General features: G+C 34.4%; 4 protein-coding genes and 3 long non-coding RNA genes across 60 annotated transcripts; 4 read left to right on the top strand and 3 right to left on the bottom strand.

The window, feature by feature from the left end:
* Positions 1–21,892: 21,892 nt before the first annotated feature.
* LOC112776403 (mitochondrial arginine transporter BAC2) lies at positions 21,893–28,325 on the top strand. Of its 50 annotated transcripts, none has more exons than XM_072227007.1 (14): positions 21,896–22,183; positions 22,362–22,466; positions 22,558–22,674; positions 22,862–22,914; positions 23,139–23,297; positions 23,398–23,621; positions 23,949–24,046; positions 24,600–24,646; positions 24,732–24,907; positions 24,998–25,038; positions 25,148–25,213; positions 25,592–25,634; positions 25,716–25,895; positions 26,133–26,361. In XM_072227007.1, the coding sequence occupies exons 1-4, from the start codon at positions 21,943–21,945 to the stop codon at positions 22,900–22,902; spliced, it is 504 nt and encodes a 167-aa protein (XP_072083108.1). In that variant the 5' UTR covers positions 21,896–21,942; the 3' UTR covers positions 22,903–22,914; positions 23,139–23,297; positions 23,398–23,621; positions 23,949–24,046; positions 24,600–24,646; positions 24,732–24,907; positions 24,998–25,038; positions 25,148–25,213; positions 25,592–25,634; positions 25,716–25,895; positions 26,133–26,361. The 50 variants fall into 50 exon arrangements, with proteins under 50 accessions (XP_072083109.1, XP_072083108.1, XP_072083111.1 ...); XM_072227010.1 differs by having other exon boundaries at positions 25,730–25,895; XM_072227011.1 differs by having other exon boundaries at positions 24,797–24,907.
* Positions 28,326–29,960: 1,635 nt separating this feature from the next.
* Positions 29,961–33,713, bottom strand: LOC140181930 (uncharacterized). Its single transcript, XR_011877595.1, has 2 exons — positions 32,733–33,713; positions 29,961–31,704 (listed from the first exon to the last, which is right to left on the bottom strand). It is a non-coding gene; the product is annotated as an uncharacterized lncRNA (long non-coding RNA).
* LOC112779372 (uncharacterized) lies at positions 32,749–36,904 on the top strand. 2 transcript variants are annotated; one of them, XR_003190671.3, is made up of 3 exons: positions 32,749–33,202; positions 34,717–34,908; positions 36,338–36,904. It is a non-coding gene; the product is annotated as an uncharacterized lncRNA (long non-coding RNA). The 2 variants fall into 2 exon arrangements; XR_003190672.3 differs by having other exon boundaries at positions 33,063–33,202; positions 34,769–34,908.
* Positions 36,905–45,814: 8,910 nt separating this feature from the next.
* LOC112775444 (CLP protease regulatory subunit CLPX1, mitochondrial) lies at positions 45,815–52,260 on the top strand. 2 transcript variants are annotated; one of them, XR_011877377.1, is made up of 16 exons: positions 45,815–46,900; positions 47,258–47,319; positions 47,539–47,633; positions 47,770–47,849; positions 48,162–48,212; positions 48,539–48,613; positions 48,689–48,766; positions 48,882–48,938; positions 49,395–49,465; positions 49,575–49,674; positions 49,911–50,015; positions 50,619–50,681; positions 50,951–50,997; positions 51,291–51,413; positions 51,526–51,678; positions 51,948–52,260. XR_011877377.1 is itself a non-coding variant. In XM_025819057.3 (15 exons), the coding sequence occupies exons 1-15, from the start codon at positions 46,052–46,054 to the stop codon at positions 52,020–52,022; spliced, it is 2,037 nt and encodes a 678-aa protein (XP_025674842.1). In that variant the 5' UTR covers positions 45,815–46,051; the 3' UTR covers positions 52,023–52,260. The 2 variants fall into 2 exon arrangements, 1 of the variants encoding a protein (XP_025674842.1); XM_025819057.3 differs by lacking the exon at positions 50,951–50,997.
* A 744-nt stretch (positions 52,261–53,004) lies between these two features.
* On the bottom strand, positions 53,005–56,115 carry LOC112775445 (probable fructokinase-5). Its single transcript, XM_025819059.3, has 5 exons — positions 55,857–56,115; positions 54,930–55,340; positions 53,760–53,894; positions 53,502–53,618; positions 53,005–53,386 (listed from the first exon to the last, which is right to left on the bottom strand). Exons 1-5 carry the CDS (start codon positions 56,037–56,039, stop codon positions 53,249–53,251), a joined length of 984 nt encoding a protein of 327 aa, XP_025674844.1. The 5' UTR covers positions 56,040–56,115; the 3' UTR covers positions 53,005–53,248.
* Positions 53,272–54,086, top strand: LOC140181842 (uncharacterized). Its single transcript, XR_011877378.1, has 2 exons — positions 53,272–53,411; positions 53,742–54,086. It is a non-coding gene; the product is annotated as an uncharacterized lncRNA (long non-coding RNA).
* A 2,874-nt stretch (positions 56,116–58,989) lies between the features above and the next one.
* LOC112776635 (uncharacterized) lies at positions 58,990–61,390 on the bottom strand. Of its 3 annotated transcripts, none has more exons than XM_025820852.3 (3): positions 61,216–61,390; positions 60,001–60,132; positions 58,990–59,370 (listed from the first exon to the last, which is right to left on the bottom strand). In XM_025820852.3, exons 2-3 carry the CDS (start codon positions 60,090–60,092, stop codon positions 59,166–59,168), a joined length of 297 nt encoding a protein of 98 aa, XP_025676637.1. In that variant the 5' UTR covers positions 60,093–60,132; positions 61,216–61,390; the 3' UTR covers positions 58,990–59,165. The 3 variants fall into 3 exon arrangements, with proteins under 3 accessions (XP_025676637.1, XP_025676636.1, XP_025676635.1); XM_025820851.3 differs by having other exon boundaries at positions 60,001–60,171; XM_025820850.3 differs by lacking the exon at positions 61,216–61,390 and having other exon boundaries at positions 60,001–60,953.
* Positions 61,391–71,520: the final 10,130 nt, after the last annotated feature.

Here is a 71,520-nt window from a genome sequence, read left to right on the forward strand (position 1 = left end):
TAAACAAAACAAAATAAAATTGAGAGTGAAAAAGAGCGATCATACCATGGTGGGCTGTCTCCCACCTAGCACTTTTGGTTAAAGTCCTTAAGTTGGACATTTGGTGAGCTCCTTGTCATGGTGGCTTATGCTTGAACTCATCCAGAAATCTCCACCAATGTTTGCAATTCCAATGGCCTCCTGGGTCCCAAACTAGGCACGTAAGGCCTTCGATCAAGTTAAAGCAAGTGATTGGGCTCCAGGAGTGCTTATTATCAGGATAAATTCTAGGATCCCAAACCTTGCTTTTGTACCCGTCTTCTCTTTGATCTTCATTGTTCTAGCCGGGTGGTATGCAATCTGAATTTTTACTGAGATACCCAAACATCTTCCGAAACCCATTCAATCGAGCTCTATACCAATCCTTTCACTTCAATTTGGAGTATAGAACCATTTTGAATCTTGCATACCAACTCCTATTACTAACCATCTCCCTCTTACTCTTAAAGCCACAAAGAGCTCTAAACTGGCCATCGGTTTCAAGCAAACCATATTCAAGTGGGAAGGTAAAGATGAAGGCTAAGGATTTTACCCACTTGAAGTTTGTATTAGGTGGTAATGGCCTTGGGAGAGGTGTTTCTAGTGGTTCTGCAAGCTCCACTTCCTTGTACTCTTCTGTGAATTCTGCCACTTCCTTACAAACTTCTTTAACTGCAACCACGTCTTGATCAAAGTCTTCTATTTCTTCCCATCACTCAAGTCATAAGTTGGAGGTTGAAAAAGGTCTACCTCTACATCTTCTTCATATTCACTTGGGGAGGGTTCTTCAAGCTCAAAGAGTTCAATTGCGGATGCAAGTCCATCATTAGGAGAGCTTGGTTCATGATCATCATTACCAAGGAAACTTGCTTCTTGATCTGTTCCGTCCAGTTCTTCATAAGGTACATGCCTTGGGGGTTGTGCACTATCCTCCTTAGCATCAATTGCAAATTTCTTGGCGGAATTCTCTACGACTCTTGATTCCCATGGAGGTTTAGCGTCTCCTAAGTATTCAACCAATTCTTCTTCTTTGATAATCTCGGCTTCCTCCACTTGTTCCAATACAAAGTCATACTCCTTACTATCCAGCGGAGTTTCTAGTGCCTCCTTCATGCTACGTTCTTCATTAGATTCTCCACATGAAGCCATGGGAGTTCCTTGAGTATCCAAACATTGGAAGGATAATTGATTTATCGCTTGCTCCAATTGATGAAGGGTTGCATGAAATTGATCCACTGTTTCCTTGAGACGATCCTTTGATTCTTGGGTCGATGGATATGGACATGGTGCATATGAAAGTGGTGGATAAGGGTTAGGGTCATATAGAAGTGTTTGGTAGTAAGGGGCTTGTGAGTTTGGTGGTTCAAAGGTATATTGTGGAGGTAGTTCATAAGCATAGGGTGGGGCTTGTTGGTAACAACAAGGGGGTCCACCATATCTATCATCTTGGTACGCACCTCGGAATGGTTCTTGACCATAGTAATTTGGTGGAGGTTGGTTGTCACGAAAAGGTCCACCATAACTATTGTCCTGGTATGCATCATAGAATGGTTGTTGGTTATAGCGCATTGGAGGGGGTTGTTGCTAAGAGGGTTGATCAATTCCTTGTGGCTTCGCCCATCCTTGATTATTCTGACCTTGATGCATGTTCCTGTTATAGCTTCCATTCCTTACAACAACATTGGAACTAAACTCAAAGCGACAGTGGAGAGAATTCATAGTGGCTAATAGAAATTAAAAACAAAAACAAAAACAAAAACAAATAAACAAGCAAAAGCAAATATTTATAATAACCAATAATAAGGCACACAATTACAACTCCCCGGCAACGGCGCCATTTTGAACGAAACGGAACTCTCGTGCGGTCTAGAATTTTCACAATTAAGTTCTCGTTGCAAGTATAGCTTCTAAACCGACAAGAAATCCTTTCGTACAAAAGTTTTGGTTGTCACAAGTAACAAACCCCTAATAAAATTGATAACCGAAGTATTTAAACCTCGCGTCGTCTCTCAAGGAATTGCAGGGAAGTATGATTTATTATTGGTTATGGAAAATTATCCTTTTGGGGTTTTTTGAATAGTGAACAGGAAAGATAAACTGGCAAGAAAGTAAATTAATTATCATGAAAACCCTTGCAAGGTATAAGAACTGGAAATCCCATCCTAGTTATCCTTATCAATTGTGATGAGAATTGCTTATTGCTCCTACTTAGTTAACCCTTACTAAATAAAGAAAAGTCAAGTGGACCAATCAATGGGATTCCTCAAGTCCTAGTCAACTTCTATGGAAAGACTAGCTTTAGAGGGATCCAAATCAATCAGCAAATTCTAATTTTCAATCAACAACTGAGTTTGATAACTCAAGTGTCACCAATTACTCAACCAAAGCAAAAAGGAGAGAAGAAATCTAAATTAAATTGAAAGCATCAATAATCATGAATTGAAGAAAGCAATCTTAAATCTGAAATATCTCAAATTATATTAAATAGAAAATCAAATCTAACATGGAGTTCATAAATCAATATTGAGAAAATAAACAAATAGAGGGTGGGCTTTTGCCCGGCTTACTGAGACTCCGTTCTCATTATACTAAAGTAATAGAATAAATAAAAGTAGAAGAGAAATTAAATTAAAGTAACATTGAACCTGGAATTGAGAGAACGAAGAAATCCTAATCTTAAAACCTAAGAGAGAGGAGAGAGCCTCTCTCTCTAGAAAACTACATCTAAAACCTAAAATTGTTAGTAATGAGTGAATGATTGATGAATGATTGATTCCTCCATTCTCCAGCCTCTATTCTGTGTTTCTGGGCTTGGATTTGGGCCGAAAAGGAGCCCAGATATCGTTGGGGGCAAATTCTGCAACTTTCTGCACGTGGCGTCTGTCACACGTATGCGTATGTCACACATGCACGTCATTTGAAGATTTCCCTTGTCACGCGTACACATCAGTCACGCGTACGCGTCGCTCGTGCTCTGTGCTAGGCGCGCGTCCGCGTCATCCATGCATGCGCGTCGCTGCCATTTTCATCAAAACTTCTTTTTCACGCGTTTCTTCCACTTTTGCATGTTTCCTTTCTGTCCTCTAAGTCATTCCTGCCCTATAAAGCCTGAAAATACTTAACACACTGATCACGGCATCGAATGGTAATAAAGGATAATTAAAATTAACAGTTTTAAGGCCTAGGAAATATGTTTTCACATATATCACAGAATAAGGAAGGAATTATAAAACCATGCTAATTATATGAATAAGTGAGTAAAGACTTTATAAAAACTACTCAATTGAGCACAAGATAAATCATAAAATAGTGGTTTGTCAGGCGAAAAAGGGAAATTAACAAGAGAAGAAGATGAACTAAAGTGCTTAAACAAATAAAAGTAAGACAAAAACTAAATTAAAGGAAGATTGAACCTGAACCTAAAGAGAAATTGGAAGAAGAAATCCTAAACCTAGAGAGAGGAGAGAGCCTCTCTCTCTCTCTAGAAAACTACATCTAAAATCTAAAATTGTGAAATTGCGAATTGAATTATTGATTCCCCTTTCAGCTCTACTCTGCAACCTCTAATCTTCATTTTCGGGCCTAAAACTGGGTAAAAAGCAGCCCAGAAATTGCCCCCAGCGAATTTTGTTTAATGCAGCATGTCACGCTCGTCACGCGTACGCGTTATCTACATGTGTGCATCACTGAACGAATTCCTGGTCACGCGTACGCGTCATCCATGCGTACGCGTCGCTTGCCTACTGCACCGGTCACGCGTACGCGTCGTCCATGCGTGTGCATCGCTACCAGATTCTGAAATACTTCATTTCTTGTGTTCCTTCCACTTTTGCATGCTTCCTTTCCATCCTATAAGCTATTCCTGCCCTATAAATCCTGAAAACACTTAACACACATATCACGGCATCGAATGATAATAAGAGAGGATTAAAATTAGCAAATTTAAGTCCAAAGAAGCATGTTTTCAATCATAGCACAAAATTAGGAAGGAAAGTTTAAAACATGCGAATTATATGAATAAGTGTGAGAATAATGGATAAAATCCACTCAATTCAATACAAAATAAATGATAAATAGTGGTTTATCACAGGCTGTATGTGATTGACACTGGTTTGAGCAGCTGCCAATACTCCTCCAGATCCGAACCCCAGATTTAGTGCGGATCCATTCTGATTGAGAGTGAAGCTCATACAGTTCATTCTCCTTGATGATCCTACTCAAAATGACACAGACAAGGTCGAATCTTCCGGATCGGAGGAATGCTGCGCCTTTGGTTCTAGCCTCTACCACAGAGACCCTAATCTCCCCGTAAATCGGCTGAACTGATGTCTCGAGAAGTTCCCAACGAAATCATGGATTAGCCGTCTGAGAGACGTATATTCAAGCTGGTGGTTCATCATTATCCGATGAAAGACGCACTCTGAACCCATGTAGAATGTGATAACCTTATGCCAGTTCAACGCATTCATAGTGATGAAGAACGAATATACATCTTTAAATTAATCAAACAGGGATCGAAGAGAAACAGTAATACTTTTATTAATTCATAGGACTCAGCAGGGCTCCTCCCCTCAACCATGGAGGTTTAGAAACTCATACTGAAAGTTAAAACAAAGTGTAAAACGTGTATGGTGCATGATATGAAAAGTGTACGAATAACATGAATCTAATCCCTTAAATACTAAACAAATGACTAGTAAGGGTAAAACAGTTTATTTAGTGCTAAAATCCACTTTTGAGCCCCACTTAGTGAGTGTTTGGGCTGAGATTTAATGAGATCCACGTGCTATGAGGCTCCTTGGGCGTGGAATTCCAGCTAGGGGTTCCTCTCCGGGCCTTTGAACGCTGGACTCTGCTCTTTGGGCGCTGGACGCCTGGAAGGGGGCAGGAAGCTGGCGTTGGACGCCAGTTTTGGGCCTTCTAATCTGAAGCAAGGTATGAACTATTATATATTTCTAGAAAGCTTTGGAAGTCAGCTTTCCATATCCGTTAAGAGCGCTCCATTTGGACTTCTGTAGCTCCAGAAAAGCTCTTCCAAATGAAAGCAGGTCAGATCTGGACAGCATCTGCAGTGTTTTCTCTGTCTCTGAATCAGACTTCTGCTCCAGCTCCTCAATTTTAGCCAGAAAATACCTGAAATTGCCCAAAAACACAAAAACTCATAGTAGAATCCAAAAATATGAATTTAACACTAAAACCTATAAAAACTTAATAAAAACTATATGAAAATGATGCCAAAAAGCGTATAAAATATCCGCTCATCAGAGTGTATACGCACAATCCTATGCGTAAGCACACTGCCCTATTTTTCAATAAAAAAACCTTTTTTAACCATTTTACCTTCTCGACAAGCTTGTAAACTTCTGTAATGCTTATCTAGGTTTCCTTAGCTTGTTTTTAGGCTTTAAAACATAGAAAATGCTCTAAGTGAGTTTAATTAGATATTTTCTGATAAAAAATTTAGAAGACAGATACTTAGGTTTCTGGAGTTCTGAGGATGGATTAGTTGAGTGAGATGGTAGAGTATTGTAATGATGATGAATGTTATGAGTTATGGAATTGTGGACCGATGATGGTTATGATGAGTCTGGGACTCGAAGAGAAACGATGAATTATTGAATGTGGAAAGTGATCACTGAATGAGATATGATATGTATGGTATTATACTGATATTGTTGAGACGTTATGCGCCTGGCTGGGAAGGTAGGTTAATCCCGCCTGTCGAGGTCGCGACAGCGGGCATAAGGCGGTGGTTAGTCTCGCTTACGTTGAGATGAGAGGTCTATGGCAGAGTATTCCGCTCGTATCTTTTCCGATCACAAGAGTGTGCTCGACACTATATCTGTAGGTAGTGTGCCCGACACTATATCCGTGGGAGGATCCCACTTATATTCGAGACCAAAAGGCGACATCTCCATGGGGATATGTCGGGTTGCCAATTGAACCGACGATGAGATATCACAGCCAAATAGGACAAACATTCATCATATGCATATTTTATCTGTTTATTTTCTTTGCCGACTTGCATTGTTTGCCTAATTGTATATCATGATTATTTGCTTCTTGAATTTCTTGATATACATGATTATACTTGTGTTTTACTTGCATTGCTATTACTTGTGTTTTCTGCTGGGATTGAGGAGGTTCGGAAGTAGTGGCGATGTGATTGCATAAAGGTTAGGTTGGTGAAGACTGTGGGACAGCGGTGTGAATGTTAGATTAGAAATTCCTTAAGTTAGATTACCCTTACTTTCATTATGGCTTTAAAGTGATGGTTTTAAACTTTAGTATGCTTTAAGCTTGAATATTTATGATTGATATGAAGTTCTATGATTTCCTCTGGTGTCCCAGAGTCTTATATCTTAGATTACTGGGCATTGTTACCATACTGAAAACCTTCGGTTCTCATTCCATACTTTGTTGTTATTTTTCATATGCAGGGCGTAACCCACCTCGGTGAATTGCGAGATGGTGACAGAGCGGAGGATCTTGATTATCTTTTGGAGTCTTTTGATTTCTTTTGTTTAGTACTCTCACTTTTGTATTTATATTTGCCTTAGAGGCTTACTTTGAGAGAGATATATTTTATATGCTGGTTTTACTTTCAAAGCTCTGTATGTCTGTATGTAACTAGTTGGCCTAAACTCCACGGGCTGAGACTAGTTCCTTATGACTATTATACTCATATATCTATTTATGATTTCTTATTTTGTATCTATATCCTGTGCCTGAAATTTGTGGCTTCGTGTGAACCTTTTTCGCTTTTAAAACTCTGTTTTTGAGCTTATTTCTTTATTGGGCTTCTAGAATTATTATTTCCTTCTATATATAATAATGTATAATCCTTATAATTATCGTGACCTTTAATTAACCTTTACTTTACGGTATAAGGTAAGACTTAGTGTAATTAGGGTGTTACAGAGATGATTTTGAATAGCCGCATCATCCATACTAATACGGTTGTGAAGGAGAATGTTTCTTTCACTCTAAGCAATTCCATCAAAGCCTTTATCGTAGATGCTACCCTCATCAACGGTTTTTTGCCTTTTTGGAGGGTGCTCTGAAGAGGAAGGAAAAGGGGGATGGTCACACTCTCTGGAGGAGAATCTGGTAGGATGATCCAAACGAAGGGAGTGGGAGTAATTTTCTTTTGAGTTGAAGGACCCGATTCTGACTTTTTTGGAGAAGATTGGGTGGAAGCAGCCCCAGCTTCTTTTTCCTGAATACCTCGAGCCACAACTGTCTTCCTGGTTTGGCATAGCTTTTTCATTGCCCCCGACTTCGGAGCCATGGTCTTTGATAAATAGAAATAAAAGGCCAATTAGTTAAACAAATTACAACTGAGAGGTTATAAAAGCTAAAGGTCAGAAATCTACCTAGCTTGGACCAAAGCTGACTGGGGTCCCCTAAAAATCTTGAGAAGCTCGGCCAAAGCACTCTTCCAACACGTCCACAACACACTTTTCAACATCACCTAAAGCATCTACGTTGTACTTAGCTATTATTGGTTTTTCCTGTCAATATAGTGGAAAAGAAGGCTCATCGTTTTCATCTAGATAGAAAGGTCGGGCCCCCTCTACAGCTCGGACTTTAAAGAAATAGTTTTTAAAATTGTGGAAGGATTCATCATAAATGGAAAAAAAACCTTTTTACCCTGAACATCGTGAAATAAAAACCAAGAATACTCCCCTTTAAAAGATCCGAGTTTTGTTAAAACAAAAAGGTGAAAGAAGACCTTGTGAGAAGGTCAGACCTCAAGCTTTTGATACAAAAGCTAGTGAATTTTCAGAAAAGCCCAAGAATTTGGGTGAAGCTGGGAAGGAACAACATTATAAGAACAAAAGATGTTTGTTTCAAAATCAGAAAAAGGAAGCCTAATACCTAACTTTGTAAAGAAGCAATCATATGCATAGAAAAAAGGGCGATCTGAGTTATCCAAAGAAGGGAAACACACTCTCTCCTCAGGGTCGGATTCCACTAACTCGTAATTTTGCTCATCTTTTCGATTTTCACATATCCTATGATGCCTATGGAATACATCAACATACTCTTTATCGACTACAGGAACAGAGGAAAGGACGGGAGTATCTACCTAAGCCAAAAGATTAACGGGAATTTTTGTCGACATATTGAGAACGACAAATTGAGACATAAAAGCTACACCTACAAATATAAAATAAACAAATTGTCACTAAAGAGCTCGGACACCAGCAAAAGAAATCGGACAAAAGAAACCAAATTTGAAAAACATATTTTTCAAAACCAGAAAGTGCAGAAATGGCATCTCTCCTGCACTAATAGCAGCGACACCATTGGGGACAACATGAACATAATCAACAAGTCACAAAAGACTACAATCCCTCAAAACTCTAGAAACATAATTCAAACACACCACAAACAACAAAAAGCAATTTCAACAAGGTAGTTCTGAAGGAATTTTCCATTAGTAGACAAGGCGGCAGCAGCCAACAATTTTTTCAAGGAAAAGTTTTAAAGATAAAAATAAAACCAACATTATGAAGAACCTCTACTATTACCTAAAAGGTTGCCTCAATGCAAATAGATTCGAAAAGACCAACAAGCAGTTACGCGAAAAGAAGCCAAAAGTCAATGGTACCAACCTTGATAAAGAATTTGAATAAGGAAAGGGGCGCGTCAAGCAGTAAAGACACGAACGATCCTCTTTACCAAACGCTCTTTCAAACAAATCAAGATAAAGAAAATCTTAAAAAACGAAAAATGATTGCAAAACAAACAAAGAAAGGGAATTTTTGCGAAGAAGAGAGCAACGGAAGCTTTTTTCAAAAATGGAGACAGAAGAAGAAGAAGAGCGTGGAGTGTTTTATAAGAGAGAAGGAGCAAAATAGTCCTTTCGTCCCCCTATTAAAGATGTGCGTGAATCTCAAAGGAACTGCCGCGAAACGTTCGCCCCTCATTTAAAGAGGCAACGTTCAAAATTTCAAAATTTTTAAAAACACGTCGAGTAGCCGAACTCTTGAAGGCACCATACCCGACGTCGAGACTAGAGCCATGAAATGCTTGAACCCGACCTTATATAAAGCTCGGACTCAAGCAGGGGTACTGTTCATACTCTGACCCAAATTCATGAAAGCCATGCCCAATAAAGGCAGAAGGCCCAATCCAAAGAGGAGGCCTATGCCGTATACCCGACCTCTTTGAAGAGGTCGGATGCAACGAAGGGGGCTCAGCTCTACTTGTCTAAGAAAGTAACTGTTCCGAGGGTTACCTGAAACTGGAGGTCGATCTCGGATGAGATCTTCGATACTAGTCGGAGATGACGTGCCCGGCTGGCTGGTGGCGGCCGGAGCTGTTGTGTCCGACTTGTTGGACTTGCTGCGCTGCTGATCCTTGACCACCGGAGGGTGGGGGTACCTGCAAGAGACTCCGATGCTTAAGTTAGCATGGGTATTAAACAAGTGTTATGTAGAATCAGAGTATGAGTTATACCTGGGTGCTCCAGTGTATTTATAGTAGTGGGGGCTGACCTTTCTGATAAGATAAGTTAGTTATCTTATCTTATCTTATCCTGTTTTGGATGAAGTCAGCTTATTTTTAAGGGAACCGCCTTTATCTCTATAGGCTGGGATTGCCTTTTGGATTTGGGTCGTGTTCCTCTATTTGGGCCCTTTATTAGGCTTTCCTGTCGATTTGGCCGAGCTCTTTAGAAGAGGTCGGGTAGTCTGACCTGAAGAGGTCGGTCGCTTTGTCGCCAATCATCCCGAGTCGGGTAACTCGACCCAGGGTATGAACAGTGCCCCTGCTTGAGCTCGGTCTTTTTGTTGAGGTCGGGTCTTTGACTTCGGTCCTTCTCTGACGAAGCTGAACTCAAGCATTTTGTCGATTTCTTCCCTTTGTAGAATCTTTTGAATGTAGAATGTTTTTCTCTAAAAGCGCGCGCTTTTGTATTAGCGCTTTGTCCTGGGGAACGTGCGAGGGTTTAATACCCTAATTAATTAGTATTAATTGCCCCGTTTTTCCTTTGGCTCTTTATTTTGATTTTTGAAAACTCAGAAACGGTTTCTCTTCTTTACTCTTTCGTAACTTCTTCACCATTTTCCTCCGTTTTTCTCGTTCTCTGTTTTTCGCCTACGTTTCTTCTTTTCCTGCGTTGCGGCGTCGCTTGGCGATTCTCGGGACAACTTTCATTTTTACATCTCCTTCTTTCCTTTGAAGCTTTTCTCTTCTCCAGGTGAGTTCCATTCGTACTTTCTTTCTCTTTCGCTGCTTTGGCTTTTTGTGATTAAGTTGTGATTTTGCTCTGAGGGAAGTTTGGATCTTTCTGCTTTTACTGTGCCTGGTTTACTGTCGTAATGCGTGCTCTGAAGTTTCTTCATCCTTTTGTATGAATGTTTTCGCTTTCTTTTGTTTTCTTTCTGGATTTTATTTTGATGAGTGCTGGGATGTAGGCCGTAGAAATAACTTGAAAACCTTGCTTGTTTACTGCCTCCAAGGGATGCCCCAGGACTTTTGTCTTGAGTCTTGGGGTTTTCCCTTTTTGTTTATCCGCCCGTCGAGATGTTTTGCCCTCTATCCGAGATGTTTTTGAGTAATCCATTCTTCTTTTCATTTTGTAGGATTTAGTTGACCTCATGTCTTCCCGAAATAACGTTGTCAAAATGCCTTCCCAGGTTCCCGCGGGTATGGCTGATTGGGTGGACTCTATGGTTCTTATGTGTGTCTCGCTGGTTGATTCTGAATTTTGTACTCAGCTTAGGCAGTTTCACAGTGTCTGTAGTAATTCTGGTGATGAGAAGAACTATGAACTTGTCCCTCCCTCTTCTGACGAGAGAGTCTGCTTTTCGACTCGAGTTGTTGATGGTCGCCCTTTCTTTTATGCTTATGATTTTTTCTTTGGTCAGCTGGGTATCACCCTTCCTTTTACCAAATTCGAAACCGACCTGTTATGGTCTTGTAATGTTGCCCCTTCTCAACTTCACCCCAATTCCTGGGGTTTTATTAAAATTTTCCAATTACTGTGCGATGGTTTTGGTATTCCTGCTTCCCAATCTCTCTTTTTCTATCTGTTTGTCTTGACTAAGCCCGGTGTAGTAAAAAAGAAGTCGGCCTAGGTCTCCTTTCATTCTACCCAGGGGAAGAAGGTTTTTTCCATGTTTGACGAGTTGTTCCGTGATTTTAAAAATTACTTTTTCAAGGTCCGAGCTGTTGAAGGAGCTCGGCCCTTTTTCTGGATGAGAATGACAAACCTGCTTTTCCCTTGGAATGGCAAAAAGATGTAAGGGTCTCCAAGTATTCATGAGAAATGTTGGATGAGGCTGAGCGAGCCTTTGTGACTATCTTGGAAGAACGCTGGAGTCAACCTCCCCATCTTGACACAAAGAAATTTCTAACCAATCCTACTCTTCTTCAAACTGAACTGGGTATCTTGTGTTTCTTTTATTATTTTGTTTATGTTGCTTGTAGCTGTCTTTTCCGACTTATCCGACTTGTAGCTGAGTTTTTTGTTTTGTTTGCAGAGGCAATGAAGAATAATGAATCCATGAAAGCTTATAAGAGGGCGCAGAGGGCGACTGCTACCAGAAATGCTGCTGCCCAGGCGGCTGGGGAGGGATCCTCCCAAGTGCGCGAGAAGCCATCGGTGCAGAGTTCCGCCGGGGTAAAGAAAGTGATCCCTACACCCCAAGTTCGTTTGGCAGATCCTCACGTCACCTCTGCTGCTCCTTTTGTTGCTCCTCCCAATAAAAAACAAAAGACTGCTGAGCCCTTTGACCTCGATGCTCCAGATTTTAATGCTATTGAGTTCGTGGATCAACAAATTGGTCCTTATGGCACTCTCTCCATGGACGATGTGTCCATCCTCCATCACTTGGAATTCATGGCCCGAAATCATGTGAAGATGGCGTACATGTCGGCTGCAATATATCGGACTGCTCAGAATCTCCCTCTCCACGCTACTAAAGCATTTATGGAGGAGGCAAAACAGGAGTTTGATCGGATGAAGGAGCTAAAGAAGGAGCTTGAGACGAAGGTAGCCAAGCTGGAGAAGGACTTGAAGAATGAGGAGGCGAGCTCTCAGTCATTGGCGGCTTCTTTGAGGTTGGCTGAGGACGCAGTCCTGATGCACAAGGATAGTTATGTTACCTCTTATCGAGAGGTGCTGCGCCTGAGGGAGGAGCTCGACCATGCCTGGGAAGATTATTCTGAGCTTCAGGGTCATCTCGTTGGCAGCGTGACTGCTGCTTACGAGAACTTGAAGGAGCAAGTTTGGGTCATTGCTCCCGAGGCCGACCTCACCCTCTTTAGCCTGGATAATATTGTCAGGGATGGCAAGATTGTCCCTGATGATGAGGGTGATGATGATGATGTCGTTCCTCCTGTGTCTTCTACCAAAGTGCCAACCTCTTCGGTTCCCCCCGCTGTGTCCGACCCGGATTGCCAGATCCTGAATCGGGAGGATGGAACTGTGGATGCTGTGCCGATCCAGACTCGCCCTCCTTCTCCTTGTCCTGATGCTGCCAAGAAAGCTCCTGATGCTTGTTGATCTTTTAAAATTTGTGTAGTCTGCCCGGCTTGTGGGCTTTTTTAGAACTCTTTTATTTATTTGTTGATACTTCTTAGTTGCTTATCTAGCAACTTTTTATTTTGAAAAACAAACAATAGCTCGCTATCTTTTTTATAGTAGTCTTTGGTGGCCTTTCGAGGCCTTATAACTCTGTAAAAAGTAGTCTTTTGACTAGGCATCTTTTCTGTTTTCTGTTGATGTCGAAATCTTGCGGCTCAACCTCCTTGGGTTGTTTTTGTTATGTTATTTGTAGCTTGAATCCTTTGAGGTCGTGGTTGTGGGGGTCCAACTTGTTTCTTGGGTTTTCTTTGCTTTGTATGCTTTCTTGACGTTGGTCCCCTTCTAAGCTATTCTCGTAATCCTGTGTCTTGGACCTTTGCTAGGTCTCCTTCAGGGATTACTTTTATAAGTTTCCAGTTGTAGGAGTCTGACTTCGTTAGGTCGGTCTCCTTTAAGTTATTTGTAGTCCTCTTTCTTGGATCTTTGTCAGATCTCTTTCAGGGACTATTTTGATAACTTTTAAGTAGTAGGAGTCCGGCTTGGTTATATCGGTCTCCTTTAAGTTATTTTTCTAATCCTCTTTCTTGGACCTTTGTCAGGTCTCTTTCAGGGATTACTTTTATAACTTGTTAAGTAGTAGGAGTCCGACTTCATTATATCGGTCTCCTTTAAGTTATTTTTGTAATCCTCTTTCTTGGACCTTTGTCAGGTCTCTTTTAGGGATTACTTTTATAACTTTTCATTTTGGGCTGACTTTGTCATGTCGAGCCCTTCTAAGTTAAAGTAATCCTCTTTAATAGGGTTGGCCAGACCTCTTTCCAGGGTTTACTTATAACTTGGGTTGACTTGGTCCGACTTCTCAACGTCGGCCAGTCTTTAAGTTATTATTTTAGCAATCCGTAAGACCTCGTCAGGTTTTTTTTAGATCACTTTTGATAACTTCTTACATTATTCTGTGTTCATCTTTGCCGATTTGTAGAAAGTGGTTGTCATCTCTAGATCGTCCTTTGGGTGAATCGTGTTTTCACCTTTATCGAACGGTTGTCTTTATCGTGATCGTGCAGTGAAATAGTTTTTCACTTTCTGCCAATCTGTTGCTTTATAATCGGACGATGAATGCTTCAGATTAATGCGTCTTGAAATCCTTTGTAGAATATCTAAAATATATTTTATTTAAAGGAAAAATGCAAATATATACATATGGGATTGTCTGAGTCTCAACTTGGTGCCTCATTAAAAAACCTTTTCAGGAAAAAGAGTGCATCCAATGATGAGATCCTTTATCTTTTCTAACTGTAGTACCTTCTGAGGTTGCAGGCGTGCCATGACCTGGGAAGCTCTCGTCCATCGAGTTCAGACAGTCTGTAGTAGCCCTTTCCAAGTACTTCTATAACTCAGTAGGGTCCTTTCCAGTTTGCTGCCAGCTTTCCCTCTCCTGGTCGAGTTGTTCCAATATCATTTCGGATTAGGATGAGATCATTCTCTGCAAAACTTCTCGGCACTACCTTTTGATTATATCTGGAAGCCATTCGGCGTTTTGGAGCTTCTTCCCTGATCCGGGCTCTTTCTTGGATTTCGGGTAACAAGTCGAGCTCTTCTCTCTGAAGTTGGGAGTTTGCTCCCTCATTGTAGTGAACTACTCTAGGCGACCCTTCTTCAATCTCTACTGGAATCATCGCCTCTATTCCGTATGCTAATCGGAAGGGGGATTCCTTCGTGGTGGAATGTGGCGTTGTTCGATATGCCCACAGGACCTGTGGAAGCTCTTCTGCCCAGGCTCCCTTTGCATCTTGTAATCTCCATTTTAATCCGACCAATATGACTTTGTTAGCAGCTTCGGCCTGCCCATTGGCTTGTGGATGTTCAACGGAGGTGTACTGGTGCTTTATATTCAAGTCGGCTACTAGTTTTCTGAAACCTGCATCTATGAATTGAGTGCCATTGTCTGTGGTTATTGAATATGGAACCCCGAACCTTGTGACAATATTTCTATATAAGAATTTCCGGCTTCTTTGAGCGGTGGCATTGGCTAGGGGCTCTGCCTCGATCCACTTTGTAAAGTAATCTACCCCTACTATGAGGAACTTAACTTGTCCTGATCCCTGTGGGAATGGACCGAGAAGATCGAGTCCCCATTTTGCAAATGGCCAAGGCGAGGTCATGCTGATGAGCTCTTCTGGCGGGGCGATGTGAAAGTTGCCATGTTTCTGACGTTGTGGGCATGTCTTTACAAATTCTGTGGCTTCTTTCTGTAGAGTTGGCCAATAAAATCCCGCCTGGAGCACTTTTTTGGCGAGAGCTCGTGCTCCGAGATGATTACCACAAATACCGCCGTGTATTTTTTCTAGCACTTCCTTTGTGTTGGAGGTTGGCACACATTTTAGTAAAGGTGTTGAGATTCCTCTTTTGTACAGGATGTTGTTTATGATGGTGTAGTACTGTGCCTCCCTTTTTAACCTCTTTGCCTCCTTTTCTTCTGTGGGGAGCGTTCCTGTTCTGAGGTAGTTGGCTATAGGGGTCATCCATCCTTGGTCCTGACTTGTTATGGTCAAGACTTTTTCCTCTTCCGAGATTGATGGGTTCTGTAACATTTCCTGGATGAGGCTTCTATTGTTGCCCCCTGGTTTGGTGCTGGCTAGTTTTGAGAGTGCGTCAGCTCGGGCATTTTGTTCGCGGGGTATGTGGCAGATCTTATACTCCCCTATTTGTCCGAGCTGTTCCTTGGTTTTATCCAAATACTTTTTCATGGTGGGATCTTTGGCTTGGTAGCTCCCTGTTATTTGTGATGTAACCACTTGTGAATCGCTGTAAAATGTTGAGTTTTTGAGCTCCGACTTCTTTAGCCAGTTTCAAACCAGCTAATAATGCTTCATATTCCGCCTGGTTGTTTGAGGTCGGGAACCCGAACTTGAGGGAGAGCTCAACCTGGGTTCCTTGCTTGCTTTCTATTATCACGCTCGCACCGCTTCCAGTTTTATTTGAAGACCGTCCACGTAAAGGTTCCATTCTGTGGGGGTTTCTAGGGCATCTGTGAATTCTGCAATAAAATCGGCCAGATACTGTGATTTGATGGCCGTCCGAGCTTCATATTGGAGGTCAAACTCTGACAACTCGACTGCCCATTGTAGAATTCTGCCTGCTAGATCTGTTTTCTGCAATATTCCTTTTATGGGCTGGTTAGTTCGAACCTTAATGGTGTGAGCCTGGAAGTACGGGCGGAGTCGTCGAGACGTTAGGATAAGAGTATAGGCAAATTTTTCTATTTTCTGGTAGTTTATCTCGGATCCCTGTAGTGCCTTGCTAATGAAGTAGACGGGTTGTTGTCCATTTTTGTCTTCTTTGACTAGTGTTGATGCTACTGCCTTGCTTCCCACTGCGAGGTATAATATGAGTGGTTCTCCAACTCGCGGTCGGGATAGGATAGGTGGCTGTCCTAAGAACTTCTTGAGGTCTTGGAAGGCTTGCTCGGACTCTATTGTCCATTCGAATTGTTTTCCCTTTCTTAAAGTAGCATAGAAGGGAAGAGATCTTATTGCGGCTCCTACTAAGAATCGGGATAGGGCGGCCAGTCTCCCGTTGAGTTGCTGTACTTCTTTAACACAGGTTGGGCTCTTCATGTTGAGTATGGCCTGACATTTGTCTGGATTTGCTTCAATTCCTCTTTGAGTGAGCATGAAGCCTAAGAATTTTCCTGCTTCTACTGCAAAGGTGCATTTCGCGGGATTGAGTCGCATGTCATGCTTCCTTATGGTGTCGAATACTTGAGCCAGGTCGGACAATAGTGTCCCTTCGCTTTGTGTTTTTATTAGCATGTCGTCCACATAGACCTCCATGATGTTTCCGATGTGATCCGAAAAAACTTTATTCATTAGTCTTTGATAAGTAGCTCCTGCGTTCTTGAGACCGAAGGGCATCACGATGTAACAGTAGTTGGCCTTTGGTGTTAAAAACGAGGTCTTTTCTTGATCTGATGGATACATGGGAATTTGGTTGTATCCTGAATATGCGTCCATAAACGAGAGATATTTATATCCAGAGGAAGCATCTACCAGGGCGTCAATGCTTGGGAGTGGGTATGGATCTTTTGGACAAGCTTTGTTGAGATCGGTGTAATCGGTGCACATTCGCCACTTCCCGCTTGATTTCTTCACCAAGACGACGTTGGCTAGCCATAGCGGGTATTTAACTTCTCTTATAAATCTGGCTTCCAGTAGTGCCTGTACTTGCTCTTCCACAGCCTGGGATCGTTCTGGCCCAAGCTTTCTTCCTCTCTGCTGTACCGGTCGAGATCCTGGGTAGACCGATAACTTGTGGCACATTAGCTTAGGGTCTATGCCTGGCATGTCCGTGGCTTTCCACGCAAAGAGGTCGACATTATCTCATAAGAATTGTATTAGCAATTCTTTTAAATCTCCTTTGAGGATTGTGCCGATATTAGTTGTTTTTTCCGAGGTGTCCCCGATCTGAATTTTTTCTATCTCGCCCTCTGGTTGGGGGCGAAGATCTTCTCGTCGTTGAACTCCGCCCAACTCGATTGCGTGGAACTCTTCTCCTTTGCCTCTGAGGTTTAGGCTTTCGTTATAACAGCGACGTGCCATCTTTTGGTCTGCTTTTATCGTGGCTATCCCTTTTGGAGTTGGGAACTTCATACATAGGTGTGGGGTCGAGACTATTGCGCCAAGTTGGTTGAGTGTTGTCCGACCTATGAGAGCATTGTAAGCTGAACTTACATCGACTACGATGTAGTCTATTTTGAGGGTCCTGGATTGGTCTCCTTTTCCGAAGGTTGTATGTAGTGATATATATCCTAGTGGTCGAACCGGGCTATCGCCTAACCCGAACAGACTGTTTGGATATGCCTTAAGTTCTTTTTCTTCTAAGCCGAGTTTGTCAAAGGCTGTCTTGAATAAGATGTCGGCAGAACTCCCTTGATCTATTAAGGTGCGGTGTAGGTTGGCGTTTGCCAATATGATGGTGATGACCATGGGATCGTCGTGTCCTGTGATGATGCCAGACGCGTCCTCCTTAGTGAATGTTATCGCTAGGATGTTGAGTGCTTCCTCCTCTCCTTCGACATGACATACTTGTTTGAGATACCTTTTGCGGGAAGATTTGGAGATCCCTCCTGCTGTGAATCCGCCATGTATCATGTGGACGTGTCTTTCTGGTGTCCGAGGTGATCGTTCTGCTCGTTCGGTATCTTCATCCCTTCGTCTTTTTCTTTGATCATCATCTCAAGTGGCCAGGAATCGATCTAATTTTCCTTCCATCACCAATTTTTCTATGATATTTTTCAAGTCGAAGCATTCGTTGGTGGCGTGTCCTCTGACCCGATGATATTCACAATATTCCTTCCGATTTCCTCCTCCTCTTTTTCCTTTGAGGGGCCGTGCTGGGGGAATCTTTTCTGTATGGCAGACCTCTTTGTATATTTCGACTAGGGATGCTCTGAGGGGAGTATAATTATGGTATTTTTTAATTTTCTCCCCTTGTCGGTCTTCTTTCTTTTTGTCTTTATCTCGGTAGGGGTTCCCAGATTTTGAGGTTTCTCCTAATCGAGCGTTTTCTTCCATGTTGATGTATTTTTCTGCTCGCTCCTGTACTTCGTCTAATGAGGTAGGGTACTTCTTTGATATAGATTGGCTAAATGGCCCCTCTCGTAGGCCATTGATGAGTCCCATGATGGCGGCCTCTGTTGGTAAGCTTTGTATGTTCATGCATGTTTTGTTGAATCTTTCCATGTAGTTGCGGAGGCTCTCCCGATCTCCTTGTTTGATCCCTAGTAGACTGGGGGCGTGTTTAGCTTTATCTTTCTGGATGGAGAATCTGGCCAGGAACTTTTTGGCCAGGTCATCGAAGTTTGGGATGGACTTTGGAGGTAAGTTGTCGAACCATCGGATTGCTGTCTTTGTGAGAGTTGTTGGGAAAGCTTTGCAGCAAACGGCGTCTGAGGCGTCAGTAAGGTACATTTTGCTTCTGAAATTGCTGAGATGGTGGTTGGGATCTGTGGTGCCATCATATAAAATCATATCTGGGAGTTTGAAGTCCTTTGGGATTTTGGTTTTCATGATCTCTCTGGTGAATGGATCCTGTTCTTTACGTGAGCTTTCCTCAGGAGTGATCCGAGGGGCCTTTGATTTGAGATCGGCTTCCAATTGCTGTAATTTTTCTTCCAATTCTCGACGTCGCCGTATCTCTCTTTGTAGATCCTTCCCGATTTCTCGTTGTTGTTGGGTTTCTTTCTCAAGTTGCTTCAAGCGATCTTGAAGTACTTCTATCGCCCCCGGGTTTGTTGGATTTTTTTCTCCGTTGGATTCCGGGGTGTCGTTTAGTGGGGTGTCCGCATTTTTGTGCGGCGTTCTGTTTTCCAGATCTGAATCGTGATCATTGTCATGGTTGTCCGCCATGGTGTTGGGATGACTTCCAGGTTCCCCGGCAACGGCGCCAATGTTCTGAGGGTTACCTGAAACTGGAGGTCGATCTCGGATGAGATCTTCGATACTGGTCAGAGATGACGTGCCCGGCTGGCTGGTGGCGGCCGGAACTGTTGTGTCCGACTTGTTGGACTTGCTGCGCTGCTGATCCTTGACCACCGGAGGGTAGGGGGTACCTGCAAGAGACTCCGATGCTTAAGTTAGCGTGGGTATTAAACAAGTGTTATGTAGAATCAGAGTATGAGTTATACCTGGGTACTCCAGTGTATTTATAGTAGTGGGGGCTGACCTTTCTGATAAGATAAGTTAGTTATCTTATCTTATCTTATCCTGTTTTGGATGAAGTCAGCTTATTTTTAAGGGAACCACCTTTATCTCTATAGGCTGGGATTGTCTTTGGATTTGGGTCGTGTTCCTCTATTTGGGCCCTTTATTGGGCTTTCCTGTCGATTTGGCCGAGCTCTTTAGAAGAGGTCGGGTAGTCTGACCTGAAGAGGTCGGTCGCTTTGTCGCCAATCATCCCGGGTCGGGTAACTCGACCCAGGGTATGAACAGTAACTGTCTTCGCAAATCTATTTAATTATCTCTATCTTCCCTAAAAGATAGATCCAAAAAAACTCCCTAGATATAGGGAACAGTTATTCATCAATAAAGGTGGAACTACTTCAATAAAGGTGGTTATGAACCCTACTATAAATACGCTAACACCCCTTAGGTATATTTTACGTTCTAATCTACTAAAAACCTACCTAAATCCCTTGCTAACATAAGTATCGGAGTCTCTTGCAGGTACCACCCCCCCCCCACCTCCTCACGAAAAACTTGGACGGTAGCACCTCGGGTAAGAACGAGTCAAATGCTCTGCTTTGCTTCAGAAGGAGTCTAAACCTCACATTTAGGCCCAAAATTAACGTTTTAGGTAACCCTCGGAACAGTAACTATAAAAAGGGAGGCGTAGTGGTTTAGGTGAAAGATGGCTGGTAGATGAGAGTAGAGGATGGTAGATGCAGTATGTGGAGTTGTGGAGAGTTTTGTTCTGCTTTTTATTTTTGTTTTTTATTATTAGTAGGGGTAAATTAGTCTAAAAAATAAAAAAAAGATAAAAAAAAAAGATGATTTTAAAATGATTTCTAATGTTAAAAATAAAACTGATAAAAAAATTTAGAAACGATTTTAATTTTAATCTAAGATATTAAGAATAAAAGAAAATACTTAATTCTAAAATAAAAAGTTATAAAATTTATAGTTCTATGTTTTTCATACTAGAAATTAAGACACAACTAGTGGCAAGAAAAAAAAAAAAAGAACAGGGACAAATTTAGTAGTAAAATACGACCAAATAATTTGGCCTCAACCTCCTTTTAAATCTTTGATAGATCAATTAAACCACTAAGCTTCTTCATTTAATCAAATGCCTGGTCCAAATTTAAAATCTTCTCATATATATTTTTTATGAACATAAATAATTTTTCAATATCATTTCATATTCTATCCTATCGTAAGTTATTAAACATACATGATATGATTTTATAAAAGACAGCAAGACTTATCAAGGACTTTTGTTTTTCTTCTCCTGTTTCATCCATTTAATTAGCTTTTATCTCCTTCTATTTTATTCTTTTTTATTTTTTATTGACGTATTATATTTTTGTTCCTTCAGCATTTTCATCACATTTGATTTTGCTTTTGGGTTATGGCTCTCTCGTAATGCTAATTACTAATGACATGTGTAGTCCAATTTATAATTTTGTTCGTCATGAAATAAAATGAATTCTATATTTGTCAACAACAAAAAAATAAATCGACAATGACAAAAAAAAAATAGTTAAAATTTAACTTATTTAGTATTAATAAATATTAAATAAGACAAATTATAATTATTTTTGGCTAATTTTTTTTAATTATCAAATATTTCTAAAAATAAATAAAGAAGTGAATTAAGTCATTCCACAAGTCAACCACATATTGATACAAATGGGATGAATTCTACGTTTGTCAAAAAAATCTATTTATCTATCTACTTAATATATTAAAATTGGGTTTTCCCTGAAAGTGAGGTGTCGATTCTTCGTGAATCTATTTTTCCGCCAAAATGAATACACTATTTTCTCTTCTAAATTTATTTTATAAAAATATCTTTATTATAATTATACTATAATTAGCATTTAAGTAATAATACAGAATTATACTAATTTAGAAAAATATCTTTATTATAGTTATATAAAATTAATATTTAATACATTATTAAACTATTTATCAATTATCAATCGAAAATATTTTTAATAATAATAATAATAATAATAATAATAATAATAATAATAATATGATATGATAATTATATGATAATGACACCAGTTATTAATAACTAATTTATATTTTTCTAGATAAATTTATTTTAGAAAAATATTTTTATTATAATTATATTATAATATTACAATTAGTATTTAATAAATAATGTATAATTATACTAATTTAACAAAATATCTTTATTATAATTATATAAAATCAATATTTAATGCATTATCAAACTAATTATCACTGGAAAATATTTTTAATCATTTTAATTATATTGATTTTAATTATATTGATACAATTCTAATTCTTATTCATTATCCAATGATTTTATTAATGGTAAGTTCACTACTAGAAATACAGACAGAATTTCAAAAAATTTTTTTGTCAAAATATAAAAAAATAAATTAGCATAAATTACAAACAAAAAAGAGAATTCGTCAATAATTTTATCAAAAAAATTAATTTTTTTTCGTAAAAAATAATTACAGATAAAAAATTCATCTTTAATTAAATGGACAAAAATATTACATTTTATTAAATTATTATAGACAAATTTTTCGTCTGTAATTTAAATTTTCCGTAAAAAATATTAAAATAAAGAGAGGGTCACTTTACTCCCAATCCTTTTGGTTCACTTTTTTTTCCGGTTCTCCCATGCATTCTCTCTCCATTGAAGATGTGACTTCCTCCGCTGTCGCCGCCGCCGCCGCCGCCGCCGCTCGGTCGCACGAGCTCCTTCCACCGCCGCTCTCAATGCGGTTGCTCTTTTCGTCGTCACACGAGCTCTCTCGGCCGTGCTCTTGTCTTACGAGCTCCCTCCGCCGCCGCTCTCGCGCTGCTTCTTCTCTCCTCGCTGGAGGTTTGTCATCGTCTCTTCTGGTCGCTGTTAGTTCAGGTAGGCCTCCGCCTCCTTCTCGTCCCTAGCCCTAACCCTTCCATTGTGATTCTGTTCCGATTTCATGATCCCTAGCCCTAACCCTGTTCCTTTCCTGTTTTAGGATAAAAATTCCTGACTTGATCATTTGATGAACTTGATGTTATGTAGCAGTGATTATTTATCTTCGTATTTGCAGCTGCTATAGATTTTGGAGACTTCTTTAAAGGTCCATTGCCAGGAAAGTTTCTCAAGCTTTTAGGGTTTCTTGCCTTGTCACGTCTTGGTGTGTATATTCCTCTAGGTGGGGTTAATAGGGAGGCTTTTGTTGGAAATTTAGATCAGAATAGTTTATTAAGCACTCTGGACTCATCAATGCACAAATTGTTTTCCAGCTTCTTGCACAGGTATATCCGAAGTTGCAAGATCTTCAGAAAAGAGAAGGCGAGGCTGGAAGAAAGAAAGTTCTTCAATACACTCGATATGCGTCAGTTGGATTTGCAATTGTACAGGTCAGTAAATTTGTGATCTATGTGAACACTGCATTTTCTCTTTACTCATGTTTAGATTTAAAATTCTCATCTTTTTAAAACTCATATCTTCTTTATTCTAACTTAAAATACTCTCTTTTTAATTTTTTAAAATGTCTACTTTTCTGATGAAGTTGTTATAATCATCACTCCTGTTTTTTCATTTCAGGCAATTGGCCAAGTCCTCTTTTTACGTCCTTATGTGAATGACTTTAGTACCGAGTGGGTTCTTTCATCTATTATCTTGTTAACTCTTGTTATAATCAGAAGAAGATTCTTGATTAGACAAATCTGTTAGTGCTTTAAGAGTATAATTATTAGCTTTGAGTGTGTATATTGGCTGTTTAACTTTTAATGCCATTAATGCCTGTGCTTCCCATTGAGAACTCTATGCTGCTCATTATCTTATTTCTACGGTCTCTGACGGAGTGTTTTCTTCGTTTTAGCTGAAGCAGACATGCAGAAATTGAGTCATGCGTTAAAAGTAATTTCAAAGAATCAAAGAACATGGTTCACAGCAGCGCTTCTACAATTAAGTGCCGAAGAATATCCACCTGCTGATGCAACTGATGACAAGTTGTATTTGAAAGGTGCTACCAATAGAGGTGAGCTTGACTTTTCCCTTCCTTATATGGTGTTGGCAAAATTGGAGTGGTTTCATATTGTTGAACTTTCTTCTCTAAGCTTGTCTTCAAATGGATTCAGATGGTGATTTCTGTAGTACTTCATCAACAGGGGAGAGCTTGAAGAACATTGCTACAGGTCAATGTGATGAAAAGTCATATAGATTAGGATTGCAAATTTGCAAGAGGATCTGAAAAGAACTTTGGATTCCATATGGTATAAAGCTACAGAGATATGCCAATCGAGCCGGCTCAAGGCTTTTCTCAGGAAGCAGGGAAAGTTATCTTCGCTTTGTGTCAATCAAGGTACATTTGCACTCATGTAGCTACGATTTCTTTTTCCAACCATCTTCAAAATTTATGGCATCATATTGTAATCTCTTCCTACTATGTGGTTAGTTTCTTTTATGTTTGTTTATGTAGAAATTTAAGTTTTATGGAGTTTATTTAGGTTTTATGTTTGCAGAATTTTATTTTTTTAAATTTATTATTCTAATATTTATTCCATTAACTTCAAATGTTGAGCCATAATTTAATTATCAGAAACTAAATAAATAAATAATGGAGTCTTTTTTTTTTGGACATAAATATTGATGATTTATTCTGCCATATTGCTAAATATGCTACTTTCAGGCTGCTCTATTACTTTTCAAAATTTCACCGAAATTGCTGGTGAGCCAATTGAAGCAGAGAGGTTATATGATGTTGTTAATGTCGTGCTCTCATTGCAGGTAATAGACTCGTCTTGGCTGAAGCTAGATTATCTGAATAGTTTGAGCAAATAAATCATTGATAGATTGGTGGAAGAAGATCTTCATTTTATCTTTTTCTTTCTTGTAAAGATACCGTATCCTCTCTCTATTTAACATTTTCTTTCTCATTAATTTGTTCATTTTTTCTATTAATATTTATTTATTTATTTATTTTAAATATCTTGTTTGTCTGACTGTGATCCACGGTACATGAGCAAATAGCTTCCTTAAAATTTGTAGAAATTAGCCTACTTGAATTACACCATGTGAATAATAAAGTATGAAAATCTGCTAGTGTAGTCAAGTCTCCCTCTGCCATCTTTCCCTAAAATTCATTTCTCAATTCGTCAAGCACATGTATTTGAAGTTATGCCACAAAAGCTACAACTTTGAAATTGTTGTTTGTGAACAAAAAGTTTTGGACTTTCCTCTAGATTTTGGAATTACAACTGACGAGTTGATCCTGAAAATTGAGGAAGTTGATTTTGGATTTAGATTAGATACACACTTAGATGAATGCTTTCTCTTGCAGATAATAAATCCAGCGGAAACTTTTGGTGATATAGTTATTGATTATTGGTAAGCTATCAAATGCTTGTTCAGTATAAATTTTTACATTCCTCTTCCTAGCCCTTAACCCATCATTTGAATCTTTTATTCTAAGGTTGCAATGAAAGGCTATATCTATCAAAAAGTATGATCGTTCAATAAAATTATTACCATTCTAAGGTTGCAACTTGGAGCAAGCATGGTGAAAAAGTCAAGTTGCTACTGTTGTTTGGAGACCATGTTATCAGTGTTGATATTCGTGGCAACATGTTCTTGTGGGCATTTAAGGGAGTTATGGATCAGAACCCTTTCCCATTTGGGCACATTTTGCTTGATCAGAGTTCCTATTAATATTTATTTATTTATTTTATGCTTGCTCAGATGTGGATTTTGCATTTTCTCCCTGCAAGCGTTGTTAGCATGTATATTTTCTTTTCCTCTCTATATTGGCATTTTCTGTGTATTAATTTCATCAATTGGTTTCCCCATATATAACATGTTTATGGTGTTTGCAATGCGTTTCTTTGATAGGATCAACAAAGTAGAGAGCTTTCTCAGAACAATGTTTCTAGACGAGCCAAGAAACTTAAAGTAAAGGTATGGTTGGTGTTTCATGCTTTCTTTATTGTTGCTTAGCAGAGCTTGTGAAAGCGTTGCTTTTGCTTTAATATTCCTCTGTAAATTCTTAATGTTTTGTTTAGAGACTTAGTATGATAATTACAAAGATATATAAATGTGTGTTTTACTAGTGAAAACATCTTATGACCTCGGATACCTAAATTTGGATTTTGGTATTCTTAATCTGACTTATTTTTTATTTTTATGTTGTGATTATGCTTTCTAGTTCTTAAAGCATTCAGTTCAATAGTCATGATTAGGTCGGAAACTATATGAATTAATTGTGAGTCATAGGTCTTTGTGCTTCCTGTTTTGAATAGATTTTTCATCCCTCATTTCGTATATGTGTTTATACAGGAAGAAGAAATAAAGTTGAAGCCCGTGATTGCATTTGATTGTGGTGGGTTATTTCTCTGCGACTATTCATTCAGTTCTAATTTTGCTGAAGAAATGAAATTGAAACTGATGTATATTAATGTAGAATCTGAATTACAGTGGGGAATCCAGCCTTAAAGGCATGTGTATAAATATATAAATTGAAATGTGAGGAAAGTTGGGATGATGAAGAAGAAGCAGCAGCAGAAAGAGCAAGTGAAGTGAAATTTTGCAGATGAGATAAGTGGAATTAACACAGGATTATGTATAATTATACATTATAAAGGTAATAACAAAATCTCTTAATTAAATTTATTAATTTATTAAAATTTATTACTATCAATTTAAAAAAATTGACAAATTCTAGGTGCTAATGGATAATGCATTCTTATTATATATTTATAATTTGAGAATATTAGAATTATCATAAAAATTTGTATTATTTTATTCTCCTGATAAACAATTTTATAATCACGTTAATCATATAATTTTGTATACTAATATTGATATAGTATTGTTTCAGGTATATATTTTGCAGGCATCAAAGGATAGTGTTGAGTTGCTATTTAGTGGGTTTAAATTATTTATTGTTTATTGGAGAACTTTCTGCATTAGAATTCTTTAATAATTTGTTGTTCATTTTCTGCTGATTTTGATATGTTCTTACACAAATAACAATTTGTTGCTGGATTTAGATATATTACTAGATTATTTATAATCACATTCAGTATATATATCTGATTTATTGAAAATAGTAGATTACTAAAATCGGTTAATAACTATTTTAGAGTTAATACAATTAACACTAAATTAAGAAAAAATAAACAATGCATAACTCATTACTTTTTTATTAGTCAAATTATTATAATTTAAATTAATTTTAACAAAATAACTTAAAATTATAATTTCAATTTTATCATGTACATGCCACGGGTAATTACAATTGTAAATAAATAAAAAGAAAAGTAGTTAATTATGTCATTCTACATGTCAACCACGTATTGGTACGAGAGGTCTTAGTCCCTTTCATGAAAGAAAAAATATTAGCCTTTTCTTTACACTTTAAATTTGGCAAGAGAATAGTAACTAATGGCTTTCATTTTCTTGTTCTTTGGATAATAAGTAACTAATAATTTTTGTTATTTTAAGTGGACTAAAATTAGGCGTAACATACTTTTAGGTATCACTCAATTTATCTCTTTCATTCTTTTGTCTTTCTTTTTCATTTTTCTTTTGATTATTTTCTTTCAAGTTTTTCTTCGAGTAAAAGAGTTGTTGGACACACTTTTACGTGTGTTCATGCAACAAGCTTCGAAGAACTGAGGTTTGGTTTTGGGGATTCTCCCTTCAAAATTTTTCAACCTTACCCTTTTACATCCAAGAAAATGGAAGTAAAATAATTTAACAAAGAAAAATGATATGAATTGTAGAAACTTTTAATTTTCAATCAAATTTGTTTCTCTTGGGTTTGTTAATCAGGAAAAAAATCAAGCTTTGGAAAAAACAAAGCATTGTAGCAAACCCGAATAGTTGGGACCTTTGTCAATATTTTGTAGAGCATAATTTAAACAGAGGAAAGAAGAAAATGGATCTCTGGGCAGAATTTCATGCAGCAAGTTGGGGAAGGGAGTTTGTAGCAGGAGGATTTGGAGGAATTGCTGGGATAGTATCTGGTCATCCATTAGACACAGTGCGAATAAGGCAACAGGTCTTAAACACCGGTGGCCATGGCTCATCATCAGCATTCACCATTCTTAGAAATGCTTTGGCTAAGGAAGGACCTGCTTCTCTCTATCGTGGCATGGGTGCACCTTTGGCCTCTGTTACATTTCAAAATGCTATGGTTTTTCAAACTAATGCAATTCTCTCAAGAGTATTTGGCAAATCTGTTTCTCCTAATGACCCTCCTTCCTTCAAGGGTGTAGCATTAGGAGGAGTTGGCACAGGTGTCCTCCAGAGCCTAATTATTTCCCCGATAGAGTTGGTCAAAATTCGCCTTCAGCTTCATCGCAATGAAAAACACTTGATAGAACAACCACATAAAGGTCCTATAATTGTTGCCAAGAATGTATGGAGAAAAGAGGGACTAAAAGGAATATACAGAGGACTGGGCATCACTGTTATAAGGGATGGACCTTCGCATGGTGTTTATTTTTGGACATATGAATACATGAGGGAACAGCTTCACCCAGGTTGTAGAAAAAGTGGTCAAGAAAGCCTATGTACTATGTTGATGGCAGGTGGATTAGCTGGTGTAGCAAGTTGGATTGTTTGCTACCCTTTTGATGTTGCAAAGACAAAGTTACAAGCTCAAACACCTGATTCTTTGAAATACAATGGCACTGTTGATTGCCTTAGAAAGAGTATTAAGGAAGAAGGGTATGGAATTTTATGGCGCGGATTAGGAACTACAGTTGCTAGAGCTTTTGTAGTACATGGTGTTGTTTTCACAGCTTATGAGATCACATTGAGGTTATTATTTAATCATGAAATTATTCAAATGCAGAAAACTATTTAGGAGAATGAATTCAATCTTCTCCTTTTATTTTTTCTGGGAGATATAAGAATGGTACAATCATCATTATTAGAGTAACACGTGTACTATAATAAAAAAAATGCATATCTGCTTGCCCTAACAAATTTGTAGGTTAGATATTGAAACCATTACCACTTGTAATCTCTAAAATGTTTATTTTATTTGATAATCATTACTTTACCTAAGGTGAAGGGGAAAAAGACACTTCACATTCTAAGCCAAATAAGTTTATATTTCTCTCAATTAGTTCAAGTGAGAATAATTAATAATTAATAAAGTAAGAATAGATTAATTTTTACCTTGTACATGAAATTTATTAGAGTAAAATTCACTTCTACTTTTACTCCAACCAAAATTACCTTTGTGTTCGAAGGGAGAAAGTATTTTCTTTTTCTATTTTTAAATTAATAGAAGAAAGAAATAGGCCATGAAGATTTATGTTTTGGTCTTTTAGATATGCAGACATTTCTTTTAGCTTTTGATGAGTTCAAAGATATTTTTGGATCATAGCACAAACTTTTCTTTTCAGTCTAAACTATACGTTGATGACAACTAATAAATCAATAATAATTTTATCTACGAACATACGTTAAAATAATTTAACTTGAATAGCTTAATATTTTAATTTCATTCAAGAGGCAAAATTTTATATAAGCATCTATCTCTATATTATTATCTGTAAGAGTATGATGGAAATACAATCAAGTGAGAAATAAATGATTCAATTAAACTTACGCACTCATTCCTAGGGGTGGCAAAGCGGATCGGCCCGCCCCAACCCGCCACGCTCCGCCTAGACCCGCCACATAAACGGGGCAGATCGACCCGTCCCGCCAACTAAAATGGGTTCAAAATGCTAACCCGTCCCACTTTATGGCGAGTTGGTGGGTTAGCCCGCTTGATTTTTTTTTTAAAAAATCATTAAAATTAATAAAAAATAATAATAAAAAAATCAAATACAAATAAAAAATAGTCAAATTATAATATATTTTTTTATTATTTTTTTTAATTTTTAACTTCAATAAAATTGTTCAAAATAATATTTGTCAATAGAATCATCTTTATTTTAAAAAATAAGTCACATAATTTGAGCATATATACGAAATTGTAAAATAAAATAAATAAAGTTAATAACTCAAAAAAGAATAGAAACAAAAAATAAAAAAAAAGTGTTTAAAAATTCTATAATTATAAATTTTATAATAGTAATCACTCTTTTATTTAATTAAAAAAAAAAAGAAAAAAAAAATTATCGACCCGGCGGACCGGTCCGCCCCGCCCCGCTAATTTGGCGGTGCGAATTTGCCGGATTTTTTTTAATTTGGCGGACTTCAATTCCTAACCCGACCCGCCTTTTTTAGCGGGTTTAGCGGATTGGCCCGACGGGCTCGACCCGTTTTGCGACCCCTACTCATTCCACTATAGCCTCTATAACGATATATACATGGATGGATAATTTATACTGAGAGGAACACACACGACAAGAACTAAGTAGTTCCCTCCACACCGTTTTGTTAGGCTCCATTGGCATATGCTTAATCAAACTGTAAGCCTCGTTTACCTGACCGGTATGTCTTAAAAGATCTGCGTAACAAGTAAAATGTTTAATCCATGCTGTTAAGTTATATTTATTTGTCATCTATATAATGTAAATCTTCCCTTCATGTAGTAATGATTACAAGCTAAGAAAATTGCAAAGACAATAGAATTCGTGCTTAGACCTAAATTGCATTTTTGTGAAGAGTTCCACCCATTACAACCTTGTCTAGTCATATCATATGCAGATATCAATGAATTCCGATCAATGAATCAACATAACGAACATTCTCTTACTTTCTTGCATCATCTAGATATCTACAACTAGCATACATGTCTACTAATGTATTTTCCAATAGAAAATTTGGATACAGTTTCTTCCTCTCAACATATTGATCAATTCTCCTTCCTAACAATATAGTCAAGATCCTCACAAGCTCAAGAAACACTAGCACAAGTAATTACGCTAGGTTTCACCCCACTTTTCTCCATTTCTAAATACAATTCTACAGCTTTGCTAGGCATATAAAACTAATCTCTTGTCTAAATTCATAATATCTTCTTAACATACAGAATGTTATCAACTGGTCTGTTATTTACCACCGGCATGAGACTAGACATAAAATGACAGCTGACTCTTGTGTTAAAGCCTTTTCCCGAGAACCTTCAATGCATTATCAAATAACATCGCCGCTAGATACTTCATGTAAAAATAAAATACGCCTTGCCTTCAACAAGCAAAGACATTTCCCATACACTGGAATTAGACCGCTTCTAACAAATAGATATAAATCAAGTCGATCCTTCGGCATGTCTTTATGCGCTTGCAATTTGAAGCTTAAATTATCAGAGCACAAGCAAGATTTCAGAACACAAGGGTAAGTATCATGATCGGGACTACACCCGCCACCATTAACCATGACCTTGAAAAGAAGTAATGAATCATCAAAGTAACCAATGCTCTGTGGAATTTTTATCAAACACCTTTGCGTGCGAACCTGGATTCACCATAAGCTACATATGCCAGCTTGATCTTGCCACATTAGAAATGAATTTGCATGTTGCGCACTTATCACTCTCTCTATCCCTTTCTTCATTTTCAATCCTCTCTCCCAAAAGTTTGGATTTTTTTGCTCACATTCTTGTCACCATTGAATAACATGATGAGAGTCCACCCCATGAAATTCATCATCCTAAGTAAACGACCAAAGCCACAGATTCTAACCTCAGAAACCTGGCTCTTTATCTATACTTCCTTCACAACCTCGAAATTTTCTCCAAAGAAAGAAGTCTATTGTTGAGTGATGTGTCCATAAACAACGGTGCTAATTTCCTCGAGGTAAGATCGTTGTAGTTCATCAACACTTTATTATTCGTGGACTATCAAATTTAGAATTGGGATTTTAAAGTGAAGTTTAAAGACAAACAACAGGATTATTAAAATTGAGAGTAAAATACCCATAGTCCATAGTCGTCCCTGAGATTCGCGTAAATACTCAATGTAATCTTCAAGATCCCGATTTTTCCATTGTAGTTCACCAGATAAAACTCCGAGCACTCAAAGTGATCCTGAACATATTTTTGGTGATGAGTCATCACCGGAGCGTTGACGTGGCACCCTCCTTCCTTTTTCCCGCAAAATATCCCAATCCGTTCTCTTCTCTTCTCTTCTATTTTCTTCCTCCATCGAACCTCTCATTTCTTTTCTTTTCGTCACTGTAAAATCCTCCAAGTATAACCACTCTCTCTCCCAAAGACCGCAGCTCAATGGCGGAGGAAGAAGTTGTTGCACCTTCTGCCAGGCCTCTTCCCTCCGATTGTAAACGCAAGTTCGAAGATCTCGATTCTGAGCCTACCGAATCTAATGCCAAATCCAACCGTGACGATAACAACGTCGATGCCGCGGTTCTCGATGACGGCGACAACAAGCGCCCTCGCCTTGACGACGACCTAGGTACTTTATTCCTCTCTTTATCTCGCGCCTCACACATTTTTCATAGTGATGCCAACTTCGACTTTGCATCTGTACAATTGATGATGTAATTATCATTTTCAGCTAAATTATCCTTTATAAAATTGTTGATTTTGTTAATGATGTGGTGAAGAACAATGTTTCTGTGTTTTTTAACACCACATCCAACTCAAAACCTTAAGGTGTCGAGTTAATGGGTCTCTCATCTTATAAACTCTTCACTCTTCCTTGCTTTCTTTGATGTGGGACTAATTTCAACACTCCTCACACTTGCAACACTAACAAGAAATACAATAAAATACCTGCAATATAATTCTGGTGCCAAGATTCAGATAACTAGGGATGCTTATACAGACCCTCAAGACATGAGTAACAGCCCCAGATGGAAGAATAAGGATAGAGCGATGAACAAGAAGAAGAGATGAAGTTTATGAAAATTTGGGGATTTAGGGTTAGTTATAATGGGAAGGACCAACGGGGTATAAATTAGAAATTAGCTAGCTCAACTAGCCGTTGGACCCTTCCAGCCTGGCAAACCGAAGCCACGTCAACGCTCTAGTGATGACTCATCACCAGAAATATGCCCAGGGACCACTTTGAGTGCTCGGAACTCTATTTGGAAGACTACTATAAAAAAATCGGGATCTTGAAGATTACATTGAGTATTTGCGCGAATCTCAGAGACGACTATGGGTATTTACTCTAAAATTGACTATAGAATTTGGAATTTTGTGGAACATTTTGAATATATAAAAGATGACTTCTATGGTGACTAATTCATTCGTGTGAATAAAGTGGCTAAGGAATTTTCAGCCAATTAGAGCTTTACACGTGGAATGAATGAATTTAACTCCTATATGAGTTTGACTGATGAAAATTATTAGTTTTATTAATGACCCACAGTAAAACCAGGTAAACATGCCTAATGAACAAATCTAATGGATTAGCAAATGTGATTTGTGAAGTTTTTAATTTCTTTGAATTTCAAACACTCTCATATTTGAAATAGAAGAGAATTGAAACAGAAATCAAAAGAAAAAATAATTTTTTTTTTCTAAATTTGAGTTGAATGAATAGACCTTCAAAGCATTTGGGAAAATTAGAAGTCATTCTGAAGTTGTGCTTTGAGTTGCGGGAGGTGGGCGTAGGCCATCTCCGACGGCCGTTTCTGGAAGTGGATTCATTGAGAAAGGTTTGGGCGAAGGAGAGGCATGTTGATCGAGACGACCTCACCTGACAGCAGCAGCAGAATCTACTAAATACCGGAGCCAAGCAACGATTCCGAAGAGCAGAATCAGAATAATCGCCGGCGACTCAGAGAGAAAGAGTAGAACCGTAGGCTTTGCTCCATTGTCGCCTCTCCTCTCGCTCCTTCCCTCCCCCTTTATCTCTCTCTCTCTCTCTCGAGGTTGGAAACCCTAAAACCCTGGCTGCCGGTGCTGGCTCTCTGTCTCCCCTAGCGTCCCCCGTCTCTCCTTTTATGTGTCGTTGTTGTTCTGAATCGGTAGACTTTGGCTCCTGTTCGTCCTTTTTGTATGCTATAATTTTGGTGAGTATTTTTTGTTCTAAATTCGATGAATATGCAGTTGTTCTGAATTTGCTGAGATAGTTTTATGTCAATCTACTCTATTAGACATATGATATACTAGTTTTGTTCCAAATAAACTACACAGACATGCTTAATTTGAATATTTCAAACTAAATAAATACAATTGAAAATTAAAAACAATTATAATACTCAAGATCAAGATAATCCTATAATCAATAACCAAAAAATTGTTTCTTAGCAGCTCCTTTTGACTCTGCATCCTCCAAATAAGTGATTGGAACAAAACTAGATCCTTCTGAGTTTACTAATAATAGTACACATAATAAAAGATTTAACCATTGTCAAATTCTTGATATCTCCATTCAGAAAAATCAAATGACAAAATCTATACATTTAAAAACCAAAATAGTGTACGCTTAGCACAAACGATTGGCCAAAGTAATTTTTATATCATTTTTCAGCAATTCTCCTCCGCTCACCTGTTACCAAAAAATCAAAATTTTTTCATTGTGATGTCAGAAACCAACAAGTCAACCAATTTATATAGAACAAAAGTCATAAAGGACATCCTTGAATCATATATGAATAGTTAATCATTATAGTTGGCACTTAGTAGAAAAATTTTTTTGTTCTAAAATTTTAGAAATTTCTGCCCTTTCAACTCTCTTGAAGATTACAGAACATAAAAACAGAAAGAAAGAAAATATTACCTACACTTTCAATTTTTTTTATTGACGATATATAAATAAAAGTTAAATATAAAGGAAAGAAAGGAATAAGAGAAGATACACGGAAAGAAGATTGTGAACAACATTGATATTGGAAGAATCAATTACAAGATAAATACATTATATTTTTTTCTTTTTCTTTTATTGTTTGTTTGTAAATGAAGATTATACATTTTAAATTCCTATTAATATGTCACGGGAAAAAGAAAATCATATCAATCAATATCATAATTTAAGAACCAACCAAAATTTGGCTCAACTGAGTACAGAAAAGAGAAAAAACTATCCCAAAAAACATAGATATCATTGATAATGATATTAATTCAAGTTAAATGAGGCACTCTAACTGCTGTTTTTTTGCCACCAATGAAAAATCACAATATAGAGCTAATTCTATGATATGAGTTACTATCACACCCTTTCTCTGCATGCAACCTCCTATTATAATTATGTGTGATTAGTTTAGCCGACATTTACGATAATTTTAGTAAAAATTTAAGTGAAGATATAGATAATAGGGCACCATAGATTTGTTTAAAAATGTTAGTTTTATCTGAAATATTACCATCGTGATTTTTAAGAATGAACACTGTATAAAATATTACGTACATATAGGACTCTAACTTAAATTCAAAGAAAGTATAACAACATGCAATGGAAAAGGAATGTACCTTTTGATTAAAAAATAAAGTTTGTTGTGTATATTAGCATTTGCAATTGGAAATTGATCTTATGGAATTTATTTTTCTTAAGCATTGTGACAAGTTTCTTTGTAAAATGGAGTAGCGACATTGCTTTTTTGGTGTCTGCTTCTAAAAGTGGAGAATCTATGACGAAGGTTGTTATCCCGAATCAAGTGTGGCCTACGGAAGAAGCCTGACATAGCAAGTATGGAAGGAATTTGCACAGGTGACAGCATTACATTTTGGGACTGGCATCAAAGTCGGTCATCGGTGGATTGGAAGTTTCGCATATCAGGTTAGAATTCTAGTCATGGAATTCAACTTTATTTTTGGTCAATCTGAGACAAATGAAATCGAACATTTAAAAGAGAGAAATTTAAAAGATACATACGAATTACAAAAGAAAGCTCTATCACAGAAATGTGGATGAAAAATAGGAGTCTTACATAAGCGTTTTAGTAGCAAGTGTTTTGCTTTTGTTCCGTTTATTTATAAGATGATAAAAATTTGTCTTGAACCGTTTCTAAAAATATGTTTTTTAGATTGCTTTAAAATGAAAATAAAATAGTTTTTTTTTTTGAAATACTTCTAATTTATATCTTTTTTAATAATTTTCATCATTAATTCTTCTTTTTCGAAACTCTCAAACCACAAGGAAGAACATCAGCTAGCGTATCTAAGAGAAATCTAGCAAAGCACACAGAACCAATAACATCAAACATTCAGTTGAAATTTAACAAAAAGTTCAGTAATTCAGCAAAATCAAAGAATATCTCATACTAATATCAGTACTGGTACTTGAACTCCATAACATAATAGAAACATCCCATCTCCAAAAAAAACCTATAAAAACATAATAGAAACGTCCAAAATTTTGTTCAACATGAAGAAAAAACAGCCTGAAGAGATTCTTAAGTTAAACAGTTTAAATCAGATATGGGTTCAGGATTGTGAAAGGTTGGAAAGCAACCAGGTAAATTTGGCATATAGAAACAATGTTTTAACAAGTAATAAGATAAAAGAAGAGAAGGAGAATCGATTTTAGAGCTCCAAATAAATTGACTCTCGAACCATGATTAGGACCAAAATTAGGCTAAATTTAATATAATTTCATCATCAAAATTCCATACCACTATTAAGAGGACAGCAACATTCAATCTCTAATCACATGCAATTCAGCAAAATCCAACTCCTAATAACAACATCATTCGCTCTCTAATTTCAACAACATCCAACCTCTAATTACAGCAATTCAACAGCATCCAACAATTTAGCAAGGGTAAATTACATCGACTACAACCATAGTTCCTAAACCTTAGCATAGGTAAGCAAACAAAATTAAACTAATTCTAATCTTTTTGAGGCCTAACTCCCAAACCGCATAAAAAAAATAATGTGCAAACAAAATTCAGCTATTCAAACAATAGAACAGAAGTATAAACTTTTTGAATGCGAGAGACATGTTGCATAAATGAAAAAATCATCCAATCTATGATTAAAAAAAAAAACCCTCTGATAAACCCCAAATTTGTTGTTTATCTTGTGCTTATTTTAGGGGATTTTATCGTCTTTTTCCACATTTATTCAATGAAATAGCATGGTTTTATAATTCTCCCTTAATTTGTGCTTAAGTGTAAAAACATGCTTTTTAGGCCCTTAAATTGGTGATTTTAATTCACTTTAATTCCATTCGATGTGTTGATGTGTTTGTTAAGTGATTTCAGGTTCATAAGGCAAGTATTGGATGAAAGAAATGAAGAGGAAAGCATGCAAGTGGAGAATTCATGGAGAAATGAGCAAAATGGAGAATTGAGGGACACGCGCACGCGTCATGCACGCGTACGCGTGAGTAGAGGTTTTGCCAGCGACGTCCACGCGTCAAGCACGCGCACGCGTGATGTTCGGCACGTGACCCACTTGAAGTGAAATCGCTGGGGGCAATTTCTGAGCTGCCCAGGCCCAATTCTAACTCATTTCTGAGGGTATTTGATGCAGAATTGAAGATTGAGCAAAGGGGGAGCGCTTAGTTAGTCATGATGAGCCTTTAGTTAGTTTTCTAGAGAGAGAAGCTCCATCTTCTCTCTAGAATTAGGTTAGGATTTGGTTAATTTCTCTTAAATCTAGGTCCAAATTTTTTATTTCATCTTGTTTCCTTTATAATTTCTTGTTCTAATACTTCAACTCTTCTTGGTTCTTTTGTTAATTTCACTTTGATGCCTCTTTTATGTTCATGAATACTCAAGTTGGATATGGATCTTCTTTTAATGCAATTTGATGTTTGATGTTCTTTTATTGTTGATTTGAGTTGTGAATTTACTTTCCTTGCAATTGGTAGTTGGTAGATTTTACTATTTCTTGTCCATTTATTATGTCTTCCTTTTATGCCTTCCAAGTGTTTGACAAAATACTTGGTTGGATGTTAGAGTAGTCTTTTGAGCATTCTTGGCTTGGAAAGAGTAATTAGGCAATCTTGACTCATGAAAACCCAACTTATGTTGGTGATCTAGAGTTGTTAGCTAATATTGTTTCCATTGACTCTAATCTCTTGCTAATTCAGTTAGTGAGTTGATTAGGACTTTTGGGATTGAGATTAGCTAGTATTATTAGACTTTCTCCGAGTATGAGGATAACATGATACCTTCTTCCATCGTCAGGGATGACGTAATAAGATAAATTCTTGTTTATCATTGCATGACTAGGATAGAAAGCCTATATTCTCAATTCTTGCCATGAATGTCTCTCTTTGTTAATTTTCTTCTTTAATTGATTGCTTGATCTACTTTTCTTGTCATTTAAATTCTCGCCCATTTAATTTCTTGCCTCTTCATCAATCAAACCCCTTGTTCCTTCATAGCCAATAATCATTCACTTCATTGCAATTTCTTGTGAGACGACCCGAGGTTTAAATACTTTGGTTAATTTTTATTGGGATTTGTACTTGTGACAAAACCAAATTTTTTATTGGGAGGATTGTTTGTTTCTTATCAAAATGGCGCCATTGCCGGGGAGGTTGCAATGGTGCAATGTTATTGGCTATTGTATATATTGTGAATAGCTTGATTTTTGGTTTGTTTGTTGGTTTTTGCTAGTTGTAAGATTTTTCTCTCTTTGTCCTTGTTAGTTTTTGTTTTTTTTTTCCCTTGTCACCATGAATTCTCACCCCTTTGGCTATGAGTTTGGTTCAAACTATGTTGTACGAAATGGAAGCTTTAATGAGGAATTGCATCAAGGATTTGGAAATCAAAGGAGGGAGGAGCCCTAAGCTTATGGACAACTTTCTTGGCAATGACCTCCTTCCGAATCGAGTTTGACAAGAGTGCTTGGGAACATGACTACTCTCCTCATGGAGATGCGCAAGGACCAAAAGACATTTTATTCCATCAAGCCGTTCAAGCGCCACCCCAACATGACTACTCTCCGAATTCTTATGGGTATAATTCAAATCCTAATGCATACCAATCTAATGTGTGTGATGACCCTTATTGTGATTGTCAACCGCAACCACCACATACATGTAACCCCTTCCCTCAAGATAGCCCTCAACAACCATACTCGCAAGCCTCATACCACAATTTACCTCCATATGATCATAACCCATATCCACTATACCAACCCCCATATGAACCATATCTAGAGCCACTGCCATTCCAACACCAATACTCCCGAGAACCACAAATTCCGTATACAGTACCTCAAGACTTTCACCAATATGAACCACCTTCCAACTACAATACCTTTTCCTTAAAGAATGAATCATCTATTTCACCACCGCCCTCCAATGGAGCCCTCATGCTAAAATAAAGAGATCTTAGATCTTATATCCTAAAGCAACAAGAGGGGACGGAAAGGGAGTTTAAGGAGCTAGAAGCCAAGATGGCTATCATAGCAGAAACCGTTAGTAACATGGTCTCATCCCACCTAAGCCTATGCGATCAAGGCACTCCCATTGTTGAATATGGAGAAGCAACCAAGGAGCTTAGTGAGGGAATGGACTTGAAGCTCTAAGGTGAGGAAGAGGAGTTAAAGCAAGAAGTGCAACAAGAGAAGGAGGTAGAGATTATTGAACAAGAGGAAGTAGTTGTTGGGTATTTAGGATATGTTGAGTACATAAAGAAATCTCAAGTTGAAGAGCCTTCTTCCATGGAGTTTGGAAGGGGTGTTAAAGAGGAGAGTGATGTTAAGGAAGTGGATAGAGAGTTGAGGAAAATTGATCAAGAAATGGATTCCATCATTAGTGATTTTTTGTCCACATTGATCAACCCCCTTGATGATTTTGTTGAGCCCTCTTCCATTGGATTAGAAAGCAATGTTGGGGAGGATGTGCAACCTCCGAGGCATATTGTGAGTGAAGACTTGGAAGAGGTGTTCCAAGCAACAAGCCCTCCTATCTATGATGATTCCGCATCAACATATGATTCTTCTGAGCATGATGAGTCCTTCCCCAAAATGATTGGAATTGATGATGAGGTAGACTTCACTAAACCTCCTATTTATGATTTGAGTGATGGAGAAGAGATAGAAGAATTTAGTGAAGAAAAATGCGAACTTGAGGAAGCTTGGCAAGAGGTAGAGTTTGAAGAACCCTGCCAAGTGGTGGACGCCTCTAGAAGAGGATGGACGGGAGTGGATCGTGCTTTGTCAAGACTGTTGGAAACTCCCCCACCTAGGTTGTCATCTAATCCTTCATTTGAGTGGGTAAAACTTCTAACTCTTAGCTTTATTATCCCACTTGAATTCGGCTCGCTTAAAACGGATAGCCAACTTAGGGCGCTTTGTGGAATTAAGCGTAAGAGGAGGATGTTTAGTGGTTGGCGTTGTAAGTCTAGGCTCATTATGGTTAGAAGCTCGAAATTGAGGAGCATGGATTGGTGTAGTGCTCAATTGAATGGGTCTAGGAGGATCGTTTGGTGCCTTCATGAAAATTCGGCTTCTCTACCACCCGAATGGAATCAAAGTGATCAAATTGAAGATGGGCGCGGAAACAAAGTATGGGATCCCATATTACAAGGACTCCGTCAAAGATCCCTACAAGAAAAATACCCATTCAGCCACACTTTTTTTAAGCTACATTTGAAAAGCGTAGCCTATTCATAGAATAGGCTACGCTTTTCTCAGTGTTGCCTTTTTTTTAGAGAAAAGGAAACAAAATTCTGGCATCATTTAAAAAGTGTAGCCTTAGGTAAATTTGGCATATAGAAACAATGTTTTAACAAGTAGTAAGATAAAAGAAGAGAAGAGAGCTCCAAATAAATTGACTCCCGAACTATGATTAGGACCAAAATTAGACTAAATTTAATATAATTTCATCATCGAAATTCCATACCACTATTAAGAGGACAGCAACATTCAATCTCTAATCACATGCAATTCAGCAAAATCCAACTCCTAATAACAGCATCATTCGATCTCTAATTTTAACAACATCCAACCTCTAATTACAGCAATTCAACAGCATCCAACAATTTAGCAAGGGTAAATCACATCGGCTACAACCACAGTTCCTGAACCTTAGCATAGATAAGCAAACAAAATTAAACCAATTCTAATCTTTTTGAGGTCTAACTCCCAAACCGCATAAAAAAATAATGTGCAAATAGAATTCATCTATTCAAACAAAAGAACAGAAGTATAAACTTTTTGAATGCAAGAGACACGTTGCATAAATGAAAAAATCATCCAATCTATGATAAAAAAACCCTCCAATCTATAATAAAAGAACCATACAGCTATTCAACTAGATAATCATATCATAGCTACTAATAGATGTAGTTAAAACTCCAACAAATCTGTCAAAAAAAATCACGTTTTGATGCTGCAATTTTAAATAATCACATTCAGACCCAAGTTCAATTTGAAAAAAAAAATATAAACTTACTTATAACTAACTCTTCTTTTTCGAAACTCCCAACCCACAAGGAAGAACATCAGCTAGCGCATCCAAGAGAAATTTAGCAAAGCACACAGAACCCATAAATGAAACATTCAGTTGAAATTTAACAAAAAGTCCAGAAATTCAGCAAAATCAACGAATATCTCATACTACTTCCAATACTAGTACCTGAACTATACAACATAACAGAAAATCTAATCTCCAAAAAATCACCAGACACACTGTAACAGACCATGTCCAAATCCCTTTTTAAAAACCTGCAGATGAAATCAGAAGCAACATCTAAATACATACCAATTAGTGATGTGAAGGGTGGTTTCGAGGCTGGATCAGTAGACATCCAACAGCGGTCGGCGGAGCAGAGCTAGGAGGCTTCAACGGCGCGACTAACACAGGCATGCAGCAGCAGCGGCGCGCCCTCTGTGAGCAGCAGAACCTACTTGTTTCTCACACCTGGCACGTCCAAGATTGGGGAAACTACGAGGGGATGGTAGCGTCACATCGTTCTGGAATGGTCTACAGCGCTCCACTGTTGCCCGCACGTGGTGGGCGGAGGCGCGGCGTCCGATGAAGGCAGAGAAGAAGTTTACGCGATGCTCCTAGTATTCTGGTGCGGCCGTGGATGGTATTCAAAATCTACTGCGATAAAAGGGTGAAAGGAAAGGGTAGGGTTTTGGGTAGGGTGAATTTTGTTTACCTGGGTGAATTTTTGGATGTTGCTGAAGTGAAGTGGGTTTCAGAATCCCGATCCAGAAGCAGTTGGCAGGTTTTTGGCTGGAACCCTCTTGGTTTCTTAGCATTATTATTTCAGTATTCACTAATGTAATGACACCACATAAAAGGATCATAGAAGAACACAAAACACATATACATATCATCGTTTACTTGAATTTTTATTTTTATAATATCTTTGCCGAACAGGATATTTTTTAATGAATATTAATCATGCTTAACAAAATTTTTCTTCACACGATACTAGTTATTTTTTTTATAAAAATCCTAAACGGGAATATGTTATTGTAATTCAAGAATAAATGACACTAACTTCAAATTTGTGATGTACATACAAAAAATCCTTTTTGCACTGTAGTCTTTAGGTCCCCACTTTGATTACAAATGAATATAGTTGGTGGGGGCGCATTGCCTGTGGTGGAGGGGATGAATCTCCAGCCTACTTCAACCCATCTGTTTTCCTAACATCAAGTTGTATCGTATACACTAAAGGCCCTTCAAACTCACATTGTATTCCCAAGCCGCCGGCGATGTCGCACCCAATCAACCCTGCCGCCACCGACGAAGAAATAGCTTCCCTAGACACATCCGGGCACTCATTTGTATAGCCCATTCGGCGCGGCGACGTGATGGCTTAAGCGTCCAAGCTAATCCATGGTCCTTTAACCAGGATGACGTCTTTCCCCAGTTGACCCTAGCAGACCGCCACGAACACGGTACGTCTTTGTCATCTTCCACCTACTAGAACATCCCCATTTTGCACCTGCATTACGTGTCTGAGCCCCATCTTTTTTTGCAGGAATCGAATTCATTCCAGATCGTGATTGGAGCCATATGGCTCTTTATAAGAGCCGGCAGACCTCACTCCGGCAAGTGTGTAGTAGTCTGCACGATCCTCCGCCTGTGTACCAGATGCAGACGTACGAATCCACCACCAGGGAAACTGTTCCCAGATTTTTGGTTGCCGTTCCCACTGCGTCAGAGTCTTCTTCTTGTAGTGCTGCCGGGAGATACTCCGACGACAAGTATCTTGCTCGCGAAGAAGCTTCAGCGGCGTTGCTGAGGAAGCTGTTGGAGTTGCATGCAATGGTTGTCGATGACTTCAACCACGACTTGTTAGAGGAGGAGAAACTCATCCACTACGAGACCCGCAACGCCCTTAAACGCCTCGGTACTGGTTATCGCAACATGGCCTCATCATTTAGGAATTATCGACGCTTGAACCACCCTGAGTACCTGTCCTCGAGCTCAGAATCTGCCTCGGATTAGATCGACGCTTGAACCACCCTGAGTACCTGTCCTCAAGTTGGTGTGCTTGATAGTAGATTGTTGCTTGTGAAAGATAGCGAGAAAGATGGACAAAGAAAGTGGAAATAATATAGAGTATGTGTGGGTAAACTGTGAGTTTGTGTTTTAGCTTTTATTCTGTTTGTTTACTGTTTGTTTTGTTTTTGTCTTGCTTTGTATTTGGTATTTTGTTTAGAGAAAGTATGAGAAGCCAATGTAATTAGTGTACAATGTGTACAATGGAGATATTTTTTAAATTAACATTAAATGATAATTAATTAATTAATTACAAAATTATTTCCAATTTTAAATACAAAGCAAATAAGGATTCCAAACAGTCACGAACACCTCCAACCGGTCTCCCTCTCTCTTTCTCTCTCCCTGTCCATCCTCTCTCATCTGTCGCGCCACCGCAGACACCAGTTGCCGTAGCCCTCAGCATCCACTGCTGCGATACCGCGTGACCTGAAGCCTTCATCAGCATTGATCAGAACTGCAGCGCCCAACCTTCTTCGCGCGCGTCTTCCCCCTGCTGGCAGCTGCTGCTTCGGTCGGCCCCGGTCCTGCACCGCTCACCCATTGCACGCGCTCGTCTTTCGGCGCCGGCTTGTCTCTGCGCCAGTAACCTGCACGGTGTGCACACCCTGCGTCCGCCTGGCTCCTGCCTCCTTCGTCAGCCAGTTGAAGGCGTGACCGTTGGACGGGTCATGGTCGCATTGTTGTTACGGCCCCCTCACACCTACCGTCGTCGTCTTCTCCTCATCTGTTCAAGCTTTTTTTATTTTATTTTATGGTTACATCAAATCATAAGACTCATATGTCAAATTATACATTTTTTTAATAAAAATTAAATTGTTGGATAATCATAGTTACTTCTTCTTTTTATTTATCTCCTTCTTCTTCTATTTTAATGGTCAATTTAGGATAGTTATTTTAGTAGGTATGCGGATGGTTATTTTAAATTTTATGTAGATGATTATTTTGATTGGATTGAGTTTAGTTATATATAATTTAAATATGTTGGATGTTCAATTCATTAGGTAAGCAGATGATTATTTTTATTCTTAAGTGGATGGTTATTTTTACTAAGGGTGAGTGGCGTGTGGCAAGACAAGCAGCGAAGGTGAAGTGGGATGATTATTGATGAAGGTGGGGGTGGCCGCTCGTTGAAAAAGAAGACGGTATTGGAGTGAAATATTTTAGTAAATTAGAATTTTGGATGATTATTTTTTTTAAATAATTAATTGGATTTTTTTAAAAATTTGAAATTTAAAATTGAAAATTTTGAAATTTGAAATTTGATGTGAAATAATTGAATGAGAATTTTTGAATTTAGGATAATATGTGGAAGAGTTTTTATTATTTATTCTTATTAGGCTAAATAACTAGGCCATTATACACATTATCAAGATTTTTCATTGTCTCCCTAACAAAATTCGTTTGTTTATTGTGTTTTATGTAACAACTAACAAGCTCCAAGTCATTGTGTTAAACTCTTTCTTTAAAAAATAAACATATAAATTTTTTAACCCAAATTTTGTAACAATAAACATAGAAATGTATTGAAGGTAAATACAAATTTTTGAAGAAAAATATAAAAAGTAAATAAATAAATATTTTGACGATAAACAAAAAAATTTTGTGAGGATAAACATAAATTTTATAACGATAAAAATATTTGAAAGTAAACACATAAATTGTTGAAGAGAAGCATTAGAAGAAAACATAAAATCGCTTTAAGATTAAAACAAAATTTTATGATTTTAAATTAAAAAATTTTATATCGAAATTTTGAAGGTAAATAGAAACTTTTGAAAAAAGAAAAAGATAGGAAGTAAACATTCAAATATTCTGGTGACAAATATATAAATTTTATGATAATAAACATAAAAACGTTTTGAAGATAAATACACAAGTTTTTGAAGATAAATATAGGAAGTAAATATTAATTACAGAAACTTTTTTTTACAAGAAATACATAGATTTTATGATGATAAATAAAAAAAAAACTTTTGAAAGTAAGCACACATTGTTTTTAAGAAAGAAATATAAGAAGCAAATATAAAAATTTATTGACAATAAATATAAAAATTTTGTAATGATAAACACAATTTTTTTAAAGATAGAAATAAAAGTTTTTTAAAAAGAACATAGGAAGTAAACACATAATTGTTTTTTGATAAACATATCAATTCATATTTAAGTTACATCTTATTTTATTCATTAAAATTTCTGTGTTATTCTTTGTATTATTCAACTAAAAGTTTGCACTTTTTAAAATAATTTATGTGTTTTTTAACTTAAAATTATGTTTTTGTATAATTAAACTTAAAAAGTTAATTTATTTGAATGAAATTCTCTATTTTAAAACAAATATATATAAGAAGATATAGAAATTATTTTGTACTAATAACCAAACATGAAAATGAGAAAAGGATAAAAATAAAATAGGAGTCACTTAAATAAAGACATCTAAAACATTTTTTTTAAGATGTCTTTTTAGTAATTAAAATTTAATACATATAATTGATTAAACTGTATTATTTTTGTCAAAATTAGGTTAGACAAATTATTTTGACTGAAAAAATAGTAAATCAAATCTTAAACTGGTCTAAATTAATATTATTTTTTATAAAAAATAACTACAAATTACTTTTGACTACAAATTAATATTGTAGTTATTTTTTATAAAAAATAATATTAATTTAGATCAGTTCAAAATTTGATTCACTATTTTTTTGTCAAATTAATTTATTTGACCTAATTTTGACAAAAATAATATAACTTAATCGATTATATATGTTAAATTTTAATTATAAAAAATATTTTTAAAAAAAGACGTTTTAGACGTCTTTATTTAAATGTCTCTGAAATAAAATATATCGAAAAATAAAAGATGAACAAAATGAAGAGAATAATAATAATAAAGAATAATAAATATAGAAGAAGAAGAAAAAGAAAAAGCATAAGATTTAAATTGCAGAATTTACAAATATGTATGAATAATTTGTTTATTAAAAATATTTATTCATGTAGTATGACTATATTTTGTTAGAAAAATGATTAAATCATATTTGTAAATCTGAAAAGAGTAAATCACAAAAATTATCTTCGAATTTAAAAAAAAAAAAATATCACTCTCCTAATTATTAATCTTTTTATTGCCGAAATTGAATTTCCAGTACGTTTAGAAAGTAGTGATTAATTTTTTTATCGGTGAATGATGAAAAAAAAAATAAAAAACTTGCTCAAATAAAATTCTATATTATTCTCACAGAAAAAATACAAAACTATTTAAGTATTTACTTTATCCTCTATTCGTCTCCCTTGTACAGAAACACTTTTTCTTGCAGGCAATACTTTCTTTGTGTGCTGAGGTGAGTAAACTAATCAGCCAACCCAACACGGAAGAACACGAACAAAAATGGCATAAACAAATCAACACACAGATCCCAAAGCTCCAACCTCATCTCATCAAAATCCCAATTCTTTTCTCTCCTTCCTCAACCCCCGAAATTGCTCCCAATCAATGTCTCGAATACTCTTCACTACATGGAACAAGCACAGAAACAAGCTTCATCCCAACCCAAAAATCCTTTCTTCTTCTTCTTCGTCTTCTTCTTCTTCACATGCCTACTTCACCCTTTCACCCCATCATCATCATCATCAGCAGCAGCAGCGTCACCGCGTCCTCGCCAACACCAGCACTTTCTTGTTCTACCATAGGCTACTCCAGCACCGCCACAAATGGGGCCGTGGAGGCTCGGACGACCCGATTACTCGGTCCCGGAGGATCCGAGCCGATCCGAATTGCCCACGCTGCTCCAGGGACATGATTGTAATTGACAACCTCAAGCTCCCAACTCGCCAGGGAGGTCACCAATTCAATGGTACTGTGAACCTTTGCCCCAATTGCAACGCTGCCTATTACTTCAGCCCTCATGGCGTTGCGCCTCTTCAAGGTAGCTTTTTGGAGATTGGGGCTCAGAGGGTTTCTGAAAAAAACGATCTTGATGATGATGATGATGATGTTGATTTTGATTCTACTAAGGTGCCTAGGAGAATCAGTGGGTTTGGTGGTAGAGTGTTGAATAGTAATGGTGGTGGTGGTGGTGATGGGGATAGTAATGCACCTGGTTCAGGTGATGGGAATGGTGGTGGTGGTGGTGTTGCTGTGCATAGTCCTCCAGGGCCACCTTTTGCTCCTGGTGTTAATGTTATAAGGGCTTCTGGGCCCCGAGAAGGTGGTTCCGGTGGCGGCAGTGGCAGTGAGAAGAGTTCATGGGGTGGTTCCAATTTGGGGAGGGACTTGCCAACTCCAAAGGAGATCTGTAAGGGTCTTGACAAGTTTGTAATTGGCCAGGACAGGGCCAAAAAGGTATTTCCATACGTGCCTGATATTTTTTATGGTTGAATCATGCCCATTTGTTAACTCTGTTTGTATTCATGCTTTGTGTAGTGTGTTAATGATTATTTTGCTCCAAATTATCAGTACTCAGAGTTCATTGGATCCTATGCTAATCATGTTTGTCTATAAATTTACACATGATATGATGAGAAGATGGATTCTATGCAAAATGATATTTGTGTATAAACTTAGTTTCACTATTTTTGTATGGTTCCTGAGGGAAGAGGGGGAAATGCTCAGAGTTATAAGTTACTGTTAATGCATTTTACTAAGTTGTGGACATTGGCTATATAATCATTAATTGTATATATATTTTTGCTGTTGAAGGTTCTATCAGTAGCTGTTTATAACCACTACAAAAGAATATACCATGCTTCTCAACAGAAAGGGTAAGTTTTTTCAGTTTTCCTTCCATTTTCTTGGTTCTATTCCTTTGTGGAACAGTAGTTGACGCTGCTGAGATCAATTACTTGCCCCCTCTATTAATGTTTCCTTGCCTTACACCCTTCCATGAGATTCTGTTCATCATATCATTTATATGATGTCATCTGCAAATTCTTTTATCATAATTGTTTTCTCTGACTGAATTGACTGATTTTTAACACTAGGTCAGAGGCTGATTCTGGAATTCCAGAAGGATTAGATAATGATGATGTCGAGCTGGAAAAGAGTAATGTTCTCTTGATGGGTCCAACAGGGTCAGGTATGAAGTTCTCAGCAACTACCTTTTCTTCCTTCTTGAATTTTAAGCATGGATTCATTATGTCCATGACGTTTGCTCTTTCATCTTGTATCCAAAATCACATGACTTTTATGCTGATCTAACTTCCATCAAATAGGGAAGACATTACTTGCTAAGACGCTAGCTCGGTTCGTGAATGTTCCATTTGTCATTGCTGATGCAACAACCTTAACTCAGGCAAGTATGTATTCATTGATGAAGTCATTTTAAAATTTGGTAGCTTAAGAGTTGAGTGGAAGGAAGTTATGAAATGACAATGTTCTATTCATTTTCCTGTCTGAAAATCTGAATTTTTAAGTTATTGAGTAAAAAGATTGAATTTAACTTTGAATCTTTTTTTTGAAAGAAAAAGAACAAAAACTAAAAATTCATATGAACAATCTGGGTGGTCAAATTGTGTTAACCTATTTTTGACTTTTTGGTTCAATTGCTGGCTCAAGGTTTCGGATTGTCATTTATCTAAACGAAGAAATGTTTTTTTTTTTGCAGGCTGGTTATGTTGGAGAAGATGTGGAATCAATATTGTATAAATTACTGGCGGTATGTGAATTATTCTGTAGGTTTATGATTTATTTTGGTTCTTACTTAGTTTTCTAGGAATGAACCTTTTAGGGACTTTCCAAAAGAATCTTGCATGTCACCACTTCACTTAACAGCTGAAGTTTTTACAGGAATTTGTCTTCAACAATACCCACTTACCTTTATATAAGTTTTTAAGAACCTAAGCTCCCTATGCTTTGCTGGTAACAGCTTTTGTTAGCAATGTAGATTAATGCTATGATCTATGGGATATTCAAAAACACTGTAAACATCTGTTCCTTGGTTCTTGACATCTCATTCTTATGCTTTTAATTTCTTCTATAAAGGCAGCAGAGTTCAATGTTCAAGCAGCTCAACAAGGGATAGTCTACATTGATGAAGTGGACAAGATAACTAAGAAGGTTTTTTGCTATCGTAATTTTCCAAGTTCATAGTTTTGCATCCATGATTACTTTTAACTGTTATATATATTACAGGCTGAGAGCTTAAATATTAGCCGAGATGTTTCAGGCGAGGGTGTTCAGCAGGCACTATTAAAAATGCTGGAAGGAACTGTGAGTCAACTTGGAAACTAATATCAGACTGCATTATTGATAATCGGTTTATTAATAAGTGAATGTTTCGGAAAATATAAGTATTTTGAACTTGGATTTATTCCTTACTTTGTAGGTAGTAAATGTTCCTGAGAAAGGAGCAAGGAAACATCCACGAGGTGATAATATACAGGTATGTTTCATATCCATGTGTGCACTTTGATCTGATGAGAATATTTTGACTCACATATCTTTTTTTCTGTCTTGAGTCTTGAAAGGCTTTTGTGAGAGAGACAAGAAAAGGAGGAGGGGAAAGGAAAGGGGGGGGGGGGTTATTATTTTGATTATTAAATATTTTTCACTCCTATAAAAAGCAATCGAAAACACAAGTACAATACAACCGTCTTATTGTGTGATGAACACTAATGAATGTAAACACATAAGTGATTACTGATGGTTGAAGGATAATTATGGAGGAAATGTAGGATAGATATCAGAAATAGTTTCTTTAACTTTTTATCCACTTAGCAAGTAGTTGTTAATATTTTGTTAATGTGGGTCAGCTTCCATCATCTACTGCAGTATGAGTATAATTCCAGAAAGTCCCTAGATTTTTAAATAATTGTGCTATCATTTTTATGATATGCAGATCGACACAAAGAATATTCTTTTTATATGTGGGGGTGCCTTCATTGATCTTGAAAAAACAATTTCAGAGAGGTAAATATCTTTTTATTCCTGCCTAGTAAGATTCTCTGTTCAGATTTTTTACATATGCTTTGGTTCTCTCATCATTTTAATTGAATTCAAATAATTTGTAAATAAACAGACGACATGATTCTTCCATTGGTTTTGGAGCACCAGTTCGTGCCAATATGAGGACTGGTCAACTAACAAATGCAGCCATAGCATCATCTTTACTTGAGTCGGTGAGAATTTACTCTAATTACCTGACTCGGAAAACTTGTTCCCCTTCCTAGAAAACTAGATAATAGATAAACACTCATGCAGATAAAAGTTAACAGATCATGCACTTAAACTATTATGATTCAGTATACTTCCCACACTTCTCAGCAATTGAGAATCAGAAAATTACATTAAAGAATGAAATTATTGTGGCCGACAACCTTCCAAATGCATCTAAAAGTTGCATTAGTAATTTCAGGTGGAAAGTGCTGATCTTATTGCATATGGTCTCATACCAGAGTTTATTGGACGATTTCCGATTTTAATTAGCTTGTCAGCTTTAACTGAAGAACAGCTTATGCAGGTATTCATTGCATATATTTCTTTCAATTTTATTGTAGCTTTTCCTGTTTTTTTTAAGTAGTCTAGCGCTCCAAGGACTAATTCTGCTTGTCGTGTGCTGTGGTGAATGCTGATCATTTGATTTTGTCACCACCAAAGCTACCGAATTTCTATTTTTGAGCGCAATGGCATCGTTTGATCCATGTAGCCGATTCCACCTAGTGGGATACGGCTTTGTTTTGTTGTTTGTGGGATTTAATACTATGTGGTGTATGACATGTGCAAGCACAAGGACAGAAATTTGCGTAGTGGTACAAGGGTCCTACAATAATAGCATTGGGAAGGAAAAAGATTCTCTAAAGTGAGGAAAATTGTAAAGTGACAAATTAAGGGGATTAATCACCATTAAATTTGTAATTTCTATCATGTGTGAGTCCCATTACCTTAATTCAAGGGTGATTAGGCCATCACTTTTTCACTTTACCAACTTTCTCACTTTAGAAGAGTTTGATCCCATTGGGAATATATATAGTTGAAAACCTGCCTAATTTAGGAAAGAGATTCAATTCTAGATTCTGCTCATACATCTAATCATATGACCTTTGAAATTTTGTTGGTTCTGCAGGTCCTCTCAGAACCGAAAAATGCACTCTCTAAGCAGTACAAGAAATTATTTAGCATGAATAATGTAAGCAGTTTTCTCTATTCTCTCTCTGTCTCTCTCTCTCTGTCTCTCTCTGTCTCTCTCTGTCTCACATGCTTGTGTATCTCTGTGGCATGAAAAACCAAGCCTATGTTATCATTGTCTTCCAAGCAACTAAATAATGGGCATTTGCAGATACAAATGAAACTTTAAATTGGTTGAAATGATCAATTGATGTGTTTTCTATTCTATACTACTGGCTTGTCTAATAATGACTCGGACTTAATATTATATTTTGTTTCAAATTCTTGTAGAGTTAAGCTTCCCCTCATCCTTTTCAAGACACCTGTGGTCATCTAAAGTAAATGCTTGTTTCCCTATATATCTTCAAGCTTTTTCTTCCTTTAATCTTCTGATCTTGATTTAGCTTTCTCAATTTATCGTCTTCCCGTTACTTTTTCTACTAAACATTAAACCTGACTTAATTCCTCTGCCGACACATGGTGCGTGCTTTAGATTTTATGATCTTGTCAACATTTGGTGTTGGTATTTTTTTGGTCGAACCTTGTCAGAACTACTTGTTTGGAATGTTCAAAATTTTTTCTGTGCCATAATTCATAAAAGATTTTATACTTGTATAAACCTTCTCTTCAGGTAAAACTACACTTCACAGAGAAAGCTATGAGATTGATCGCCAAGAAAGCAATGGCAAAAAATACTGGCGCCAGGGGTTTAAGAGCCCTACTGGAAAACATTTTAACTGAAGCCATGTATGAGGTATGAAAATGTCTAACAATATATATCTTTAAATATATATGACCATCTTTGAAGATCTGAGATTATCCGTCTATTTTTTTCTACTGATACATTGAATGCTTGTATGTAACAGATTCCAGATGTCAAGACAGGAAACGAACAGATTGATGCAGTTGTTGTCGATGAGGAATCAGTAGGATCGGTAAATGCCGTCGGTTGCGGAGGAAAAATTCTCCGCGGCGAAGGTGCTTTGGAGCGGTACCTTGCTAAGATGGAGGACTCAAAGGTATGATATTATAGCTCATTCTGGCAAAAAACGTTATATGTATCCTTTGGTGTAGACTTTAGAAACAGTTTAAACACACGATTTTGGGTGCTTTAGTGTTGTTTGATCCATGTAACTGACCCAACTAGTAGCACAGGGCTTTAGTTGTTACTCATCCATGTAACAAGCCCTTGTGAATGCATCATTTCAGAGGAGTTGTTTCTTTCCATTTGCAGCACTATAAGAATGTGCTAAGGTTGTTCCGACACTTTTTGCCACATGAATTGTAGGTTAAGGGTGATGTAGCTGAATCTGACATGCAAGATGGGGAACAAGAGATCACATCAAGAGCAATGAGCATGTAATGTTTATGTCTATACTTCATACCATAATAATCAAGATGTATAATGTCATTGTTATTGTTGTTTGTAAAAAGTATATTCATAAGTTGCTGTAATTATCCCTTGTATAACAGCATAGCTACATTGGATAGGAAGGAAACAGAAAGAAATGAAAGATGTAGCATTGCTAGTTTAGGCAGCACTTAATACAAAAGTTTAAGGGTTTTATTGTTCATTTAAATAAAAACCTGGCATTGTGCAATTTTAATTGGCATTTTTTAAGTACCTAAGAATAATATTATTCCTAATAAATGGGTAATGAACCCCTTACAATAGAGTTCAGTATTGTCTTGCAATCCTTTTTTTTTTTTTCTCGTCAATGATTGGTGTTGGGGAGGGGGGAATGATCATATATTCATATTATAGTAAATTTGAGTGTGATCTCAAATCCAGTAACACGGCAAGTCATGTTGGTAAAAAATTTAATTAGTTTCATATTTATAGATTCATTCTTTTGTATTATACATGTTTTAACTTTTAATAATATCAATTTATTATAGTAGACAGTCATTTTTGTATGCAAACAATTAAAAAAAGTTGACTTGCGATATCGTCATCCATAAACTGAATATCATCATTCATATTGTTAGCAATGTTTCGTTAGCATGATATATTATTACTTAATTCCAAAATCACTCCATTCGTTGCTTTTGTTATTGTCATTTTTTACTGTGAATGAATTAATGTTGTTGAATACAAATTGTCTTAGATATATGAATTGTATTAGAAAATGTACTAAGTGATAATGAAAGATCAAGGGATGGTTATGATTATCAGTTATTTAGAGGATATAAAATCACTTGAAATTAGCATGATTATATATTTTAATCTCAATTTTTTTTATAAAATTTAGAATTTAATTTTTATGCACGACAATACAAGAGTTTTATCCAGATATCCAATTCTGTATTCTCACATTATTAAAAGTAACTAAATTTCAAATCTATTGTTTAAAATGTCATCTAATCATGAATTTGATTGAATTTTCGATAGAGTAAAATACATTGTCATACATCAAAATTAAACTGTAAAATTTAAGTCTAACAATATACTTCAAACACTCATGTCTTAGATTAATCAGTATACCTAATCACTTGTCTCACTGTACCATCAATAGCTTATAAGATGGGAAGATAAAATGAGAACGAATGGTGAGACCATTATGCAATACAAAATTGTTAAAGCCTTGTCTAATTGCCTTTATTGCCAGAGATAAATTTCTCAGCTTCTGAGCGGGTCGGAAGTGCTGGAATTGCTCCCTTCTGTGTTGTACATATTGCTCCACAAGCATTGGAAAATGTCAAAGCCTCTCTCAAATTTTGCTCCTTCTATAGAGAGAAAGATGTAGACAAGGTTATTGTCTCCCTAGTATTACCATAATTATTTATGGGGTGTGTGTGTGTGTGTGAGAGAGAGAGAGAGAGAGAGAGAGAGAGAGATTACATCAAATATGGAAGAGTCCCGGGCCACAGATGCGAGAAAAGAACCAACAAAAGAATCACCAGCACCAGTTGTATCAACTGGCTTAACTGAGAACCCTGTTACCCTTCCTTTAAATTTCTGCAGTCAAACAATACATGTCCAAATATGTGTAGTTTTGATCAAAAGTAATGTCTTAATTCAATTAGAAAATTAAATGCCTTTTTTTTTTCATTTTCTAATTAATTCAGATTTCTTTTTTAGAACAAGGATGCATAGTACCTTGGTGAAATATCTGCAACCCTTCTCTCCATCAGTGACAAGAAGCAACTTCAGTTTGTCATGCCAGAGGGACATAACAACTTCTTCCTTCTCAGCATCTCCTTGTGTAAGAAAGTTAACTTCATCATCACTAACCTATTTAGACCATCATCAATTAATTAGAACATAAAACTATATGGTTTTTTAAGTCATCATGCGACCTTTTAATCATTTTTAATCTTGACCACCCATAGTGGATTATACGGGCTAGGATTTGCTCCTCTCATTCTTGTAATAAACCACTCAATAATATTAGATACGATTTATATATATTATTTTGGGAGTGTATTGGACTGCCCTTTCGTTTTCATTTTAACTTAGAGCTCAAAGTTTGAGAATATGCATCATCTCATTTTCAAATTTCCATGAACAACAAATATTCTATAACTTAACTGAAGAATAATAATACAAGATCCTCGTTTGCCTGAAAATTTGAAGAGACAGTATTTGAAAACCTAAAAATAAAGTGTTTGTGAGAAATATTTTTAAAATATATGAAAAGTCATATTTGAAAAGTTGTATCTCTTGTGAGTTTGTAACTCACTCAAGAGTTATATCCTATTAAACAGTTGTATCTCGTTAAAGAGATATTTCTCTTCATTAATATAAATAGGACATCAGATTGGTAAAACAGAGAATAAGAATCCATTCATAAAATTCATAACTTCTATCTTTTTAATCTCAATACATTTTTTATACATAGAAGAAATAATAAACAATATCATTCTATGAAATATCATTAGTATAAGACTTTTGATTGTGTGAGTGTAAACAGGTCAAGTGTTTTTTATTGTATAATACAGAAAATTTGTCAGTAACTCATTTTACACACCACAGTTAGATTGAAGGAATGGATTAAGCATAAAAGAAATTGTATGTGATACATGGCTAAAACTTTAAAAGAGTGCTATTATGTTATGTCCTCTAATATTTTTGTTGCAGATTCGGTTTCCTCATTCCCTTGACCCAAGATTTCAACAAATTTTCAAGAATCCCAGTCCAAGTTCTCATTTATAGACATATAACTCAATTTAATGGTGAAAAAGAAAAAAGAATTTGGGTGTTATATATTTATAGTGTGGTAGAGGCCGTCCTACAATTCAAGAATAGATTAAAAAAAAAAATTAGTACCTTGATGAAATCAGCATCAAACCAAATGCTCTTGATTCCAGACCTAGCAGTATCAGGAGAAGGCCACAAAGGGAGCCTCACATTTGGATCATAAGAAAGCAAAGCACCGGCTTCTCTAGCAGCTTTCATGGCTGCCAAGTGTGCTGATCTGCAAGGCTCTGATATGAGGCTAATGGATCCATAATGAAATATCTTAGCCTTCTTGATCAAACCAATGTTCAACTCAGACTCCTTCAGCATCATATCAGCACTGGGATTCCTGTAGAACATGAATTCCCTCTCTCCATCCTTTCTCAGTGTCACAAATGCCAATGCAGTTCTTGCTTCCCTATCAAAGCACACACCATCTGTGTTCACCCCATTTTGATTCAATATGTCAACTAGCATCTTTCCAAATTCATCATCTCCCACCTGTCACGTTATTGCAGTTTTGAGTCTACATGGCAAAGAAAATGTGACTTTTAATTCGACTAGCAACTGTGCTACATGTATAGTCAGCTATCTATATAGGATACATGTTGAAATATAAAATACACACTGAAAATGAGGTTAATAATACATGTATTTATTCACAAATATATAATGGCTGATTTGGTGGTTGATTTTTGATGTGCACATATATTTTTTGTTGGATTAGGTTGTAATGCAAATTCCTCAATCTATATAGAAATATTGATTATTTGTTGTGAATTTTCAAAACTTGAAATTCTAAATTCGCAGTAAGATCAGCAAATAATTTTTCCTCCGAGTGGGGGCAATTATTAATGGTGGATTTTTGTTACAAAAAAATTCACAAGTAAAATATCTAGAGGTGTTTTGCTGGTAATTTGTCAGCAATTTCAAGCATATTTGCGGATTTAGCTGCTGATTAATTGCTTGTATAGTCAATGATCCTTGAAATAAATTAAGAAGAGATTAATTGAGTACCTTGCCAACGAAGGCAGAGTTACCACCAAGTTTGGAAATGGCACAAGCAACATTGGCAGGGGCACCTCCGGGGGCTTTGATGAAGGCACGAGACTCAGCCAAGGAGACTCCGGCTGTGTCCGGAACAAAATCGATGAGCATCTCGCCGAATGTTATCACTAATGGATCATTTGAGCCTGCCATCTTTTTCGTATTGTTTTTCTTGCTGTTGTTCTTGAAACCTCAAAAGAATTGCAATCTATGGAGTTATTAATATATTCAAAACTTTTTCACGATACTAATATGATGCTTTATGTACATTCATTCACTAAGCATTGTTATTAGCCAAAAGAAACGGTTGAAACTCTAAAAAATGTTTATATTAATAAATTATAAGCTTCTACCATAATTTTTTTTTTGGTGACCAGCTTCTACCATAATTAAACAAATATAAGAATTTTTAAGGAGTTTGAATTCCTAAATATTGATCCTGACTGAATAATTATTATTCTATTATATTGGTAGGACTAAAGTACAAGGAATTAATTAGGTTTGACCATTAAATTGAAGTTAAAATAATAACTATTTCTATGCCAATGTGAGTATGTTTAGCCATTTTTCTAGGAGCTCTCAGATAACATACATAAAAGAGTAAGAAAAGAACACAAGCTTGATCCGAGAATAATTGCTTTTGAAAGGGGACAACAGAAATCACCACACAAACTCACTCATCATGTAACAAATGACAAATGGTAGCTTGAAATTTTATAGGTTCATACTCAACCCGTTTCTGTAGGAAATGCTAATTTTTATGTCACAAAACACCAAGGTTGTAGAAACAAAAACTTATGTTTCAATATACAACTTATGTCATATACAACTTATATTTTTTGCATTTCCATATTGTGAGGGACTGTAAGGGCAGAACTTGTTGTGAAACTTTCTCTCCAAGTGTGTCCTCATCCTATTTCATTTATTCCAATTTTGCCCCACTTAACATAAAAACCTATTCTTCATCGTTTCACATCACGAAGAAGCAACAGGAGATGAAGCTGCACTCTCCAAAACCTCGCTGCTTGCAACAGTACACAGCAGCCACTTGCTCTCGCCACTCTCCTCTTCTTGCATTTACATGAAGATACGTTTCTTAGTATGTTGGTCAAATACTTGGCGGTAAATGTTTTTGCTATTTTGATTTCATTTTCTTTTTGTCATTGAATCAATTATATTATATGTTATCATATTACATAAATGGTTTCTTTATTTTAACAAAAGTATGTTGGACATACTTGGTGCTAAATGTCTACAACTCAAAGAGATGCTATTTTGATGAAGACATTTGTTAAAACTGTCCAAGTTGCATTTTGAAAACAAGGGGAATATATTTAATTTTTAACTCCAACAAGCACATTTCTAACAACGAGTCCTGCCTTGAGAAAATTCTAGATGATCTATCTTGGTTTGAGTAAGCAAGAAACTATATGAGGGTTGCTTTGAAGTTCATATAGAACTTTGAGTTGGAGACTGACCAAGCATTCATGATATGCAAGATCTTGCTTTGAATATGTTTATCTATAATTTGGTGAGAACTTGAATCCAAAAAAAAAACTTCATAACTTAACTAAATATTAGAATTTTAAAAAGTAAAATCCATGCTATTCTTGTGAAATAATATATGAAAGACAAATATAAAATATGTTTGTCTCTATAGAAAAAGTATAAGTAGACAACTCAAACCAGCCAATTTTTTAAACAATTCTAATTAATATTGTTTACAAGATATTGGGAGGGTGGTGTGCTGCCGTTGGGGGATGCGCCGGGTGGGGGATGCTCACCGATGGGATTGAGGTGGGAGGGTGATAAGCCATTGTAGTAAAACGTAGTAGGGTGAAATGGTAAATTTTGAAAATTAAGGTAAATGCTAGGTAGATGGAGAATGATTTTTTGTTGAACTTTAAAATCCAGCCCATTAGAGAGTTGGCAGGAGTTGGCTAGACACTCTCTTAGTTACTTAGCGAGATTGCTTATATCTACCTCTCTTTTTTATTTATTTATTTATTTTACAATACTTTTTTATATTAGACTCGCCGACTATGCTACATATACACTTTAATTAGCTACCAAAATCAGCCACTAATATAAAATATATGTTGAAATATAAAATATACATTAAAAATAAACTAAATAACATATGTATTTATACACAAATACATAGTGATTGATTTTGGCGATTAATTTTAATATATAAATAACATTTTTGTAGAGCCACTATTCCTTGCTATAGTTGAGGTCAGGTGTCCCTATATATATGATGTATCTTAACATCAATCTTATTTCATTTAGATCCATATATCCTGAAATTCAAATATGCAAGAAAATAAAACATTGATCAATATCTAAAACACGTAACAAGGGAAAAATATTTCTGAACATTCCCATCACTTATCATATGACTAATATTTCTTTTAGGATCTTAAAAAAAATAATAATATCACACACATTAGTAAATAGTGGTATGATCAATTTTTTGAAAAAAAAAAAATTGGTTTCCGTTCTTTTCTAATTTTTCTTCAAAGATTCTTCGTAAAATCCAGCCCAGTGGCTTGGTATACAAACAGGCCCATTGGCCCTTATCATCACAACAATGATTCATTTCTCTTTATTTTCCCACTTTTGGGAATTTTTTTTTCTTTCTTTGCTTATATTTGTTAATGAAATCATGAATACCATTTCTGGGTTTACAAACGGGAAATAAAGCAAAGCCGAATGGACAAGTTTCATGATTTTTTCATGAGATTCGTTATTCTGTTCAGCCACAAGAAGGCATAAAATAAATACAGAATATTTGTAAATCCCGTATCTCAATTTTGTTATTGTAGAAGCAAATTCGAAGCATGAATGGTTGAGAAATTTTTTTTCTAACATGTCTCTTTGAATAACATAAAGAAGACACACCCATTCCACGGGTACCTGCCTTGCTCCAGAAAGTATTTACTTGCAATTTAAACATGATCATGCTTGACATCAATGTGAAATAATAACAATCTTTGAAGCTCAATAACCTGTCCAAGTTTTGAGCATTTGGTCATGAAATCACAAAGAAACTGGAGCCACAAAACCTAATAACCACTTCAAAATCTTGCCATGTCCAAACTTTCCAGAAAGTCATGATCTTTATTCATCACATAAGATTTATTCATTTTTTCTTTAACACTAACATGAGAGTGATATTAAGAACTAACATCTCAACACTAATATGCTAAGAACTAAACATCTCCAAATACAAGGATATTAAGAGAGTGATGCTACTTATAGATCACTACAGCAGATTTACTCAAATTTGTAGTGCTTGTCTACACCAACAGACACATCCCAAGTGCAACTCATCCCTTTTGGAAACACAACCAAGTCACCGGCGCCAATCTCAACTGACTCATCTGCCCCACTTGGTGTAACCTTCACCTTCCCTTCCAAAAGATAGCAAGTCTCTTTGGCTTCATATGTCCATGGGAATTTGCTTGGAGGGCAACCCCATCTGTTTGTTTATCATCAAAATGTGAGACAAATAGCCAGAGATATGCATTTGTAACAAGGGCTAAAATTCAATACAAAATATTCATAGTGAAGACTTGAGAATGAGAAAGGTAATAAGAAAGACAGCTACTTGCCAACTATATATCGAAGTTTCAAGGTGTGTCTGGCATGGCGAAAAAAAAAAAGGGAATGATTTTATAAATTAGCTTCATATGAGGAAATCCAAGACCAAGAAGCAAATAATTTCAGATACACTGAAATAAAATTGTAACCATCAATTCCATCACTCTATCAAACTTAACCATCACAAAATTCAATGACAGTGATGTGTCTTATTTGAATTGAAGACGCAAGGGCAGACTGCACGGAACCTAATAATCACAAAAAATTGACACAGCAACATGGTCCATGGATCTTATACTCTAGCTTGGTTCCTTAAATATAGAACCACACAAAATTGTCTTCCCCATAAGATTAATGTTCACAGTCATAGTACAGAACAAGATTCATCCACCAAACCACAAGTCCATAACAACAGTTGCATGGACTATGGAGTCATGGAGATATGTGGAAAAAGAACTGATTCAAATCAACATAAAACTAAAGATATAGATATAGATATTATGCTTACTTAGGCCATTGCTTGACACCAAGTTCAGTGAGTTTTGTCTCAGGAGGGTTCCTCTCAACCTTGATGCCAAGTTTCTCTGTGACAGTAGCCATACTTTCAGTCTCTGCTCTTACCCTACCTACTCTCCTCCTACTAGTTGATGGAAAATGAACCCAGTTAGCACCAGTGAGTCTGGTTTGTGAGAAAAGTAGAGAGTTATTAGGTGATAAAGTGGCCACAATATATGATGATGATGATGATGATGCCATTGCAATAAAAGCTTGTTAGGAAAGGTTAAAGACTTGGTTGGTTTCTTGCTTCTTAGTCAAAAGTAATAGGTGGTGTTGTGGCAATTATAAATTTATTGTTTTGTTTTGGTTCACTCATTTCTCATCTTCTGCAGTTTGCTAGAAAATCACAAAAACAACAAACAAATTATTTATGTACAAGTGTTTTGGCTTATGTTGCATGCATACAGCTACAAACTAAGAAAATTTGTAAAATTTGAAATAGGGATATGGCAATATATACATGAAAAATAATAATAGTAAGTAATAAATAATAATAAATTAAACTCCCTCTACATAAAACAAATTCCATATAATAAAAACTAGACCTTAATAACAATTGAGAAAATATCTCAAGTTTACTATAAAACTAGCCAAAATCGGCATTAAGTTGCAAGAACCCTACCAGAAATTAATAACAAGCTCAATGGTTAAACTTTGTGAAACAACCAATATTATTATGGTAAATACTTTATAACAAGAAATTTTACCAGAAAATGCTTTTTGCTAAAATTATGGGGGCGAAATGTGAAAAACTAGGTGTGTATTTGCCTATTTCTCTTTTATTTGCTGTTTTTATTTCGTGTGTTTTCTATTTTCTGAATCTTGTGAAGAAAAAGTGAAAACAGAAAAGTGAAATTCCTTCATGCAATCCAAAAAACAGAAAATATTGAAAAAAAAAAAAAACACAAACCGAAAGCATCCTAAAATTTTTAATGTTTATAGTAACCCAAAAGTAAAAAACTTTGATTACCCACTTAGAATAGAAAAGCAATTCAGCAACAAATAAAGGGAAGTTATTCAATAGCTACCCATTCAGATCAAATACTGAACATCGTAAAAGCTACGGGGAATAAAAAACTGCAGCGATGTGAAGTAGTAAAAGATTTTACCAACAAAGACTGTTTCGAGCAAAGAAAAAATACACGAATAGAATGGAGTAACTCACAGATATAGTTGAGTGTAGAGTTCGTAAAATGACAGTTACAGAAAATTTATTTGTGGTTGAGTCGCCGGAGAAAGAAACCGCCTTAGACAGTCACCGCCGTGGGGCTGCCTCTGCTCCTTTTGGAGATATTCCGTGCAGCTGCGGACCCAAGAACCGGTGGACCTAATTGCCCTCTCTTAAATTTTACTTAACCTCCAATTATTTTATTGAGGTAATAATTAATAAGCATAATAAACAACCTTTCAGAAAATATTTCAGTAATAACCTGAAAATGGATACAAAGTTTTTTTTTTTTTTTATCAAAAATAGGAGACTCGACAACCTCTTAATTGAGCATGAAAAGACTATGTCATTTAAGCTAAAGTTATAAACTAATTTGATGTGAATGTTATTAAATTAGTAATTTTTTCAAATAATTTCATTCCCTTTATACAACCTCCTAATTTTTATAAGTAACAAGTGTAATAACCCCTTAATTTTACTATAGTTATAATAAATTTAGTTATTATTCTAAATAAATAAAATAAATAATATATTTAAAAATTAAAGAAAAAAAGATTCGCCATAATCATGTTTAAAATGTTCTCATGTTTTTTTTTCATTTTTTTTTGCTTGCTATTCTTTCACTACAATGTTAGATCAAAGAAATTTTAAATTTGAAATATAATAATAAATACGTCTTGTAATGGAAAAATAACAAACTATATATATATATATATATATATTATTGCTACATAGGAAGTCAATGCACAAAGATATGTTATCGTAATAAAATATCACACTATGAATAATTATATTTGTTAAGTAAATTTATTTATACCCTATATCTATTATATTATTTTATGTAAAATTAAAATCTACTTTTTTAATTTAATATTATATATATTTTTTCTTCTTACATTGTCTAAAATTAAATTAGGATTATGTCTAAAGACTTAACATGGTAAACAGAATATAATTAATATCTAATATTTTAATAATTAAAAACCTAAAATAAATTAATAGATAATAATAATTAATACCTAAAATATCATATATATATATATATATATATATATATATATATTTGATATTGTCCAAAATTAAATTAAAATTAAGTTCAAAGTCTTAATATCGTAATTGAGGTATAATTAATACTTAAAATTTTAATAAGTAAATACCTAAAATAAGTTAATTAAATAACAACAATTAATACCTAAATTATTGAAAAGGAATTTTTAATAAATGTGAGGAATAAAAATAAAAAAATTAATAAATAATATTAGTGTTTAAATGAAAGAGTTGATAAAGAATAATAATTATAAGTAAAATAGTATTTTTATTTTGGAAATAAAACACATGAGAAATTGTTTAATAATTCGTGCCATGTACATGATAATAAATTGTTCAATAATTCGTACTATGTACGTGATAAGTTTGAAATTATAATTTTAAATTATTTTATTAAAATTAATTTAAATTGTAGTAATTGCGTTTATTTTTTCTTAATCTAGTGTTATGTGTATCAACTCTAATATAGTTACTAATCGTTTTTGTTAATCTACTTTTTTTCTCTAAATTTATGATTTAAAATAACAATTATAAATATTAATAATTAAACAAATTATAATATTATAATTATTTACGTTTTATTCCCAAAATTGAAAACATACTATTTCTTTTTTATTTAATAATTTTTTATTTATACTACCGGTATATATTAATTGATTAGTCAATGGTTTTTTTATTCGTAGGATATATTTATTTATTTTGTTTAAATAATTTTAAATCTTTTCTTATTTAAATACATATATTAAGTCACATATATTAATTATTTTTTTATTTTTTTATTATAAATAATTTTTTTAGCCTACAATAATTATACTGATTTTATTATTCCATTAATACCATCATATGCGTAATAATATTTATAAATCATACTAATTTTCATATATATATATATATATATATATATATATATATATATATATATATATATATATATATCAATTGTTTAGTTAATAATTTTTTAATTTTTGGAATATATTTATTATTTTAAATAATTCTAAATACTTCTTTATGTAGTATATATATATATATATATATATATATATATATATATATATTAATTGTATGTAAATATATTTAAATTGTATATATTAATTAATTTTTTTGAGTCTATAATCATTCAATAATTTTTTATTCTTTATTATTAATGTCATCGTATGTGTACTTTTTATAAATTATAATAATTTCTTTATTTATCTATACATATATATTAATTTTGTTAAATAATTTTAAATATTTGTTTATATATATATATATATATAGTGTACATATAAAAATTTAAGTCACATATACTAATTATTTTTTTATATATATATGATTATTTTTTATTCTACAATCAAGTAATAATTTTTTATTTTTTATATCCATACATATTTCTCAATCCTTTTTCATATGTATGATTAACAATTTTTTTAAATGGTGATATTTTAATTTTTTTCTTTCACGTATTTTTATATATTAGCAAGAAAACAAAATTACGTATTGTGACTCTTTTTCCTTTTTCGCGCCTTAATCTTAATTAATCAATCTTGTGTCCAAAACAGATGTTAGTTAATCTTAATTAAACTTTTAATCATTCTAATTTATTGATGAATTATATTTCTCTTAATAATTGCATTACTAATTTGAAATACAAAAAAAGGTGATACATATATCAAAAAAGAAAACAAACTTAAAAAAAATATTAAAAAATTTAAAAATAACATATCCATAAAGAATAATCATAATATATAAATGGAGACAACAATTTAAATTTCTCTAAAACTAATTTAATCAACTACCAATATTAGAACTAAATTATTTAAATGATATTTAATCTATTCTAATCCTTAGATACGTATAGATTAGAGTCATTCTCGTAACAACCAACCGAAATAACATCATAAGATCGAATACTTAGAATCGGTACAAATTCAGACTATCTTCTTGTTAAAATTGTCAAATTAAATTGACTTTTATTCTCTTCAATGGCATTGCATTAATGTCCCAAAAGACCGGTAATTTCTGAAAAAAATACAATATGTTATAAAATTATTTTTAATACAAAAAGTTTAAGAGAAAAAAATTTAAATATAGTACCAATTTTTGAATTGCATCTTCAAGGTTGGCACGAATTTTTCAAAATTGAACTTAAATTGAGGAAATTTGATCTCATTATATGCTCTACTTCGAATATTTTTGGACAAACGTAGATGGGATGTGACTTGAACTTGACCTACAAAAGCTCCTTAGAAATAATTGCCCAATCAAAAAAGAATAACAGATTAGAAAAAAATACTTTTATTCTTAGATTTAGACTCACTAACCACAAATAAAGAAACACTATATACAGCCTTTAATAGTACAAAAATAATTATAGAAATTAATTATTGCAATATCAATTTACCACTATGAACGTTAGTATCATATTTATAGCAATTAGAATTATAAATTTATGTTTAATTTTTTATATAATTATAATTAAGATATTTTTTAAATCAGTATAATTATGCATTATTCATTAAATACTAATTGTAATATAATTCTAATAAAGATATTTTTTAAAATAAATTTAGAAGAGAGAATAGTGCCTTTATTTTGAAAAGAAAATAAATTCATGAGAAATTGACACCTTACTTTTATTAGTTGGGAAAAAATCCAATTTTAGAATATTAAGTAGATTATTTTATATAATTATAATAAAGATATTTTTCTAAATTGGTATAATTATGCATTATTCGTTAAATGCTAATTGTAATATAATTATAATAAAGATATTTTTCTAAAAATAATTTTAGAAGAGAGAATAGTGCTTTCATTACTTGAGAATAGTACTTTCTAAAAATAAAGATATTTTTCTAAATTAGTATAATCATGCATTATTCATTAAATGCTAATTGTAATATAATTATAATAAAGATATTTTTCTAAAAATAATTTTAGAAGAGAGAAGAGTGCTTTAATTACATGAAAATAGTACTTTCTAAAAATAAAGATATGTTCCTAAATTAGTATAATTATGTATTATTCATTAAATATTAATTATAATATAATTATAATAAATATATTTTTTATAAAATAATTTAGAATAGAGAATAGAAAAGTTCATTTTGGAAGAAAAATGGAGTCATGAGAGATCAACACGTCACCTTCATTAGTTGGGGAAATACCCAATTTTAATATATTAAGTAGATAGATTGACTAATACAACTTATATACACACTAATTGCAAAGGATATGAATTTTTAATGGAGATACTTGCTACTATTAAAAAAAGTTTATATAAATAGAGACACCTGTTAAGTATATATAGTAGATTATATTGTCCACATTAATTATATTACAAAATTTTGAAAAAAGAAATAAAACAGGAGATATATAAATATGTATAATATTATTACTATATATGAAACAGGTTTATATTGTTATAATTATAGAGACTTATTATAATTATATCAATTTTAATTATGACTGTAAATAAATAAAATAAAAAACAATCAAAATTATTTTTTTCTTTTTATAGTCAAAATTTACTGTAAATGTAAAAAATAAAATCACTAATGATTAGAAATTTGGTTGAGAAATTAAATTCCATAATCTAAATTTAATTAGTTAACTAATTAATCTTATATCCATATAATATTATTATTATTATATACTGATTAGAACTATATTGGCATATATCAATTATATGAAGTCGAAACTATTATTATTATTATTATTATTATTATTATTGTTATTATTATTATTATTGCATAATAGGTTATTAGTCACGTGAATTATTATTATGAAGTCACGTAAATTATGCTTGAAATTGATATAATTACTATAATTGCCATATATTCTCAATCACATTCATTATATCAATTTAACTATATTAATTATATTCAAATTATTAGTCAATTATTTTAATGAAAATTCTTGCTATAATTAAGTTATTCCTATATTATTATCTTGTATCAGTTGTTATAATTAATTCAATAAAAATATTTATTCGATATATATGTTGTCTATATTAATTATATGCCAATATTTATAAGAATGAGTTAAAAAAAGTAATATATAAATATATATAATATAATTTTTTATAAAAAATAAAAATAAATAGATATAAACTGTATTATAAAAAAAATAAAGCCTATATATAGAAATAACGAAAAACTCAAGTAATTATTTATTGGTTTTTTTTTGTTTCTATTACACTTAATGAAAATTGAGTGATCTAAAAAATAAATATGGAAGTGACATGCACATGTATATTAATACAGAAAGAATATATATTTAAAATTAAAATTGATCCTTTATAGATTAATTCAGTTAAATGATAATACATTAATTGATAATTAGTTTAATAATATATTAAATATTAATTTGATATAACTATAATGAAAATATTTTCCCAAAATAATATAATCATACATTATTTATGAGCTAATTATAATGCAATTAAAGATATTATTATGACATAATATTTATTTTCATTCTATTACACTTTGTATATATCATCAGAAGATGCATGTTTTATTATTTTTTCTAGATAAAATCTTTTTTTTTTCAGCAAAGAAATTGTGTTTAGGTCAACGATTTACTATATATTTAGGTAGAGATTTTTTTCGAATTTAATGAAAATACAACTAAAGAAATAAAGGATAAAAATAAACTTAAATATATCTTACAGTATTTCATTTTATTAAAATATTTAAAAATAGCACATTCACAAAAAATATTCATAATATATAATTTGAGACAATAATTTAAAATTTTTTAATACTAATTTAATTAAATACTAATATTAAAACCAAAATATGTAAACAATATTGATTCTATTCTAGTCCTTAGTCACGTATAGAATAGAGTCATTCTCGTAACGACAATTAACTGAAACAATATCGTAAGTTTGAATATTTAGAATTCGTGCAAATTCAAACCATCCTCGTGTTAAATAAGCTTCATCATCCGCTATCCATGCAATGCGACAAGGTATAAAATTGCCACACCGAGAAATCAATCTAACCCTTATTCCCCTAAATGGCATTGCATTGCATGCAAAAGAAAACCGGTAATTTCTGAAAAAAAAAAATCACAGTATGTTATAAAATTATTCTAATAATGAAAAGCTTAAAATAAGAAAATTTAAATATATTACCAATCGTTGAAATTGCATATCCGAATTTGTCACGAATTTAGCAAAATTGAACTTAAATTGAGGGAATTCAATCTCATTATGTGCTCCACTTCGAAGATTCTCGGACAGAGAAAAAAAATGGAGGGGATGGAACTTGAACTTTCTCCATTAAGTTCCGTGGAAACAATTCCTCAATCAAAAAATCGAGCTCCTCCCAAGAAAGCTAACTTTAACCACATTCCATTAGGTTGGTCATAATAGGTGAGTAGATCCAACCATCCTTCGGTAAAGTAGAGATTATTGCCCCTTCTTTGAACGCTTACATCCATGTAGTTGGAACCCGAATCAGTGATGACAACTCGATGAGGTATTTTATGGATGTGATGCATTGTAAACGATTGTGGCAAAAGACAATCGAACTGGAATATTAGACGATAAGAATAACTTAGAGCAACCTCAATTAACACATTATCAAAAGAACAATATAATAGAATGAGTATATGAAAAACATTATAAAAAATTATAAATTGTACCTTAAAAGGATCAACTTTAATAAAAAACGAAGAATACATTTTTATTCTATGAAGTAGTAAAAAAAATATATAAAATTATGAGTTGACTCTCAAATTTAGATTCATGTATCACAGAAAAATACTATATATAGACTTTAGTAAAACAAAAATAAATATGTAAATTATTTATTATTAAGGTAATTTTTTATTATATGCAGTAATTTTGTATCATATATTAATATTGTTAAAATTATATAATTTTATCATATCATAATTAGAATCATTATCTTTAATCATAATTAGGGAAATTTCGGACAATAAATAAAAATATTATACCTAATATACACATATTAAAATAGAAAGGGGGTAGAGATATATTATCATGGACGGGTATAATAACTAAAAATATTTGAAATAAATATCATAAGAAGATAGAATTATATCGGGTTAAAGTAATAAAAAAATAACTTGTAGAATTATTATATGCTAATGCTAAAAATAATTTTACATAACCCTATTATAATTTTTTCGATTACCAGCAATAAATTATTATAATTTTAAGATGTTACTTTACCCACGTGATAATTTCAATGTTATTATTACAATTTATTATTATTATTATTATTATTATTATTATTATTATTATTATTATTATTATTATTATTAAATAATGAATAAAAATTAAAATTATATCAATATTTTTATAATTAATATAATTAAAATAACTAAAAATATTTAAAATTAACGTGCGTTATTAATATTATAAGATTTGATCATTTTATGATTAGAATCAAATATTCTTATCATGATTACCACGACCAGTGCCATTATCATATTATTATTATTATTATTATTATTATTATTATTATTATTATTATTATTATTGTTATGATTAAAAATATTTTTAATTGATAATTAAAAAGTAGTTTAAGAGTGTATTAAATATTGACTTGATATAATAATTGTTATTAAAATGATTAAAAATATTTTTAATTGATAATTAAAAAGTAGTTTAATAGTGTATTAAATATTGACTTGATATAATAATAACGAAGATATGTTCCTAAATTGGTATAATTATATATTATTCATTAAATATTAATTATAATATAATTATAATAAAGATATTTTTTATAAAATAATTTAGAATAGATGGAAAATTTCATGCATTGTGGAGGGAAAACGGACTTACGAAGGATCACCACGTCACTTTTATTAGTTGGGGAAAAACCCAGTTTTAGTATATTAAGTAGATGTTACATGTAGTCTACATTTTGCGTGTTAAAAACAATTGATAAATATAAGGAATATATATATATATATATATATTAGTTCTTAAGAAATTTTAAATTAGACAATTTAGTTCTCAATTAAAATCAATTAATTTTTTTAGTCTCTAATATTTAACTATATAAGTTATATTAGTCTTTTTTGGTTTTATTTTGTCCACTTCTAAATTTTAACAAAATTATTCTATGTTAAGTTGGTGTGTTAAACGTTAAATGTCATATGTACGAAGAAGATAAATTAATTTCTAAAAAAATTATAGTCAATTTGGTCTTTTAAAATATTCATTTTCAGATAAATTAATCTCTAAAATTATTCATTATAAGGTAAATCAGTCTCCAAAGATATTCATTATAAAAAAATTAGACCATCACAAATATAAAAATTGTTTTAAGATAGAATATCTACCTTTTGTTGATCATAGGCGAAATTTCATCCTTTAATAGTAACTGTCTAAATCATCTTGCAATAATTCCAAAAAATCACTTTTAGCTCTCTTTGGTCTCACTATCTACTACAGACTACAGTATATAGAATCATATAGAATTGATTAAGAAAAAAGACAAAGCTAAGAGAAAAAGTAAGACTAATACTAAAGAGGTTGGACAAGATAATGTTAATGGAGTTCTACCAAAAAATGACGAAGAAACAAAGGGAGTAGCCATTAAAATTAGAGCACAAGAAATAGTAATCGAGACTAGGATACAAGTAGGGGTGGAAACAGGTCAGGCTAGGTCAGGCTTTGCTCTTAACAGGTCTGGCCTGTCATGTAGTTGATTGGCCTGAGTCTGGCCTGTAGTCTGCTATAGACTTTTTTCAAAATACTAAACCTGGCCTGTTATTCAGTCTGCTCTGACTTGAAGCCTGTTAAAAGGCCTGCTAACTTTTTTTTTTTTGCAAAAATAAAAATATTATTTAAAAAATATTTTTTAATAAACATATTTATATATAAAATATCATATTTAATATTTATAAGAATTTTTAAATTTTAAAGTATTTAAAATATATAAAATTATTTATAATTAAATATAAAATTTAAAATATCTCATTATTTTGTTAATAATAAAAAAATTATTTATATATATAATTATATATTAAAAGGCCTAAACAGGTCTGACAGGCTAGGCTAGGTTAATTAGTGAACCTGAGCATGACCTATTAACATAATAAGGCTTTTATAACAGCCTGAGCCTGTGCCTATTTTATAATAGGCTAGGCCAGGCCAGGCCAAACACAGGCCAGGCTGCAGACCCCTGACAAGTTGCCTGACCTTTTTCCACCCCTAGATACAAGGGAGCTCATGATAGTTAGCTACTAGTAATATGAAGGATGTTGGAGCAGTAGAGGTCTTCAACCTCAAACTCCTGTAACAACCAACAAAACTTATAATCCAAATCACTCTTGTGCAAGGGATTTTGGATCTAGTCTAGCTAATCAAAGTTGGGTGATAGCCAAGTTGAAGAAGAGGTCGCTTACTTATTCTCATGTGTAAAGTTTTGATTATATAAATGTTGAATTCAATGTGATTTGTAGCAAAAAAAAAAAAATTATAGAGCTCTTAAGTTAGTAAGGGAGAGATATGTTGACAATGAGAAGGCCAGTATGAGAGTAATATTCTAATTTTTTCATAATTAATATTTTTGAATTCTAATTTGCCTTGTAATGAATAATTTTGGAGAGTAATTTGTTTCTAACAAGTGACAATTAATATTTTGAGACCAAATTGACTGTAATTTGTTCAGAGACCAATTTATCTTCTTTGTACATGTGACACTTAATATAACGACTCAACTTCTAATATGTCATGATCGTACCAAAAGTAAGACATTACTAACCTAATTTCTTTATTATCTATTTAATATTGAGTCTTTATGCGTTAATCTGTTGACAGTTTTACTAGAAACTTAAAACTTAATACAGAATTACACATATTCACATACTTAATATTAATAATATATTATAGTATTACATACAAAATCAATTGCAAAATCTACTTTTTTGAATAAAACTTCAACTAACAAGGCGAGGAAAAAATAAATCCTAACAACAACTCAACTCGCAAACAAATTCTTCTATACTTCTGCAGCTTCACAATAAGCTTTCACACCTGTAGCTGAAAGGATTGGAAAGAGGGAATAAGAACTGGGGAGTCCTTAATAGAGTCGCGGTAGCAGTGAAGTTCATTGATTATTTACTTCTTAGTAGACAATAATAGAAAACTAACAAGCAATATACAAACAAGGAATACACAGAAATATCACATCATATAGGCAAGACAATAAACACACACACACACATACACAGAAAATATAGGACAGAGAAATATGTGTAACACCCTAACTACCAAAGTTCACA

This window comes from Arachis hypogaea, chromosome 19 (assembly GCF_003086295.3).
Source record: "Arachis hypogaea cultivar Tifrunner chromosome 19, arahy.Tifrunner.gnm2.J5K5, whole genome shotgun sequence".
NCBI classification, from domain to species: domain Eukaryota; kingdom Viridiplantae; phylum Streptophyta; class Magnoliopsida; order Fabales; family Fabaceae; genus Arachis; species Arachis hypogaea.

What these genes read in the sequence shown, in the direction of transcription:
- LOC112776403 (XM_072226973.1), top strand. Translation starts at nt 27,195, where the DNA reads ATGGATCTCTGGGCAGAATTTCATGCAGCAAGTTGGGGAAGGGAGTTT.
- LOC112775444 (XM_025819057.3), top strand. Translation starts at nt 46,052, where the DNA reads ATGTCTCGAATACTCTTCACTACATGGAACAAGCACAGAAACAAGCTT. An exon ending in CACGAGGTGATAATATACAG is followed by an intron (nt 48,939 to 49,394) that starts GTATGTTTCATA and finishes TATGATATGCAG; the next exon opens with ATCGACACAAAGAATATTCT. An exon ending in GAAAAAACAATTTCAGAGAG is followed by an intron (nt 49,466 to 49,574) that starts GTAAATATCTTT and finishes GTAAATAAACAG; the next exon opens with ACGACATGATTCTTCCATTG.
- LOC112775445 (XM_025819059.3), bottom strand. Translation starts at nt 56,039, where the DNA reads ATGGCAGGCTCAAATGATCCATTAGTGATAACATTCGGCGAGATGCTC. An exon ending in GTTGCAGATATTTCACCAAG is followed by an intron (nt 53,619 to 53,759) that starts GTACTATGCATC and finishes GTTTGACTGCAG; the next exon opens with AAATTTAAAGGAAGGGTAAC. An exon ending in GGGACTCTTCCATATTTGAT is followed by an intron (nt 53,387 to 53,501) that starts GTAATCTCTCTC and finishes TTCTCTCTATAG; the next exon opens with AAGGAGCAAAATTTGAGAGA.
- LOC112776635 (XM_025820850.3), bottom strand. Translation starts at nt 60,248, where the DNA reads ATGGCATCATCATCATCATCATCATATATTGTGGCCACTTTATCACCT. An exon ending in GGTGTCAAGCAATGGCCTAA is followed by an intron (nt 59,371 to 60,000) that starts GTAAGCATAATA and finishes ATAAACAAACAG; the next exon opens with ATGGGGTTGCCCTCCAAGCA.